Genomic DNA, 57728 nt, shown 5'->3' with positions numbered 1-57728 from the left:
AGATCATTTGTAACCTTCAGTAATGCTGTTTCTGTACTATGATGAATTCTAAAACCTGACTGAAACTCTTCAAATAGACCATTCCTCTGCAGATGATCAGTTAGCTGTTTTACAACTACCCTTTCAAGAATTTTTGAAAGAAAAGGAAGGTTGGAGATTGGCCTATAATTAGCTAAGATAGCTGGGTCAAGTGATGGCTTTTTAAGTAATGGTTTAATTACTGCCACCTTAAAAGCCTGTGGTACATAGCCAACTAATAAAGATAGATTGATCATATTTAAGATCGAAGCATTAAATAATGGTAGGGCTTCCTTGAGCAGCCTGGTAGGAATGGGGTCTAATAGACATGTTGATGGTTTGGAGGAAGTAACTAATGAAAATAACTCAGACAGAACAATCGGAGAGAAAGAATCTAACCAAATACCGGCATCACTGAAAGCAGCCAAAGATAACGATACGTCTTTGGGATGGTTATGAGTAATTTTTTCTCTAATAGTTAAAATTTTATTAGCAAAGAAAGTCATGAAGTCATTACTAGTTAAAGTTAAAGGAATACTCGGCTCAATAGAGCTCTGACTCTTTGTTAGCCTGGCTACAGTGCTGAAAAGAAACCTGGGGTTGTTCTTATTTTCTTCAATTAGTGATGAGTAGTAAGATGTCCTAGCTTTACGGAGGGCTTTTTATAGAGCAACAGACTCTTTTTCCAGGTGAAGATCTTCTAAATTAGTGAGATGCCATTTCCTCTCCAACGTACGGGTTATCTGCTTTAAGCTGCGAGTTTGTGAGTTATACCACGGAGTCAGGCACTTCTGATTTAAAGCTCTCTTTTTCAGAGGAGCTACAGCATCCAAAGTTGTCTTCAATGAGGATGTAAAACTATTGACGAGATACTCTATCTCACTTACAGAGTTTAGGTAGCTACTCTGCACTGTGTTGGTATATGGCATTAGAGAACATAAAGAAGGAATCATATCCTTAAACCTAGTTACAGCGCTTTCTGAAAGACTTCTAGTGTAATGAAACTTATTCCCCACTGCTGGGTAGTCCATCAGAGTAAATGTAAATGTTATTAAGAAATGATCAGACAGAAGGGAGTTTTCAGGGAATACTGTTAAGTCTTCAATTTCCATACCATAAGTCAGAACAAGATCTAAGATATGATTAAAGTGGTGGGTGGACTCATTTACATTTTGAGCAAAGCCAATTGAGTCTAATAATAGATTAAATGCAATGTTGAGGCTGTCATTCTCAGCATCTGTGTGGATGTTAAAATCGCCCACTATAATTATCTTATCTGAGCTAAGCACTAAGTCAGACAAAAGGTCTGAAAATTCACAGAGAAACTCACAGTAACGACCAGGTGGACGATAGATAATAACAAATAAAACTGTTTTTTGGGACTTCTAATTTGGATGGACAAGACTAAGAGTCAAGCTTTCAAATGAATTAAAGCTCTGTCTGGGTTTTTGATTAATTAATCAGCTGGAATGGAAGATTGCTGCTAATCCTCCGCCTCGGCCCATGCTATGAGCATTCTGACAGTTAGTGTGACTCAGGCGTGTTGACTCATTTAAACTAACATATTCATCCTGCTGTAACCAGGTTTCTGTAAGGCAGAATAAATCAATATGTTGATCAATTATTATATCATTTACTAACAGGGACTTAGAAGAGAGAGATCTAATGTTTAATAGACCACATTTAACTGTTTTAGTCTGTGGTGCAGTTGAAGGTGCTATATTATTTTTTCTTTTTGAATTTTTATGCTTAAATAGATTTTTACTGGTTATTGGTGGTCTGGGAGCAGGCACCGTCTCTACGGGGATGGGGTAATGAAGGGATGGCAGGGGGAGAAAAGCTGCAGAGAGGTGTGTAAGACTATAACTCTGCTTCCTGGTCCCAACCCTGGATAGTCACGGTTTGGAGGATTTAAGAAAATTGGCCAGATTTCTAGAAATGAGAGCTGCTCCATCCAAGTGGGATGGATGCCGTCTCTCCTAACAAGACGAGGTTTTCCCCAGAAGCTTTGCCAATTATCTATGACCCCACCTCATTTTTTGGACACCACTCACACAGCCAGCAATTCAAGGAGAACATGCGGCTAAACATGTCACTCCCGGTCCGATTGGGGAGGGGCCCAGAGAAAACTACAGAGTCCGACATTGTTTTTGCAAAGTTACACACCGATTCAATGTTAATTTTAGTGACCTCCGATTGGCGTAACCGGGTGTCATTACTGCCGACGTGAATTACAATCTTACCAAATTTACGCTTAGCCTTAGCCAGCAGTGTCAACACAGTCATGAGGCCGGTCAAGGTTTGCTCAGCCCTGCTCGTGACCTAGGGCAGGGATATACATCTGGAGCTGGTCCCAGGTGCCAAAAAGGCTGACCTCTGCTCCTAACTGGCAATTAGGATGGGTAAAATGCAGTAAACACATTTCATTGTGCAGGGAACATGTTCCTATGTGCGTATGACAATAAACTTCTTTGAATCCTTTGAATCCTTGAATCCTTTGACCAGCTCGACCACTTCGCCCACTTCGACCACTTTGCCCACCTCGCCCACTTCTACTACTTCGCCCACTTCGCCCACCTCCCCCATTTTGACCACCTCGACCACTTCGCCCACTTCGTCCACTTCGACCACCTCGACCTCCTCTCACACCAACTCCTCCTCTCACATTTCTATCTGTTGTTGTGCCTCACACACCAGTGCTCTCTCAACTGGCTTATCTATGTTCCCTCACATCATTGGACACAAGTGTGATTAGTTTTGAGTTTTTGTGTTCAACAGCTTTACCTGTGTTTGACTTTTGCTACCTGTGCTCACCATTATGCAACACAGGTGCATCACAAGGAAAATGCGTTGAGTGTAAACAGGCGAAAAGTTGGTTCCCCTCAGTGATCAGTGGGTTCAGGCAACTGAGCATTTGATCAGACAACAGGGTTTAGTGTTTTAGCAATTGAGAAAAACTGTAATGAGCGCAGCACCTCAAAACCAGATGGCACATCGTGAAGGGTAAAGTTCTTACCATTGAAGGAGGCCTTGTTTCCACAGATCTGCATAACCCTATGTGAGGAGATCATTTTGACCAACTGCATAACTGACAACAGCGTTTCTTGAATTAATTGAGAATCACAACTAATTTAAATAAATCAGTTTTTCAACTACGAGGTCTATTAGAAAAGTATCCGACCTTATTATTTTTTTTAAAAACCATATGGATTTGAATCACGTGTGATTGCGTCAGACAAGCTTGAACCCTCATGCGCATGCGTGAGTTTTTTCATGCCTGTCGGTTGCGTCATTTGCTTGTGAGCAGGCTTTGAGTGAGGTGTGGTCCACCCTCTCGGCGGATTTTTATTGCGAATAAATGTCTGAATGATTTGGAGCTTTGCTGCATCAATTTTTTTCCAGAAACTGTAAGAGACCTCCAGGTGGACACCGTTTGAAAAATTAATATGGATTTCAGGGACGATTTTATGGGGATTAAACAGATTATGGAGTGTTACTGCCGCTTTAAGGACGGCCCACAACTCCTGAGAGTGCGGCGCGCTCCCAGCCCCCATCGACAGGCTGACACCCTGCTGAAACAACCAGATCATTTCCAACGTGAAAGTTTTGTTGATCCGGGACCTTGTCGGACTTTCACAAAAAGGCAGAAGATGTGGACATCAGCACTTTTTCGGCGCATTCCACCGTTACAGGAGTTTTTTTCATGGAAAGAAAAGCGGAGGGACGCGCCACGGAGCTGTTCATTACGCGGGACAAAACCACCTCGGTGCTGGTCTCATAGGACGGCTTTCAGGTGGATTTCAGACGGATTCCGGTTGCTTTCCAGTCGTGTGAATATCAGATTGTGATTGTGCATGAGCTGGACATGCCAGAACATGTCCCGTGAGGCTTCATCACGGCATTTCTTTGCGCCGAGCGGCTGCACCGCGACGCGTGGTGGAGCCGCTTCTCTTTCCATGACAAAAACTCCTGTAACAGTGAAATGTGCTGTTCATTTTTAAACTGGATGCTGTCTTGATCCGGTATGTCATCTGACTAGCACAGGAATTGTGAAAAGACGTGGACATTAGCACTTTTTGGCACATTAAGACAGACGTGCGGAGGAGTTCCGCCTTATTGTGAAAGTCAGACGAGGTCCCGGATCAACAAAGCTTTCACGTTGGAAATGATCTGGTTGTTTCAGCGGGGTGTCAGCCTGTCGATGGGGGCTGGGAGCACGCCGCGCTCTCAGGAGTTGTGGGCCGTCCTTAAAGCGGCAGTAACACTCCGTAATCTGTTTAATCCCCATAAAATCGTCCCTGAAAGCCATATTAATATTTTGAACGGTGTCCACCATGGTTTCTGGAAAAAAATTGATGCAGTAAAGCTCCAAATCGTTCAGACATTTATTCACAATAAAAAATCGACGAGAGGGGTGGACCACACCTCACTCAAAGCCTGCCCACAGGCGAATGACGCAACCGACAGGCATGAAAAAACTCAGGCATGCGCACGAGGGTTCAAGCTTGTCTGACGCAATCACACGTGATTCAAATCCATATGGTTTCTTAAAAAATAATAAGGTCGGATACTTTTCTAATAGACCTCGTATTTTTAACATAGTTTTAGCTTTTTTATGCCTTTGATTTGATTAGAAATTAATAGAAAATTGAGTCAGGCACTTCTGATTTAAAGCTCTCTTTTTCAGAGGAGCTACAGCATCCAAAGTTGTCTTCAATGAGGATGTAAAACTATTGACGAGATACTCTATCTCACTTACAGAGTTTAGGTAGCTACTCTGCACTGTGTTGGTATATGGCATTAGAGAACATAAAGAAGGAATCATATCCTTAAACCTAGTTACAGCGCTTTCTGAAAGACTTCTAGTGTAATGAAACTTATTCCCCACTGCTGGGTAGTCCATCAGAGTAAATGTAAATGTTATTAAGAAATGATCAGACAGAAGGGAGTTTTCAGGGAATACTGTTAAGTCTTCAATTTCCATACCATAAGTCAGAACAAGATCTAAGATATGATTAAAGTGGTGGGTGGACTCATTTACATTTTGAGCAAAGCCAATTGAGTCTAATAATAGATTAAATGCAATGTTGAGGCTGTCATTCTCAGCATCTGTGTGGATGTTAAAATCGCCCACTATAATTATCTTATCTGAGCTAAGCACTAAGTCAGACAAAAGGTCTGAAAATTCACAGAGAAACTCACAGTAACGACCAGGTGGACGATAGATAATAACAAATAAAACAGTTTTTTGGGACTTCTAATTTGGATGGACAAGACTAAGAGTCAAGCTTTCAAATGAATTAAAGCTCTGTCTGGGTTTTTGATTAATTAATCAGCTGGAATGGAAGATTGCTGCTAATCCTCCGCCTCGGCCCGTGCTACGAGCATTCTGACAGTTAGTGTGACTCAGGCGTGTTGACTCATTTAAACTAACATATTCATCCTGCTGTAACCAGGTTTCTGTAAGGCAGAATAAATCAATATGTTGATCAATTATTATATCATTTACTAACAGGGACTTAGAAGAGAGAGATCTAATGTTTAATAGACCACATTTAACTGTTTTAGTCTGTGGTGCAGTTGAAGGTGCTATATTATTTTTTCTTTTTGAATTTTTATGCTTAAATAGATTTTTACTGGTTATTGGTGGTCTGGGACCAGGCACCGTCTCTACGGGGATGGGGTAATGAAGGGATGGCAGGGGGAGAGAAGCTGCAGAGAGGTGTGTAAGACTATAACTCTGCTTCCTGGTCCCAACCCTGGATAGTCACGGTTTGGAGGATTTAAGAAAATTGGCCAGATTTCTAGAAATGAGAGCTGCTCCATCCAAAGTGGGATGGATGCCGTCTCTCCTAACAAGACGAGGTTTTCCCCAGAAGCTTTGCCAATTATCTATGAAGCCCACCTCATTTTTTGGACACCACTCAGACAGCCAGCAATTCAAGGAGAACATGCGGCTAAACATGTCACTCCCGGTCCGATTGGGGAGGGGCCCAGAGAAAACTACAGAGTCCGACATTGTTTTTGCAAAGTTACACACCGATTCAATGTTAATTTTAGTGACCTCCGATTGGCGTAACCGGGTGTCATTACTGCCGACGTGAATTACAATCTTACCAAATTTACGCTTAGCCTTAGCCAGCAGTGTCAACACAGTCATGAGGCCGGTCAAGGTTTGCTCAGCCCTGCTCGTGACCTAGGGCAGGGATATACATCTGGAGCTGGTCCCAGGTGCCAAAAAGGCTGACCTCTGCTCCTAACTGGCAATTAGGATGGGTAAAATGCAGTAAACACATTTCATTGTGCAGGGAACATGTTCCTATGTGCGTATGACAATAAACTTCTTTGAATCCTTTGAATCCTTGAATCCTTTGACCAGCTCGACCACTTCGCCCACTTCGACCACTTTGCCCACCTCGCCCACTTCTACTACTTCGCCCACTTCGCCCACCTCCCCCATTTTGACCACCTCGACCACTTCGCCCACTTCGTCCACTTCGACCACCTCGACCTCCTCTCACACCAACTCCTCCTCTCACATTTCTATCTGTTGTTGTGCCTCACACACCAGTGCTCTCTCAACTGGCTTATCTATGTTCCCTCACATCATTGGACACAAGTGTGATTAGTTTTGAGTTTTTGTGTTCAACAGCTTTACCTGTGTTTGACTTTTGCTACCTGTGCTCACCATTATGCAACACAGGTGCATCACAAGGAAAATGTGTTGAGTGTAAACAGGCGAAAAGTTGGTTCCCCTCAGTGATCAGTGGGTTCAGGCAACTGAACATTTGTTCAGACAACAGGGTTTAGTGTTTTAGCAATTGAGAAAAACTGTAATGAGCGCAGCACCTCAAAACCAGATGGCACATCGTGAAGGGTAAAGTTCTTACCATTGAAGGAGGCCTTGTTTCACAGATTCTGCATAACCCTATGTGAGGAGATCATTTTGACCAACTGCATAACTGACAACAGCGTTTCTTGAATTAATTGAGAATCACAACTAATTTAAATAAATCAGTTTTTCAACTACGAGGTCTATTAGAAAAGTATCCGACCTTATTATTTTTTTTAAAAACCATATGGATTTGAATCACGTGTGATTGCGTCAGACAAGGTTGAACCCTCATGCGCATGCGTGAGTTTTTTCATGCCTGTCGGTTGCGTCATTTGCTTGTGAGCAGGCTTTGAGTGAGGTGTGGTCCACCCTCTCGGCGGATTTTTATTGCGAATAAATGTCTGAATGATTTGGAGCTTTGCTGCATCAATTTTTTTCCAGAAACTGTGAGAGACCTCCAGGTGGACACCGTTTGAAAAATTATTATGGATTTCAGGGACGATTTTATGGGGATTAAACAGATTATGGAGTGTTACTGCCGCTTTAAGGACGGCCCACAACTCCTGAGAGTGCGGCGCGCTCCCAGCCCCCATCGACAGGCTGACACCCTGCTGAAACAACCAGATCATTTCCAACATGAAAGTTTTGTTGATCCGGGACCTCGTCGGACTTTCACAAAAAGGCAGAAGATGTGGACATCAGCACTTTTTCGGCGCATTCCACCGTTACAGGAGTTTTTTTCATGGAAAGAAAAGCGGAGGAACGCGCCACGGAGCTGTTCATTACACGGGACAAAACCACCTCGGTGCTGGTCTCATAGGACTGCTTTCAGGTGGATTTCAGACGGATTCCGGTTGCTTTCCAGTCGTGTGAATATCAGATTGTGATTGTGCATGAGCTGGACATGCCAGAACATGTCCCGTGAGGCTTCATCACGGCGTTTCTTTGCGCCGAGCGGCTGCACCGCGACGCGTGGTGGAGCCGCTTCTCTTTCCATGACAAAAACTCCTGTAACAGTGAAATGTGCTGTTCATTTTTAAACTGGATGCTGTCTTGATCCGGTATGTCATCTGACTAGCACAGGAATTGTGAAAAGACGTGGACATTAGCACTTTTTGGCACATTAAGACAGACGTGCGGAGGAGTTCCGCCTTATTGTGAAAGTCAGACGAGGTCCCGGATCAACAAAGCTTTCACGTTGGAAATGATCTGGTTGTTTCAGCGGGGTGTCAGCCTGTCGATGGGGGCTGGGAGCACGCCGCGCTCTCAGGAGTTGTGGGCCGTCCTTAAAGCGGGCAGTAACACTCCGTAATCTGTTTAATCCCCATAAAATCGTCCCTGAAAGCCATATTAATATTTGAACGGTGTCCACCATGGTTTCTGGAAAAAAATTGATGCAGTAAGCTCCAAATCGTTCAGACATTTATTCACAATAAAAAATCGACGAGAGGGGTGGACCACACCTCACTCAAAGCCTGCTCACAGGCGAATGACGCAACCGACAGGCATGAAAAAACTCACGCATGCGCACGAGGGTTCAAGCTTGTCTGACGCAATCACACGTGATTCAAATCCATATGGTTTCTTAAAAAATAATAAGGTCGGATACTTTTCTAATAGACCTCGTATTTTTAACATAGTTTTAGCTTTTTTTATGCCTTTGATTTGATTAGAAATTAATACAAAATTGACAATTATTGAAGCCTTTCTTCAATACAGCTTCAACAGTTATCAATTTTGATTATTCTGAGAAATTTACTTATTTTCAAAGATCCAAATATTTTTACATGTAATTTACAGATAGCCACTGACTGACCTCAAGGGCTGTCAAGGTGCGCGCCGCCACCCTGCTCACAATGTGTCTCTTTGTCCCAGATTGATCTCTTTCAATGCAGCTTCTTGTTCTGACTTTAACACCAAGTTAACACCCAAGTCTTTCATCACCAACTGTAAATGGTCATCAAAACATTCCAATCGTATCTTTCTGAATTCTTCTGCATCAAACTCCATCGTGTCAATGTTTACGATGTGCTTGAGGAATAACAGGTGAAGTTGCTCATAAACTTTAAGTTTCTTAAATATTTATTACAGCTACTCTTAAAACTTTAGTTCTCTTTATAATTTTATTACTGGTAAATTTTAGAATTAATTTAGATGCGATATACTCATTATCTCACAGGAATATATCACAATTATCTGGAAACTACTTTTTGCGCTGAAATTCATCAAGCACGCCGGCCGCGGGCGCACAGTAACACAGAATCCCCAGAAACTGGACAGTTGTTGGGCCATAATGAGAGTGTCCACTTTTAGCTTGTCATAAGCTAAGCTAGTGGCGCTCGTGAGAGTGTGGTGCGCTGCCTCCCAGGTTAGCGCTTCCGTTTTTAGTGTCAACTCTCCATTGAATTCACATGAAATCTCCTCTATCAGCACATACTCCCATGAGCCACCTTCCATACTTCCATTGCTTCCATACTCATGAGTATGGAAGTAAATCTGTGCCATCAGAGTATGAATTTGAATTTGTAAGGTTTAATTTTTTTTAGCATCAAAATCAGAGTTTGAAGTTGAATTTCTAAGGTTGAATTTGTTTTGCATCAAAATATTCAGCCTCCAAAAGTTGTGGGACTCACCTCCTGACTGGGTTTGGACATTTGTTCGTCAGTGATTCTGGGGAGACAAACAGATGAAGACCAGAGCGTCAGTCATCACAAACGTCATCAGACGCCCATTTTTAAACTGCACACAGTCAGCTGCTGCTCGCCCACAAAGCTGACGCCTGTTCCGCTCGGTTGCCATGACAATCCCATCTTTCCTTCATGGAGCAAATGGGACATTTTGTAAGCAGCATAAAAAGACAAGCTGCTCATTGATCTGGATTTGCTGTGAATGTGTTAAATGAGTGTGCAGCCAAACTGCATGAAAGGATGATAATCAGATTCACGCATGACAGCCTGCTGATGCCTGTGAATGCAGCAGTCTGCTGTCCCTCCCTGACCCCGCTGAAGTACCATCAGGGGGCACTGTTTCACCAAAGGACACATAATGTGGAAATCACTGGCAGAAGTTATTGACCAGACACCAGTCCCATATTTTAAGTCTTTAACTTTCCAAATCTAAATAAATAAATGAGGAATGTGTTCCATATTTCATCATTGGTCAATTCTTTTTAAACAGCCCACAACATGTAAACTGTCAGCATCCCCTCGCTGTGCCACTCAGCCCTGGCTGTCTGTTGGCCTTTTTAATGTACGTTTTAACTGAAGCAGCGGTGCTGGTGAACCTAACATGCCACGACTAAGACTTTGAAGAGATCTGCAAAAATATTTTTAATTTCATGAGAAGGCTTTGTTTCCTGAAGATAAGATTGGATATATATCCTTGTGTTGGTGCAGTGTTCTTAAAAAGGCTTTTGACACTGTTAACCATGAAATTCTTATAACAAAATTAACAGACTTAATTTTTCGCCAGAGGCAATTCAGCGGCTTAAATCATATTTATCCTCAAGAAAACAATGTGTACAAATTGACAGTGTAAAATCATCGGTCTGGATGTCTCTGTTGGTGTGCCGCAAGGATCAATACTTGGTCCCCTGTTATTCTCCCTGTATATAAATGATCTTCCCAAATATGTAATAATGTGAATTTCCAGATGTATGCAGATGATGCTGTAATTATACTCATGCAAGGAGCGTTAAAGAGGCAGCTTCTATTCTGACCTCAGCCATGGAGCAAGTAAATGACTGGCTTTTGAAATCATGTTTGCTTCTCAGTTCCAAAAAAACGGTCTGTTTGATGTTCTCAAAGCAATCAAAAGAAATAAAAAGTTCCGGAGTATCTTGAGAGGAGAAGAATTACAAACTTGTCACAGAATTCAAGTACCTCGGCGTGATACTTGATTCCACTTTGTCCTTCAAAAATCATATTAAAAAACTTGACAATACTGTTAAATTTAACCTTAAAAATTTTAAAGAAATCAGGTCTTTTCTAACACTTGGTGCTGCCAGAATGTTTCTCCATTCAGTGATTTTATCTCATATTGAATATTGCATCACAAGTTGGTCTCTCACCACAGTTACCAATTTGAAATTAATTGAATCTCTGTACAAAAAATCTCTTAAAGTTTTTGACCGAAAACCTAATTCTTTTCATGTATGTAATATTTTAAACAAGTACAATCTTTTCAATTTTGAAAATTTTATAAATTTTAAGTATGTATGCTTCATTTATAAAGTGCTACATGGACTAGCCCCACCTCCAGTGTCTACCTTGTTTAAACTTAAGATTTCAAGTGGCCTGAGAACCAGGGCCTCCTCCAGAGGAGACTGTGAGGTCCTCCACAGGAGAACAACTTTTGGACAGAACACTCTCTCTGTGAGGGCCACTAACATCTGGAACAGTCTTCCTCTACACATACGGGAGAGCCCTACATTGATCAGGTTTAGAGCTCAACTCAAACTATGGCTGAAAACAAACCAGTGATGTGACCACTAGACTTTTAACATTCCCTTGTGTTGTTTATTTTGTATATTATATTTTCTTTCTTATGTATTTGCCTGCCTAGGGACTACGGATGAAAACTAGCTTTGTAGCTATAATCCGGCATATTTACATTTGTTTTTATACTGATGTTCATTAATGTGCATTGTCCCTATTCAAATAAATAAATAAGCACTAAGCAAGGAGAAAAGGACTTGAACTGATTGATCAGACAAAAGGACCGAGATGGAAAGGATGTGCAGCAGGTTAGGGTGGTAAAAGATGCAGATGTAATGTGGCGACAACTGAGGAGAGTGTGTTTAGAAGGTGAAGGGAATATTTTGAGCTAATGAATGAAGAAAATGAGAGAGATCAAGAATGTTGGATGATAGAGTAAATCAGAAAGTGCTACGGATAAGTAAGGATGAAGTGAGGGCAGCTATGAAGAGGAGGAAGAGTGGAAAGGCAGTTGGTCCAGATGACATTCCAGTGGAGGCATGGAAATGTCTAGGAGAGACGGCAGTAGAGTTTTTAACCAGATTGTTTAATAAAATATTGGAAAGTGAGAAGATGCCTGAGGAGTGGAGACGAAGTGTGCTGGTTCCTATTTTCAAGAACAAGGGTGATGTGCAGAGCTGTAGTAACTACAGAGGCATAAAGTTGATCAGCCACAGCATGAAATTATGGGAAAGAGTAGAAGCTAGACTTAGAAAACAAGTGAAGATCTGTGAGCAGTGATATGGTTTTGTGCAGAGAAAGAGCACTACAGATACAATGTTTGCTCTGAGAATACTGTTGGAGAAGTACAGAGAAGACCAGTAAGAGTTACATTGGACCTCATGTATCAATGTTGCGTACGGCGATATTTGAGCGTATATGGGGTGTACGCCAAAACGGCTGCACTACTTGGCATTTATCAATGTGGTCGTTGGCGTACGCTGCGCTTAAAATATACACCAGGTCGAGAGGTGGCGTAAATTATACACCAAAATGAACCAGCACAGGAATCCACATAAAAATGAAGATGATCAACATGATAAACAGTGCCATTATACAAATCAATGCATATGTTACATAAATAACACTTTCCTGATTATACTACATAATAATCAATACAAATCCCGCTGTTGCGGGATTGTTATGGAGCATGATCCGTGGCTACAGCGCTGACAGGAAGGAAAGCGCTGCTCGCCTTTTTCTCCAGACGTCGAGCCTGGAGCCAGAGCAGCGCTGAGCTTAACTTTATGTGGTGTGATCGTTTTAGACTAAGAAATTGACAATTACAACTGTACTGATGTCATTCCCTTAATTCGCCTGTGCTGCAATCAGGTTTTGTCGTCTCCATTCGTTTGTCACAATACAATAAATAAAGAGGTACATTTTAAAAATAAAGAAATCTGACAAATTAGGCGTGTCTTATTAATTGAGCGAGCAAATATCCACATGTCAAGAATTATTGACATGTGAAAAGAGAATACAGTGGTCCCTCGCTATAACGCGGCCTCGCAGTCCTGCGGAGTATTTAGTCCAAATTTGCATGCTATTAATTTTTTTTACAGTGTTCTGTGTTCTGCGTGTCTGTTTATAAGAATCCTCTCGCCCAGATGAAGAAAGAGCGCCAACAACTAGGCCTACTCATAACTGTGTTTCTGACACGGAAACAGCACCTGCTGCAGCGAGATGTGAGTGGAAAAGGCGCAGCGCCAGGACGCAGAGGCCCGATCTGTGGAATACTGGTCAGTCACTATTAATAATTTATGTGTCCAACCTCGTACGTTGATTGTTAAAATTAAATTCATTAGTTCTAAATGCCATCATAATTATTTATAGGAAAACGTTCTATTTTTATTTCTCAAACAAATGTTTGGGCATGAAAACAGTTTGGTTTTATTTTCCTACTAAGGTTTGAACTTTGAGAGTGTTTACACACGAGAGAAAAGTGAGAAAATGTTCATGCCTGATTGTGAAAGTGTATAATGTGGGTTTACAGGGGTTTTGCAGCTTTGAAACATCTATAATAATCAATCAATCAATCAATTTTTTTTATATAGCGCCAAATCACAACAAACAGTTGCCCCAAGGCGCTTTATATTGTAAGGCAAGGCCATACAATAATTATGTAAAACCCCAACGGTCAAAACGACCCCCTGTGAGCAAGCACTTGGCTACAGTGGGAAGGAAACACTCCCTTTTAACAGGAAGAAACCTCCAGCAGAACCAGGCTCAGGGAGGGGCAGTCTTCTGCTGGGACTGGTTGGGGCTGAGGGAGAGAACCAGGAAAAAGACATGCTGTGGAGGGGAGCAGAGATTGATCACTAATGATTAAATGCAGAGTGGTGCATACAGAGCAAAAGAGAAAGAACAGTGCATCATGGGAACCCCCCAGCAGTCTACGTCTATAGCAGCATAACTAAGGGATGGTTCAGGGTCACCTGATCCAGCCCTAACTATAAGCTTTAGCAAAAAGGAAAGTTTTAAGCCTAATCTTAAAAGTAGAGGAGGGTGTCTGTCTCCCTGATCTGAATTGGGAGCTGGTTCCACAGGAGAGGAGCCTGAAAGCTGAAGGCTCTGCCTCCCATTCTACTCTTACAAACCCTAGGAACTACAAGTAAGCCTGCAGTCTGAGAGCGAAGCGCTCTATTGGGGTGATATGGTACTACGAGGTCCCTAAGATAAGATGGGACCTGATTATTCAAAACCTTATAAGTAAGAAGAAGAATTTAAATTCTATTCTAGAATTAACAGGAAGCCAATGAAGAGAGGCCAATATGCGTGAGATATGCTCTCTCCTTCCAGTCCCCGTCAGTACTCTAGCTGCAGCATTTTGAATTAACTGAAGGCTTTTTAGGGAACTTTTAGGACAACCTGATAATAATGAATTACAATAGTCCAGCCTAGAGGAAATAAATGCATGAATTAGTTTTTCAGCATCACTCTGAGACAAGACCTTTCTAATTTTAGAGATATTGCGTAAATGCAAAAAAGCAGTCCTACATATTTGTTTAATATGCGCTTTGAATGACATATCCTGATCAAAAATGACTCCAAGATTTCTCACAGTATTACTAGAGGTCAGGGTAATGCCATCCAGAGTAAGGATCTGGTTAGACACCATGTTTCTAAGATTTGTGGGGCCAAGTACAATAACTTCAGTTTTATCTGAGTTTTAAAAGCAGGAAATTAGAGGTCATCCATGTCTTTATGTCTGTAAGACAATCCTGCAGTTTAGCTAATTGGTGTGTGTCCTCTGGCTTCATGGATAGATAAAGCTGGGTATCATCTGCGTAACAATGAAAATTTAAGCAATACCGTCTAATAATACTGCCTAAGGGAAGCATATATAAAGTGAATAAAATTGGTCCTAGCACAGAACCTTGTGGAACTCCATAATTAACTTTAGTCTGTGAAGAAGATTCCCCATTTACATGAACAAATTGTAATCTATTAGACAAATATGATTCAAACCACCGCAGCGCAGTGCCTTTAATACCTATGGCATGCTCTAATCTCTGTAATAAAATTTTATGGTCAACAGTATCAAAAGCAGCACTGAGGTCTAACAGAACAAGCACAGAGATGAGTCCACTGTCCGAGGCCATAAGAAGATCATTTGTAACCTTCACTAATGCTGTTTCTGTACTATGATGAATTCTAAAACCTGACTGAAACTCTTCAAATAGGACCATTCCTCTGCAGATGATCAGTTAGCTGTTTTACAACTACCCTTTCAAGAATTTTTGAGAGAAAAGGAAGGTTGGAGATTGGCCTATAATTAGCTAAGATAGCTGGGTCAAGTGATGGCTTTTTAAGTAATGGTTTAATTACTGCCACCTTAAAAGCCTGTGGTACATAGCCAACTAACAAAGATAGATTGATCATATTTAAGACGAAGCATTAAATAATGGTAGGGCTTCCTTGAGCAGCCTGGTAGGAATGGGGTCTAATAAACATGTTGATGGTTTGGATGAAGTAACTAATGAAATAACTCAGACAGAACAATCGGAGAGAAAGAGTCTAACCAAATACCGGCATCACTGAAAGCAGCCAAAGATAACGATATGTCTTTGGGATGGTTATGAGTAATTTTTTCTCTAATAGTTAAAATTTTGTTAGCAAAGAAAGTCATGAAGTCATTACTAGTTAAAGTTAATGGAATACTCAGCTCAATAGAGCTCTGACTCTTTGTCAGCCTGGCTACAGTGCTGAAAAGAAACCTGGGGTTGTTCTTATTTTCTTCAATTAGTGATGAGTAGAAAGATGTCCTAGCTTTACAGAGGCTTTTTTATAGAGCAACAGACTCTTTTTCCAGGCTAAGTGAAGATCTTCTAAATTAGTGAGACGCCATTTCCTCTCCAACTTACGGGTTATCTGCTTTAAGCTACGAGTTTGTGAGTATACCACGGAGTCAGACACTTCTGATTTAAAGCTCTCTTTTTCAGAGGAGCTACAGCATCCAAAGTTGTCTTCAATGAGGATGTAAAACTATTGACGAGATACTCTATCTCCCTTACAGAGTTTAGGTAGCTACTCTGCACTGTGTTGTTATATGGCATTAGAGAACATAAAGAAGGAATCATATCCTTAAACCTAGTTACAGCGCTTCTGAAAGACTTCTAGTGTAATGAAACTTATTCCCTACTGCTGGGTAGTCCATCAGAGTAAATGTAAATGTTATTAAGAAATGATCAGACAGAAGTGAGTTTTCAGGGAATACTGTTAAGTCTTCTATTTCCATACCATAAGTCAGAACAAGATCTAAGATATGATTAAAGTGGTGGGTGGACTCATTTACTTTTTGAGCAAAGCCAATAGAGTCTAATAATAGATTAAATGCAGTGTTGAGGCTGTCATTCTCAGCATCTGTGTGGATGTTAAAATCGCCCACTATAATTATCTTATCTGAGCTAAGCACTAAGTCAGACAAAAGGTCTGAAAATTCACAGAGAAACTCACAGTAACGACCAGGTGGACGATAGATAATAACAAATAAAACTGTTTTTTGGGACTTCCAATTTGGATGGACAAGACTAAGAGACAAGCTTTCAAATGAATTAAAGCTCTGTCTGGGTTTTTGATTAATTAATAAGCTGGAATGGAAGATTGCTGCTAATCCTCCGCCCCGGCCCGTACTACGAGCATTCTGACAGTTAGTGTGACTCGGGGGTGTTGACTCATTTAAACTAACAAATTCATCCTGCTGTAACCAGGTTTCTGTTAGGCAGAATAAATCAATATGTTGATCAATTATTATATCATTTACCAACAGGGACTTAGAAGAGAGAGACCTAATGTTTAATAGACCACATTTAACTGTTTTAGTCTGTGGTGCAGTTGAAGGTGCTATATTATTTTTTCTTTTTGAATTTTTATGCTTAAATAGATTTTTGCTGGTTATAAAAAATAACGCTGACTACGTCGCAGTTTCGCGTATTACGGGCTATTTTTTAGAACGTAACTCCCCGCGATAAACGGGGGACCACTGTAACACTTTATTGATTATATACTACAAAACAATTGATATGACGGCTGCTTTTTGACGCTCTATTGGCACGTGTCGTGATTGGTGGAGTTCTTTTTCATTGCGTCTTCCTGGCTTCCATGTCGTAAAACGAGGGTGTGTCTGAAGCGGAGTCTGAATATTTATGGGCGTGTTTATTACAATTACGGTCGTTTCCACCCGCCGCATTTATCAAGATCACGTCAGGCGTACGCCGGAAATGGGCAGGTGCACACTGCTTGATACATGTCATGGCGTCTTTGGTGTATTTCACGTTTACGCCGTAAATTTATGCCACAAGTGCGCAACATTGATACATGAGGCCCATTGTGTGTTTGTGGACTTAGAAAAGCTTATGATAGGGTGCCAAGAGAAGAGCTGTGGTATTGTATGAGGAAGTCTGGAGTGGCAGAGAAGTATGTTAGGGTAGTGCAGGACATGTACAAGAATAGTGTGACAGCGGTGAGATGTGCAGTAGGAATGACAGATTCATTCAAGGTGGAGGTGGGATTACACCAAGGATCAGCTCTGAGTCCTTTCTTGTTCACAGTGGTGATGGACAGGCTGAAGGATGAGATCAGACAGGAGTCTCCATGGACTATGAGGTTTGCAGATGACATTGTGATCTATAGTAATAGTAGAGAGCAAGTTGAGTCTAGTCTGGAGAAGTGGAGATATGCTCTGGAGAGAAGGGGAATGAAAGTCAGTAGGAGCAAGACTGAGTACGTATTGTGGGCAGTCTAAGGCACACCTGTGCACTAATCATGGTGTCTAATCAGCATCTTGATATGGCACACCTGTGAGGTGGGATGGATTATCTCAGCAAAGGAGAAGTGCTCACTATCACAGATTTAGACTGGTTTGTGAACAATATTTGAGGGATATGGTGATATTGTATATGTGGAAAAAGTTTTAGATCTTTGAGTTCATCTCATACAAAATGGGAGCAAAACCAAAAGTGTTGCGTTTATATTTTTGTTGAGTGTAGATGAGTTTAAATATGTTGTACTTGGGGTCAACTGTCCAAAATAATGGAAAGTGTGGTAGAGAGATGAAGAAAAGAGTGCAGGTGGGGAGGAGTAGGTGGAGAAAGGAGGCAGGAGTGATTTGTAAGTGAGATAGAGTATCTTGTCAATAGTTTTACATCCTCATTGAAGACAACTTTGGATGCTGTAGCTCCTCTAAAAAAGAGAGCTTTAAATCAGAAGTGCCTGACTCTGTGGTATAACTCACAAACTCGTAGCTTAAAGCAGATAACCCGTAAGTTGGAGAGGAAATGGCATCTCACTAATTTAGAAGATCTTCACTTAGCCTGGAAAAAGAGTCTGTTGCTCTATAAAAAAGCCCTCCGTAAAGCTAGGACATCTTTCTACTCATCACTAATTGAAGAAAATAAGAACAACCCCAGGTTTCTTTTCAGCACTGTAGCCAGGCTGACAAAGAGTCAGAGCTCTATTGAGCTGAGTATTCCATTAACTTTAACTAGTAATGACTTCATGACTTTCTTTGCTAACAAAATTTTAACTATTAGAGAAAAAATTACTCATAACCATCCCAAAGATGTATCGTTACCTTTGGCTGCTTTCAGTGATGCCGGTATTTGGTTAGACTCTTTCTCTCAGATTGTTCTGTCTGAGTTATTTTCATTAGTTACTTCATCCAAACCATCAACATGTTTATTAGACCCCATTCCTACCAGGCTGCTCAAGGAAGCCCTACCATTATTTAATGCTTCGATCTTAAATATGATCAATCTATCTTTGTTAGTTGGCTATGTACCACAGGCTTTTAAGGTGGCAGTAATTAAACCATTACTTAAAAAGCCATCACTTGACCCAGCTATCTTAGCTAATTATAGGCCAATCTCCAACCTTCCTTTTCTCTCAAAAATTCTTGAAAGGGTAGTTGTAAAACAGCTAACTGATCATCTGCAGAGGAATGGTCTATTTGAAGAGTTTCAGTCAGGTTTTAGAATTCATCATAGTACAGAAACATTAGTGAAGGTTACAAATGATCTTCTTATGGCCTCGGACAGTGGACTCATCTCTGTGCTTGTTCTGTTAGACCTCAGTGCTGCTTTTGATACTGTTGACCATAAAATTTTATTACAGAGATAGAGCATGCCATAGGTATTAAAGGCACTGCGCTGCGGTGGTTTGAATCATATTTGTCTAATAGATTACAATTTGTTCATGTAAATGGGGAATCTTCTTCACAGACTAAAGTTAATTATGGAGTTCCACAAGGTTCTGTGCTAGGACCAATTTATTCACTTTATACATGCTTCCCTTAGGCAGTATTATTAGACGGTATTTCTTAAATTTTCATTGTTACGCAGATGATACCCAGCTTTATCTATCCATGAAGCCAGAGGACACACACCAATTAGCTAAACTGCAGGATTGTCTTACAGACATAAAGACATGGATGACCTCTAATTTCCTGCTTTTAAACTCAGATAAAACTGAAGTTATTGTACTTGGCCCCACAAATCTTAGAAACATGGTGTCTAACCAGATCCTTACTCTGGATGGCATTACCCTGACCTCTAGTAATACTGTGAGAAATCTTGGAGTCATTTTTGATCAGGATATGTCATTCAAAGCGCATATTAAACAAATATGTAGGACTGCTTTTTTGCATTTACGCAATATCTCTAAAATCAGAAAGGTCTTGTCTCAGAGTGATGCTGAAAAACTAATTCATGCATTTATTTCCTCTAGGCTGGACTATTGTAATTCATTATTATCAGGTTGTCCTAAAAGTTCCCTAAAAAGCCTTCAGTTAATTCAAAATGCTGCAGCTAGAGTACTGACGGGGACTAGAAGGAGAGAGCATATCTCACCCATATTGGCCTCTCTTCATTGGCTTCCTGTTAATTCTAGAATAGAATTTAAAATTCTTCTTCTTACTTATAAGGTTTTGAATAATCAGGTCCCATCTTATCTTAGGGACCTCGTAGTACCATATCACCCCAATAGAGCGCTTCGCTCTCAGACTGCAGGCTTACTTGTAGTTCCTAGGGTTTGTAAGAGTAGAATGGGAGGCAGAGCCTTCAGCTTTCAGGCTCCTCTCCTGTGGAACCAGCTCCCAATTCAGATCAGGGAGACAGACACCCTCTCTACTTTTAAGATTAGGCTTAAAATTTTCCTTTTTGCTAAAGCTTATAGTTAGGGCTGGATCAGGTGACCCTGAACCATCCCTTAGTTATGCTGCTATAGACGTAGACTGCTGGGGGGTTCCCATGATGCACTGTTTCTTTCTCTTTTTGCTCTGTATGCACCACTCTGCATTTAATCATTAGTGATCGATCTCTGCTCCCCTCCACAGCATGTCTTTTTCCTGGTTCTCTCCCTCAGCCCCAACCAGTCCCAGCAGAAGACTGCCCCTCCCTGAGCCTGGTTCTGCTGGAGGTTTCTTCCTGTTAAAAGGGAGTTTTTCCTTCCCACTGTAGCCAAGTGCTTGCTCACAGGGGGTCGTTTTGACCGTTGGGGTTTTACATCATTATTGTATGGCCTTGCCTTACAATATAAAGCGCCTTGGGGCAACTGTTTGTTGTGATTTGGCGCTATATAAAAAAAAAAATTGATTGAATTGATTGAATTGATTTGGCGCTATATAAAAAAAAAATTGAAATTGAAAATTGAAATTGAATTGAAATTTGTGACCGAAGAATAGGAGCAAGACTGAAAGGGAAAGTCTACAAGGCAGTAGTGAGACCAGATATTTTGGACGGCTTAGAGATGGTGGCACTAACAAAAGACAAATTGTCTTGGGGAGTGATGAGGATGGACAAGATGATGAATGAACATATCAAAGGGACAGCTCAGGTGGGACAGTTTGGAGACAAAGTCAGAGAGGTGAGGTTGAGATGGTTTGGACATGTGCAGAGGAGGGACCCAGGGTATATAGGGAGAAGGATGCTGAGGATGGAGCCACCAGGCAGGAGGAGAAGAGGGAGGACAAAGAGGAGGTTTATGGATGTGCTGAGGGTGTTGTATGGCTGGGGGGTCTGGCTGCCTTTTTGTTTCTGTCTTTTGTTTTTCCTTCCAGGTGGCTTGCATTTGGGACTGAGTGGCTGTGTTGCTGAGGTTATCAGGACCTCACCCTGATCACCTGCGGCTCGTCAGGACTCACAGCTGTGGTGCATCTATATGGATTGGAACATGGTGGCATTTAAGACTGGAGTACACAGTGTGTATTTGCCAGAGACTCGACCTTGTGACCAGACGGGTGAGATCGTCGTCTCGGGAGCCATCTCATCAGTGGATGCAGAGAACGTCCAGGGTTTGATGCACGGTCTGTGAAAGAGGAGGGGGTGAGGTCTCACGCTCGTCAGCACACTTCCTGAGGTACGTTAGATTTTGTGACTAACATTTATACAGTCAGTAAATGTGGTGTCCCTCACACCTTTATTATATTGAGCTGTATGTTAGTCATGTATCGGCTTCCACTGCAGTGGAGTTTTGTGAACTGGATGTTCCATGCCTGCAGGTTGGGAAGCTGATTAGTAATTAAGCCAGGAAGTGTTTGCTGTTTATGTACACCTTTGAGTGGTCTCTCTGTGTGTAGAGTGTGGACTCACATAATGGTTCCTTCTTTCACAGACTCGGTTTGTTGCGGCCACCTGGGGGGTGTCGGCGGGGTCCTTGGGTCCGAACGGCTTCTGGCTCCGGACCGTTAGCGCTGCTGGGAGCGCACCGTATCACCACCATGCCAGACCGCACACTCTTTTGTTGTTTTGTATCACATCACTGTTATGTATTAAATTCAGTTAGCCTTTGTACCGTGCTCTGCTTATTTCATACTGGGTCCTTCAAACGCTGGTCGGTTCTCCGAGCTGCATCCGACACATAACAGAGGGAGGACATGCAGGTGATTGATGAGACAGAGGAAGATACAGAGGACAGGGTGAGATCTGCTGTGACGCCCCCTAACAGGAACAGCTGGAAAAAAGGGAGAGGAAGACACCTTTGTTTATGAAATCCACCTGGAACGTCTATGAAAACTCCTGTGTCCAACATGAAAGACATGTTGTTTGGCTGGTCTGCATTTTTTTTAAATCCAGGATCCCTGAGCAGCTGCTCAGATGAAAACCAGAAATCCTAAATCCCTTCACACTAATGAAGGAAATATTAAGTTTAAAAACTGATCTTTGGTGCTCATCAGTCTCATCAACACTCTTTGAACACAAACTCAACAAATCCACAACCATCTGTTCACGTTTGTCACGTATCCTGATAAAACCAAAAGGATCCAGAAACCCAATAAATCCATCTGTCCACAAAACAAACTTTGTTCTTTTAGATTACTGCAGCAGTTTGATGGACATCAGTCTTACCCAATCAGAGCAGGTCAAAGGTGCCTCTGAAGCTGGTGGTCCTGAATGTGGCTCTGAAGACCAACGTGGAGACTTTAGAGCCACTGCTCCGGGCTGGGAGTGGGTGGAGTCACGTATGATGTCACAAGAAGGCGTTTAGCTTCATATCAAAGCCTGTTTTATTCTGGGTGTGACCAATCAGCTCCCTGGGATTAAACAAGCTCATTCAGATGAAAAAGACACCATTTGTGAAAATGTCACCAAACCATCAGCTGACAATTTGGACAGAATTAAACCCCGTGTCCGTTTGGACAGCTGCACTGTGAGCACAGGAAGACGGTGGCGTTTTTGTTGCCGACGGGTGGGCGCCGTGTTTGTGGGCTTCATGTGACTGCGAGCTCGGTAATCCAGTTGGATTCAGGTCGTGTTTGGTGGTTTTGGGGCAGGATGTGGTCGCGAACAGAAACCCGCTGCACTGAGGAGCTTCTGTTCATGAACCAAACACGTGTGAAACGTTATGTTCAGTTTGTTTGTCTGATGAATTCAGCAGACAGCAAGTGACTCGAAACCAAGCTTCATCGTCCACGTGGCCCCAAAACACACGGTTCCTCAACACACCTGAGACATCGCAAACACAAAGGTACAAACTGTGCAACTCATCCAAGCATTTCACAGGAAGTATTTTTATCGTTTGCTGAAGGTCAGCGAGTGCACGTCATGTGATCCTGGTGGAGTGGGCGGGTACAAAGAGAAGCTGCACCCACTCAGCCCTTTATGAAACAAGTTCAACATTCCTGTTCTGTTTTCTATGTTTTGGGTTTGGGAATGTTCTCACGGAGTCTTTGGGAAACCTGACAGAATGTTTCACACACGAGATTCCAGACAGAACTTTTGCTGTTTTGACATTATTTTTTAAAATCTGACGCCATCAAAGAGACAAACAACAAGACGTCATTAACGACTAAATGCATTTTTTATTTGCAGGTTCAGCATTAACAAACCAGCACAGTGGTTAGCATCCAGGTGTACAGCAGGGGGCGCTCAAACACACAACAAGCTGCATGGACATGAAACAGGAAGGAAACAGCTGTACAAAAACAAACAAACAAACAAACTGACGACTTTCAACTTACAACCAAAATCAGAAAAACAGTCTATAAAAGCTAAATGTGTTCCTGTCATTTATTTTTTGCTCATAAAACGGTTGCTAATCATTTCTGTCTCTTCTGCTTCACATCATTTTACTGTAATAATGATTTTCTTTGATATTATTCATGTTCTATTATTTTTTTTTTTTTTACCATAAACTGATCCAAAACAACTTTCCATAGTTTTATTGTAAAATTTGGAGTTTTGTGGTGCTAACATGCAACTGGACATGTAAAGTGGACAGTATTATTAATTTATTTTTATTATTATATTTATCGACGTTCAACAAACATTGACTACTTCCACTGCGCCACCAACAGTTTGGTTTTAGTCAGTGCAGTAACAGGATCTTTTCAGCTGGTGTTAGTGTTCTATTCATTTTATAAATGCTTTATTTGGGGGGGGGCTGTTCAATAACCCACTGGTTATTGATCATATTATTGTAAACAAAGTAACATCTTGTTTTCTGATGACTTTCGTTGTCTCGTTTTTGGGGGTACGTCAGTTTCTTTTGAGGGTATGTCAGATCCTGCTGGGTATAAGTCAGGCCCTTTTGGGTGTACATCAGGTCCTTTTGGAGGTATGTAAGGTCCTTTTGGGCTAAGTCAGGTACTTTGGGGAGTATGTCAGGTCCTTTAGGGTGTATGTCAGGTTCTTTTGGGGGTACGTCAGGTTCTTTTGGACGTTAAGTCAGGTGCTTTTGGGTGAACATCAGGTGCTTTTGGGGGTACATCAGGTCCTTTTGGAGGTACGTCAGGGTCTTTTGGGTGTATGTCAGGTGCCTTTGGGGGTACATCTGGTCCTTTTGGGTGTACGTCAGGTGCTTTTGGGTGTATGTCAGGTGCTTTTGGGGGTATGTAAAGTCCTTTTGGGGGTACGTAAGGTCCTTTTGGGGGTACGTCAGGTTCTTTTGGGCATAAGTCAGGTACTTTGGGGAGTACGTCAGGTGCTTTTCGGTGTACGTTGGGTGCTTTTGGGGGTACATCAGGTCCTTTTGGGAGTACGTCAGGGTCTTTTGGGTGTACATCAGGTGCTTTTGCAGGGTACATCAGGTCCTTTTGGGTGTATGTCACATGCTTTTGGGCGTATGTCAGGTCCTTTTGGGGGTACATCAGGTCCTTCTGGGGGTACGTCAAGTTATTTTAGGTGGTACATCAGGTCCTGTTGGGGGTTACTGCTAACAGCTAGTGCATAGCAGTAGCGGTAGCTTTTATTTAAATATTTGACACTGCACAAAAGGGTTTCAGTGCCCCAAACATGAGGCTGTGACTGGAGCAGCAGCATATAAAAGTCTCTAATGACAGCCACTGAAACTTGGAATGGGTGTTCTTGTTCCTGCTCGGTGTTTGACACCAAGCTGTCTGATGCTTTACCTTTTTTAACGTTGCTGAAATAAAAGAAAATATTCTCTAATTTTTCCTGACTGGAGTTTTATGTTGAAGGAGGTGAATACTTAACATAATCCATTATCTTCGATTTTCATTTTCATCTGAGGTACATATTTTCATTCTCATTCTGCTTTTTCCCCCTCAATTTATTGAACAAAGAGGACAACTTTGCACATGATCAGATTTCCAACAGATTAGTTGTTTGCCATTTGGTAAAAAAAAACAAAAACCCATAAGTACAAATAAATTACACATAAAAGAGATCAAATAAAAGAAACAAATTATTTCTACTATTTCTCAGTGGAAAAATTTAAATAAATATTGCACTGCTCTTGTTAATATTAATGTTCTTGTTTGTTGTTTTAAAAAGTCACCACTGAATGTTGTCACGGTAACAGCATGACACCAAAACAAACACGGCTGCTGTTTAGCAACAAGGAATCAAATGTAACTAAAGCAACGATTTTTGCAGAAACAAAATCAGAAAAGTTAGAAAATGCAGAAGCAGTCTAACATTAGCTGCTAAACTCTAACTTCCTGTTTCTGCCGTTGGATGACCGCCCCTTTAGTTTGATTGGTTGTTCAACACATTAACGACAGAAAGATTTAAAAATTAATTAAATTCTAATGCTTGACTAAATTGGGCAGCACGGTGGATTAGTGGTTAGCACTGTTGCCTCACAGCGAGAGGGTCATGGGTTCAATTCCCGCCTGTGGCCTTTCTGTGTGGAGTTTGCATATTCTCCCCGTGTTTGCGTGGGTTTCCTGCGGGTGCTCCAGTTTCCTCCCACATCCAAAGACATGCAGGTTAGATGGATTGGACTCTTTAAAGTAGACCTGCACTGAAGTAAATGTGGTCAGATCTCAGAAAGAAATAGCTGATATGTATTTATAAGACCCTTATGAATGCAGTAAAGTAAATCTGCAAGCCCAAATTTGTAATTCAGCGGAGAAATCTTAATTTAAAAATGACAAATTTGCAGTTAAAATTTGGCCCTCAGCGAAAACTGTTTGTACATCCAGGTCATTGCAGTGAAGTCCAGCAGAAGACAGAGCACTCCCGCCTTCAGCATTGAAACTGATTTTATCTGTTAGTAATGTTACTGTTATACACGTCCTGGTTTCAGCATCCAAAAGTAATCTGCAATGAATGTGAGATACAGCTCTGCATGCTCAGATCAGCGGTGAGTGACATCGACAGCGGGCGACGTTCTTCCCCGACGCCTCGCTCTCTGCCTCCGCTGCGCTTACTGAGTCTGCGTACTCGGTAAACCCCGAAGCGGGCCACTCACATCGCCCCCGTGTCTGCTGTGCAGCGGCACCACATCCCTGTCTACTGAATGGAGGTGCAGCCAACTTGGCAACAAGTCCAGAGACTACGCTCACCATTTTGATGCAGAGCGGCCAGTGACACCTGTAGCTGCAAGGACAGACTTTCCGCAGCGCCGCACATCTCGGTAATTGGAGCCGCAGAGCTCCGTGGCCGTTGAGAGAGGTTTATATATTTTTAATGACTTGGATTCTTTGCGGGTTCCGCCTCTGTACCCCGCGACGGTAACACCGGAGGCGAAAGACAGTAGATTTTCAATGCAACACCACTCAATCAAACGGGCGTATGAAAAAGTCCCCCAAAATAATTTTCAAGCACAAATAAAAGAAATGTGTACTCACCAAACGTGCCGCAAGACAATATGAAGTTTTAAAAAAAGTAGATCCTTCCATATAAGACAAGAAAAAGGTGCAGATGCAAACTGACGTAAATCCACAAATTACAGTTGGCGCGCACAATGCATGCTGGGAGAGTGTCTTCTCTCTCACGTCTCGGCAGCGTCCCGGATGTGATGACAGTTTTGCGGAGGGCTAAATTTTAGCTGTAAATTTGTCATTTTTAAATGAAGATTTCTCTGTTGAATGACAGATCTGGGCTTGCAGATTTACTTTACTACATTCAGAAGGATCTTATGTGTAAATATAAGTCATTTTTTGGTCCAAAGATCTGACTGCATTTATTTCAATGCAGGTCTACTTTAAATTGTTCGTAGGTGTGCGAGTGGGTGTGAATGTGTTTGTTTGTCTATTTGTGGTCCCGTGACAGACTGGTGTCCTGTCGTGGGTGAACCCCGCCTCACGCTCTATGAATCCCCGATAGGCTCCAGCCCCCCACGACCCTTAATTGGACATTAAGCAGTTGGAGTGTGTGTGCGTGTGTGTGTGCGTCTGTGTGTGTGCTTGACTAAATCACCATGCAGCCCGATTTCAGGCTCTGTGGCTCAAAGCCTTTATGACATCAGAGAGCCAAATGATCAGTTATGAAATTTATTGTCCAACATTATTAAAATTGATTAGTTCCAGAAAAGCATAATTTAGTCAATTATTTATTGTGATCTGATGCTACTAACCGTTTTTTTTAATCTGGAGATGAGAAGCACAAACGTCTACAGGTTATCACCATGACGATCACGGACCTCCACCCGACGTGATGAGTTCGACCCCCTGACACATTACAGACACATGGATTCATTCTTCTGTTGTGGTTCACAGAAAACATGTGAAAGTCTCACGTGAGTCCAGCATCTGACAGACAGAAACAGATCGGACTCACCGTCAGACAGGAAGAAGCACAAACACGGCCGGCGGCGGCGTCATGTGTTGAACCCACAGATCGCGTGACGCCGTCACCGAGTCCTTCATCTGACTGGATGGATTCTGTGTCATTAATGACGTGGGGTTTTTTTGGACAGACATGCTGCGAGCTGCAAGATGATGGCAGGAGATGGTGCTATTCTTTATTTACGAGTATTTTGCATTCGATTGTGTCCTGTCTACGTCAGAATCACCAGAGGAGACGTGATCACATCCTACAAATGAAAAAAAACACTTTCCTCAAACACTCAATCCATCTGTGTGAGTGGGTTTCTTATTTTTAAGTCCTTTTAATGTTTTTGTTTTCATTTACAGACTGTGTGTGTGTGTGCGTGTGTGTGTGCGTGTGTGTGTGTGAGAACATGCTGTACACTGAGTCTTTATTTTCCCAGCATCCTCCCCTCTGCAAGTCCCAGCAGGTAGGTGACGTGGGCACGTGCATGACTCTTCAGTATTCGCTCAGGTTGTGCCACTTGGAGATCTGCCGGCGAGGGTTTTCACAGACCTCCAGCCAGTGGGAGGCGCCGGAGGGGGAGGGGCTGTGCAGGCCGAGCAGCAGGCGGCCCAGGACTTCGTTCTTGGTGGTCCGATCAAAGTCGACAACCAGGAACTCCACAGAGATCTCGGGCAGCAGCTCGGGTGGGATGTCGTAGATGAAGGACTCGCTGAAGACCGGGTTGAGCGTGCACTTCTTCACGTGCGTCTTCTTCTTGGCGATGCGCTTGCGTCCGTAAAAGATGTTGACCTTCACGTACGGGTCTGCAGAGAGAAGATGAGCACGTTTGTCCTGACACACAACACAAACGTTTCAAAGTGATTCCAGGCTGTTTGGGGCAATGATGTCACAAAGCTTAAAAAGCTTTATGTAGCCCCTCCTCCTCTCTGTGCACATTTTGAATCAAAATCACACATTCACAAATGATTAGCAGCTGATGCTTTGATGCACATGAGATTTTTACACGTCGTCAACCGCTGACTGAGTCCAGAACTGCCATCATGGCTCAGCCTGTGGGCCTCGTGGCGTCACGCTCCATCTGTGCTCACGCCGCTTTCTGCTCTTTGAATCTTTCTCTACAACATAAATGATGCTTCATAGATTCTAACTGCTTTAGAAAACAGAAACACTCGAGGAAAGTACAAACTGATACTAAAGCACAGTTCTCCAGCAAATGTACGACAGACATTAAACATCACAACACGCCGGGTTTTCTAAACCGGCGAACGAGGCCCTGCGCTGTCACATTGAGCATGCAAAGTGTTGCACACTACTTTGTATCCCTTTATTTTGAAAAGCTAGCCTCATGCACAAACGTGCCAAATTCAGTGACAGGTTGTGTGACGGTGTGCCGCTCCACACGGTGGAGCTCTGAAATAAAGTTACTTGGAGAACATGACCTGCAGACATCCAATAAGATACACTCTTGTCAAGGACGGTCAAAGAGACCTTAGAAATCTGTTCTGTATTCTCACCTTTCCAGAAAAAATAACCCCTCAGGTAGCCTCACAATGCACCACTTTCAATTTTCAAACGCGCCACATCGTCGTCCCCTGGCCCCCTGCACAGAGGGTATTTAGATCTCAGACCTCCCGTTCTCTCTTGGTGACTACAGAGTTCACTTGGAAACAGGATGTAACTGTTGATACGTTCCAGCTTACTGCTGTGGACAGGACTTGCACCTGGACAACACCTCGGTACAGTTCAGGACATGTTGAAATCTCAAGTGTCTGTTTCCAGCAATCAAATCTTATCGCACAAAGACAAGCTGCCAGAGTCCTGCAGCAGCCTGTCCTGTATGGACACGATCTCCAGGCTGTGGCCTGAGGTGCATCTCTGTGATGATGCCGTGGTCACAGACGCTGACGTCATTTACCTGAAATTTCACTGATACAGCACAAAGACGTGCACAAACACCTGCAATGTTTATTGTCCACTTAGTGAGCATCGCCAACAGGTTGTTCTCCACAATCAGGAGATAACTGTACCGTCTCAGTGCTAACGGTGGGTAAATGCATTGTGTCATAGTTACTAATACCTGAAACATCACTGTTTTCAGAGAAAGAAGAGAAGAAACGAGGTGAGGACAAGAAAAGAAGAGCACAGAGAAGAGGTGATAAAAGAGTGGAGTCAAGACCTAAACTTGAACCCTGAACATTAAAACCATTAAACCAAATCAAATCAAATCAATTTTATTTATATAGCGCCAAATCACAACAAACAGTTGCCCCAAGGCGCTTTATATTGTAAGGCAAAAGCCATACAATAATTACAGAAAAACCCCAACGGTCAAAACGACCCCCTGTGAGCAAGCACTTGGCGACAGTGGGAAGGAAAAACTCCCTTTTAACAGAAAGAAACCTCAAGCAGAACCAGGCCAAGACGTTCCATGTCAGAGCAGCTCATTAAATTTATGCAAACGTTGACTTTTTCGGTGAAGTGTTCAGAGCCTCGTAGTGTGATGGAGACCAGCAGGAGGCGCTGTGCATGTGGTAGTCAACAGGCCTCACTCCCCTGACAGCTAAAGGATACTCTGGCCACTCAGACCAGCGCCCCGGTTTTTAGCCGACTGGTCAGTGTCTACCTCCCACACCGGAGCAAGTGGGAGGAGTCAATAACAACACAGATGAGAGACAGTACAGCCGCTACAGCAGCGTCAACTCCGCAACAAGACGTGAAAATCAAAGTGGCGCCTGTTGTGGCAACAGTCCACCTACTTTAGTTTTAGAGAAACCTGTGGATGTTCCTCCACACGTCAGAATGATTTGCATTTTATCAGGTTGTTCTGTGTGTAAAAACTCTTACAGTGAAAGCGGGTTTTGAACCTGTGGACTCACTTGCTGACAGGCCGGTGATGTCCATCTTTGGGAGGTGTCGGGCCTTCAGGACGACCACACTGAGACGGTGGGACACGGGCTGGTAGGACACAGACGCCAGCAGTTCTCCACGACTCTCACACTAAAATCACAAAGACTGGGTTACCTCCAGCTGAAGATGATCTCCATTAGTCACTGAACTAGTCCTGATGGAACCAGTTCTCACCTGCATGTTCCTCTTGATGATCTGCTGGCTGAGATGAACTCGGCCCGTACTCGGGTCAACGTCCTTCAGTGGCACCACAGCCTCCCCGATGACATCATCCCGGGCAAAGCGGTCGAAGCTGAGGACCAGAAAATGCAGCGTGAGCTCAGGCAGGGTGCTGTAGGCCACACCGTAGAAGGTGAAGGTTTCGTCAAACAGTGGGTCCAGGGTCTTCCGCAGCACACGGGTCTTGACGCGGTGCTTCTTCTCTGGCAGGATGGTCATCTTCACATAGGGGTCAGAGCATCCTGCCTGCTCGTCCATGGCTGGGAGACCCCGGGCCCCTACAATGGTCACCACCAGGGCTTTTTTGGGAAAGTTATAGTCCACAGTCAGGTTTATGGTGCCCAGGACGGGCTCAGGCTCAGGCTCAGGCTCAGGCTCAGATGAAGCTGGGGTGAACGGTGACACGGTCTTGCTGCTGCTCTGACTGCTGCTGGCTGAGCTGCTCTCCAGGCAACAGTAGTCAGCCTGAACTGGAAGAGCCCTCTCCAACCTGACCTGATCCTGGACCGGACCAGGATCACCAGGGGGGACCAGATGGCTCATCTGTAGCTGCCCTGGGACATCCAGGATGTTGTTCTCTTCATCGACCAACACCATGCCCCTTCCTGCAGCAGGACAGGACCGGTCGCCGTCACGGTCGGCTCGCCGCATGCTGCGCACAATCCGCTTGCTGCTGCTGAGAGATTCTGGGTAAATGCTGATACCCTTCAACATGTGGATGAACTTGTAGGGTGGGTCCTCAGGATCACAGTAGCGGTCACTGTGGAGCTTGTAGCGCCCAGTGACACGTAGGTAGTGGCGCTGGCAGAAAGACCAGAGCAGAGCCAGAAACACCAGAATCAACACCAGAATTCCTGCGCCCAGGAAGCCCGCCAGGACTGGAGGCATGGCTGAGACACACAGAGAGACAAACGGTTACACTCACCCTCCACCAGCGAGCGATCAGCAATTAACTGCTTAACTATTTTTGGTTATGCCTGAAGCCCAAAAAGCAGGACAGAAACAGAGAAGGCCCATTCCGCGTTACAGTTCAGACACACATTCTGATGATAAATATGACTACAACTTTTAATTGCTCAGAGTTTCCATCATGTTGAAACAATGTATGTGGTCCTGGGTCAGTACGCTTTCATGGAAAGTTAAGAAAAATCTCTGTCCCTTTGGCAACTTTTTTAGCTACAGCCTCATTTTCAGTGTTACGTGAGTTACATTCAGAGAAAAATGAAATGTCACTTTTTAAAAATCCGTAAAATCTGCAAAGTGCGTCACTGAGTGCATTTCTCTTAGTTATGATTTGAATATCCAATACATCAATTTGTCATATCAGGTACTGTTGGGGATTTAAGTAATACTGAAATCTTGTAATGGGGAATTACTGCATTACGAAAAAAAAGTTACATGCGTTATGCGTTCAAAGTGGGTATGAAGAAATGAATTTCTGGGATATTTTATGAACACTGAGTGATTTGCCTTTCTTGAAAACAAATATTTTTCACAAAATAAAGTGGTTTAGGAGTCCTTTTTCTGGTGCACTCAGACAGGAAGCCATTTATACCAAGGGAACTACAAGAAACCATTTTTACTGAGACCAGTTTCTGATTTGAAACCTTGTTTTTGAGCAAGGAAGAATATTTCTTGACACAACTTCTAGGGAGGAACAGAGTGGGAGGAGCCCAAGAAGACCAACAGAGAGGACCGATTCTCAGCATCAGTCAGTTTTATTCAGACAAGGAAGTTTGGCTTCTTTTAAACTTCTGGTGTTGTGAATTATGGCACCAGAGAGAGCAGAGAAGTAGGCCTAGTGAAGGTACTAGCGTCAGGTATCATTTCAGTTTTCAGTTCATTTTATTTATACAGTGCCAAATCACACCAAAGCTGCCTGAAGGTGCTTCATATGAGTAAGGTCTAACCTTACCAACCCCAAGAGCAAGAACACAGGCGACAGTGGAAAGAAACCCCCCCTGATGATACTGAGGAAGAAACCTCAAGCAGGCCAGACTCAAAGGGGCGACCCTCTGCTTGGGCCATTCAAACAGAAAGTTTTTACCAAGCTGAAGAAACAGGACACAAGAAAAACAGAATAGCATCAAAAACAAAGTGCATTATTGAGGTGAGCACACAGTCACTGACGCCACAAGCAGGGCATCGTGAGATCAGTCCAGCACCCTGGTGTGCAGGACCAGCGTCCATCCATCACCTCATCAGCTTCACTCTCATAAAAGTTGTCTTAATGGAAGACTGCATTCCAAAAGTAGACTGCAGTTGCTCAGAGAGGTCACTCTCAGTCAGGAGGTCCACAGGCTGCTACATCAGCTTCTGCCAGCGCATCTCGTTGTCAGTGATGGAGTTTTCCAGGAGAGGTGATTAGCGGTCCATGGCTCTGGCACTGACTTAAGTATAATGAAACTGCCAGAAACGGAAAGTGATGGTGGACCCCATGTCATTCAAAATGAACCTGGAATGTTTTCAGAAAGTAGGAACGGTTCTAGCAGATTCGAGTTGGAACAGGGGGCGAGGAAGACATTTTCTGTGAATTCAATACTGATGTATAAATCAAACGTCATCATGCAGAAAAGCAAAAATCACTAAAGAAATCACAACGATTATCAGTCTTTTCTGTGAAAAATGACCTTCAAATTTTCATGATACACATAAAGTTATGTGCGTTACACGTTTCAGGCAAATTTCCATCAGTAAAATATGAAAATCTCAGTGATTTCTTTGATTCATATTGTTTGTTGACCCATTCTACCTGAAGAGAAACACGGGCCAAATATGATCAGTTTTTTCTTCTACATACAGAAAAGGGTCATTTTTGTTACCTGCTTTACACAGACAACAACCTAAATGTTTATGTGAATTTATTCAGAACTCGTCAATGAGTCAGACACTGACTGATTTCATTGATTAGCGTGTGCCTCTTACTCGGTAAAAGACTGTGTGACTCCGTATATTTTGTGTTGGAAATGATAATAAAGTGAGAAAACATTATTTTGTCCCTTTTTTTTCTAATCTTGAAAGTGGCTTAATTTGATGATGTGGACAGATGGCGTAAGTGACAAATCAAACTAGTTATAATTTCCTACTGGTTTAGATTTCCAAGTTTCCAAAAAAAAAAAAAGTATCCCAGGGACAGAATTCAAATTTTTTTTTTGACCCAGGACCACTTTGGCTGGAATAACCCAGAAATACAAGACTGTTAAGTGATTGGAGAGTTTTTCGAAAATGAGAAATCGGGGCTCCGTGCCCCCTTGTTTTAGCTGTGTGCCCCCTTGTTTTGGCTGTGTGCCCCCTTGTTTTGGCTGCGTGCCCCCTTGTTTTGGCTGCGTGCCCCCTTGTTTTGGCTGTGTGCCCCCTTGTTTTGGCTGCGTGCCCCCTTGTTTTGGCTGTGTGCCCCCTTGTTTTGGCTGCGTGCCCCCTTGTTTTAGCTGTGTGCCCCCTTGTTTTGGCTGCGTGCCCCCTTGTTTTAGCTGTGTGCTGCCTTGTTTTGGCTGTGTTCCCCCTTGTTTTAGCTGCGTGCCCCCTTGTTTTAGCTGCATGCCCCTTGTTTTAGCTGCATGCCCCTTTTTTTTAGCTGCATGCCCCTTGTTTTAGCTGTGCGCCCTCCTTGTTTTGGTTGCGCGCCCCCTTGATTTAGCTGTGCGCCCCCCTTGTTTTGGCTGCGTGCCCCCTTGTTTTAGCTGCATGCCCTTTGTTTTAGCTGTGCGCCGCCTTGTTTTAGCTACATGCCCCCTTGTTTTAGCAGCCCGCCTCCTTGTTTTAGCTGCATGCCCCTTGTTTTAGCTGTGTGCCCCCCTTGTTTTGGTTGCGTGCCCCCTTGTTATAGCTGCGTGCCTCCTTGTTTTAGCTGCGTGCCTCCTTGTTTTGGCTGCGTGCCTCCTTGTTTTGGCTGTGCACCCCCTTGCGAAAATGCAGATTGCTTAAGTGTTATTCCTAGGATACAGCTTCCCCTTGGCAATTGATTCTTCCATAAATACACAACATTAATTCCAGAAAATAAAAGCCCGTTCGTAATAAATAGAGCGCATTTTCCCCCCAAAATACTAAAAACATAGAAAAATGACAGTACAAATGTGTAAACATGTCCGATTTCATGCAGCTTCCATGCTCTGTTGTTGTTCCGGTGTCCCGTCGATTTGAGGCTAATGTCGAGATGAGGTGCGTCACGCTACTGCGCATGTGCACATCGCTCTACCCCGGACTTGAAGACGTCACCCGTCGAGATGACGTGCCTCGCGCAACTGCACGTGGAGATGATGTAACTCGCTCGATGTGCAACTGCACATGCGTATTTTGTTTTTTTGTTTTTCCGTCAAAGTTTTTTTATTAATTGTATTCAGTGTATTTATAGCCTAGTAAGTAAAACATTTTCTGTATTTTACGTTAGGTGCATAAATGTATGTATATGTATATTTTGCCTGTCAAAATAAGCTAACTCCAGCTTATAAATACTTACCGTTTCATAGTGAATAGATTTTATACATTACTACAGGGTGATGAGTGTGAAGTTGGAAATTGAAGGGGTGATGATGAATATCATCAGTGCATATGCCCCACAGGTTGGTTGGGAGATGAAGGAGAAGGAAGATTTCTGGAGTGTGTTAGATGAGGTGGTGGAGAGTGTGCCCAAGCATGAAAGAGTGGTGATAGGAGCGGACTTCAATGGCCATGTTGGTGAAGGGAACAGAGGTGATGAGGAAGTAATGGGTAGATATGGTATCAAGGATAGGAATGGGGAAGGACAGATGGTAGTTGATTTTGCAAAAAGGATGGAAATGGCTGTGGTGAATACCTACTTTAAGAAAAGGGAGGAGCACAGGGTAACATATAAGAGTGGAGGAAGGTGCACACAGGTGGACTACATTCTTTATAGGAGATGCAAGCTAAAAGAAATCAGAGACTGTAAGGTGGTAGCAGGAGAGAGTGTCACTAGACAGCATAGGATGGTTGTTTGTAGGATGACTTTAGAGGTAAAGAAGAAGAAGAGAGTGAGAGCTCAACAAAGGATCAGATGGTGGAAGCTGAAGGAGGAAGACTGTTGTGTGAAATTTAGCCAGCAGGTGAGAGAAGCACTGGTTGGAGGGGAAGCAATTTTGGACAACTGGAAAAGTACTGCAGATGTGGTGAGGGAGACAGCTAGGACAGTACTGGGTATGACATCTGGACAGTGGAAGGAAGACAAGGAGACTTAGTGGTGGAATGAAGAGGTCCAGGAAAGAATAAGGAGAAAGAGGTTGGCGAAAAAGTTTTGGGATAGTCGGAACGTCGAAAGAAAGTAGACAGGAGTACAAGGAGATGCGGCGTAAGGTGAAAAGAGAAGTGGCAAAAGCAAAGGAAAAGGCATATTGCGAGCTGTACTGTTGTGAAAGTGTAGGAACACGGACCCACAACAGGGGGCGCAAATGAACGGACAATGGAGGAAGTCAAATAACAACACTTTACTGTTGTGAATAAGCACAACAAACACAGCAGATTACAATAATAGACAAAGAAGTCAATTCACAAAATGTGTCACGTGGGCAGGCTCGAAGATAAGAGACGTCTGTCCAAAGCAGAACCGGAACCATACGATTTCCTCTGCCACCGAGCCCCGGGAATACTGGAGCCGCCAAGTCCCGAACTCCCAGGTGGCCACTGCCTCCGCTTGTCGGATCTGGTACTGCTGGCGAGGAACAAAAACAGTTAAATGTGGGTGCGTTTGCACCCAGCAACACGTATGGTGGGAAAACCACCTCCACCTCTCGTCGGAAGAAATGTCTGCTATCCAACGCACAAGGTAACAAAGTATTAATGTCAGAAAGACAAAACAGTCGGCTGAGTACTTTACCTCCTTGGTAGAACGATATCTCGGCAAAGAGGTGGAGATGTCGTCTTGCTGATATACCACTGCAGATCAGATGATTGGTGACAGCTGTCGTAGGTGATAAGTGACAGCTGTCACCCCGGCTGCTCCTGTGAGGCGGCAGCGCCCTCTGGTGCCTGGAGCCCGCACTCCAGGCAGGGCGCCCTCTGGTGGTGGTGGGCCAGCAGTACCTCCTCTTCAGCGGCCCACACAACAGGACCCCCCCCTCCAGGCTTGTCCGGGTGGCGGCGGTAGAAATTGGCCAGGAGGGCCAGGTCCAGTATGAAGCTCCTCTTCACCCAGGAGTGTTCTTCGGGTCCGTACCCCTGCCAGTCCACCAAATACTGGAAGCCCCGGCCCATCCTACGGACATCCAAGAGCCGGCGCACAGTCCAAGCCGGCTTGCCATCGATGATCCAGGCAGGAGGCGGTGCCGGACCCGGAGCACAGAGGGGTGAGGTGTGATGCGGCTTTATCCGGGACACATGGAAAACAGGATGGATCCGCAGTGAGGCCGGAAGCTGAAGCCTCACTGCGGCTGGACTGATGACCTTGAGGATCTTGAAGGGACCGATGTAACGATCCTGCAGTTTAGGGGAGTCCACTTTTAGGGGAATGTCCTTTGTTGACAACCACACCTCCTGCCCTGGCCGATACGCAGGGGCAGGGGTCCGCCGACGGTCTGCATGGGCTTTTGCCCTCGTCCGGGCCTTTAGCAAAGCAGAACGACGCCCAACGGCACTTCCGCAGGTGGGCCTGGACCGAGGGCACACCGACCTCTCCCTCAACCAGCGGAAACAACGGGGGCTGGTACCCCAGACACACCTCAAAAGAGGAGAGGCCGGTGGCTGAAGACACCTGGCTGTTATGGGCATACTCGATCCAGGCCAAATGGGTACTCCAGGCCGCCGGGTGCGCGGCCGTCACGCAGCGCAGGGCCTGTTCCACCTCCTGATTGACCCGTTCTGCTTGCCCGTTGGTCTGAGGATGATACCCGGACGAGAGACTCACCGTGGCCCCCAGTTCCCGGCAGAAGCTCCTCCAGACTTCCGAGGAGAACTGGGGACCGCGATCGGAGACAATGTCTGTTGGGAATCCCATGCAGCCGGACGACGTGGTGGACCAGGAGGTCCGCTGTCTCCTGGGCAGTCGGGAGCTTCGGGAGGGCCAGGAAGTGGGCCGCCTTGGAGAATCGGTCCACTATCGTGAGGATGGTGGTGTTGCCCTGGGACGGCGGGAGGCCCGTGACAAAATCCAGGCCAATGTGGGACCAGGGGCGATGAGGCACAGGCAGCGGCTGGAGTAGTCCCGATGCCCTGCGGTGGTCAGCCTTGCCCCTGGCACAGGTGGTGCAGGCCTGGATATAATCCCGGACGTCAGCCTCCAGGGACGCCCACCAGAAGCGCTGCCGAACAACTGCCACGGTTCTACGCACCCCCGGATGACAGGAGAACTTGGAGCCGTGACAGAAGTCCAGGACTGCAGCCCTGGCCTCTGGTGGGACGTAAAGTTTGTTCTTCGGCCCAGTTCCGGGATCCGGGCTCCGTGCCAGGGCCTCCCGGACGGTTTTCTCTACGTCCCAGGTGAGGGTGGCCACGATAGCGGACTCCGGGATGATGGGTTCCGGTGGATCCGACAACTCCGTTTTGACTTCGTCTTCATGCACCCGGGACAAGGCATCTGATCTCTGGTTTTTGGTCCCGGGGCGGTAGGTGATCCGGAAGTCAAAACGGCCGAAGAACAGTGACCAGCGGGCTTGCCTGGGGTTCAGCCGCTTGGCGGTCCTGATATACTCCAGGTTCCGGTGGTCAGTGAAAACCGTGAATGGCACGGACGTTCCCTCCAACAGATGTCTCCACTCTTCAAGAGCCTCTTTCACCGCAAGGAGTTCTCGATTGCCGACGTCATAGTTCCGTTCGGCCGGGGTCAACCTGGGGGAAAAATAGGCACACGGGTGAAGGACCTTATCGGCCTCTCCGCTCTGGGAAAGCACAGCTCCTATCCCTGAGTCCGAGGCGTCCACTTCAACCACAAACTGGCGACTAGGATCGGGCTGCACCAGAACAGGTGCAGACGAGAAGCGCCGTTTCAACTCCTTGAACGCGGCATCGCACCGATCCGACCAGGTGAAGGGGACTTTTGGAGAGGTCAGGGCTGTCAGATGGGCTAACTACCTGACTGTAGCCCTTAATGAACCTCCTGTAGAAATTTGCAAAGCCGAGGAACTGTTGCAGCTTCCTACGGCTGGTGGGTTGGGGCCAGTCTCTCACCGCCGCAACCTTGGCCGGATCAGGAGCGACGGAGTTGGGGGAGATGATAAACCCCAGGAAGGACAAAGAGATGCGGTGAAACTCACACTTCTCGCTCTTCACAAACAGCCGGTTCTCCAACAACCGCTGCAGGACCTGACGTACATGCCGGACATGAGTCTCAGGATCTGGAGAAAATATGAGTATATCGTCTAGATATACTAAGAAGAATCGGTGCAGGAAATCCCGCAAGACATCATTAACTAATGATTGGAATGTCGCGGGGGCGTTTGTAAGGCCGAACGGCATGACCAGGTACTCAAAGTGACCCAAGGGGGTGTTAAATGCCGTCTTCCACTCGTCTCCCTTCCGGATCCGAACCAGGTGATACGCATTTCTAAGATCTAGCTTAGTGAATATCTGGGCTCCATGCAGGGGCGTGAACACTGAATCCAACAAGGGCAACGGGTATCGATTACGAACCGTGATTTCGTTCAGCCCCCTATAATCAATGCATGGACGAAGTCCGCCGTCTTTTTTACCCACAAAAAAGAAACCTGCACCCATCGGGGAGGTGGAATTCCGGATCAACCCGGCGGCTAAAGAGTCCCGGATGTAGGTCTCCACTGATTCGCGCTCAGGTCATGAGAGGTTGTACAGCCTGCTGGACGGGAACTCAACGCCTGGAACCAAATCAATGGCACAATCGTACGGACGGTGCGGGGGAAGGGTGAGTGCCAGATCCTTACTGAACACATCCACAAGGTCATGGTACTCCACCGGCACCGTCCCAAGATTGGGCGGGACTCTGACCTCCTCCCTAGCCTGGGAACCGAGAGGAACCGAGGAACCTAAACATACCCGATGGCAGGTCTCGCTCCACTGAACCACTACCCCGGACGGCCAATCGATCCGGGGATTGTGTTTTAACATCCAGGGGAACCCGAGAATCACACGGGAGGTGGCAGGGGTCACAAAAAACTCGATCTCCTCCCGGTGGTTCCCTGACACCACCAGAGTTACTGGTGGTGTCTTATGTGTGATTAGAGGGAGTAGGGAGCCATCTAGTGCCCGCACCTGCACAGGTGAAGTAAGCGCCACCAGAGGGAGCCCTGCCTCCCTGGCCCATCTGCTGTCTAGCAGATTCCCTTCAGAGCCCGTGTCCACCAGTGCTGGGGCCTGCAGGGTTAAATCCTCATAAAGGATTGTAACTGGGAGTCGTGTGGCAATATGGGTATGTCCCACGTGAATGTCTTGGCCCACCCCTAGCCAGTTTCTAGGGGCGGGCGTTGGTGTTTAACCGCTCGGGGCAGTCCCTCACTTGATGCTCTATTGAGCCACAAACAAAGCACGCTCCGCGGACCAGCCTCCTCTCTCTATCTGGTGGCCTAAATGTGGCCCTGCTCGTGTCCATAGCTTCATCAGCAGGGGGAGCTGTAACCACACGGAGCGTAGAGGCCGTGGAGCGTGGGGAGGGCGGAACTCGGTCGGAACCGGAAGGGAGAGGGACGGCGCGTGCCCGGCCACGCCCTTCGTCTCGTTCCCGACGGCGTTCTTCTAACCGATTGTCTAATCGTATAACGAGATCAATAAGCCCGTCTAAATCCCGCGGTTCGTCCTTGGCCACCAGGTGCTCCTTCAGGACCAACGACAGTCCGTTTACGAAGGCGGCACGGAGGGCAGTGCTATTCCAGCCGGACCTCGCAGCCGCGATGCGGAAGTCGACTGCATAAGCAGCTGCGCTCCGGCGCCCCTGTCTCATTGACAGCAGCACGGCTGAAGCGGTCTCTCCTCTATTTGGGTGATTGAACACTGTTCTGAACTCCCTCACAAACCCATCATATGTCAGAAGGAGCCGTGAATTTTGCTCCCAGAGCGCTGTAGCCCAAGCGCGTGCCTCACCGCTAAGCAGATTAATCACATAAGCTATCTTACTAGCATCAGTCGCGTACATGACGGGACGTTGTGCGAAGACGAGCGAACACTGCATAAGAAAGTCCGCGCACGTCTCCACACAACCCCCGTACGGCTCTGGAGGGCTTATGTATGCTTCAGGGGAAGGTGGGAGGGGTCGTTGAACGACCTGTGGAACGTCACTGTTGCGCACAGGATCGACAGGAGGGGGAGCCACAGCAGCGCCCTGAGGGCGCGCTTCCACCTGCGCGGCGAGAGCCTCCACCTTGCGGTTAAGGAGGACGTTCTGCTCGGTCATTAGATCCAACCGAGCCGTAAAAGCGGTGAGGATTCGCTGCAGCTCACCGATCATTCCTCCTGCAGACGCCTGTGCGCCCTGCTCTTCCATTGGCCGTTCAACAGCCGGTTGACGCCCCTCGGGGTCCATGACGTTGGCCGAGATATCCTGTTGTGAAAGTGTAGGAACACGGACCCACAACAGGGGGCGCAAATGAACGGACAATGGAGGAAGTCAAATAACAACACTTTACTGTTGTGAATAAGCACAACAAACACAGCAGATTACAATAATAGACAAAGAAGTCAATTCACAAAATGTGTCACGTGGGCAGGCTCGAAGATAAGAGACGTCTGTCCAAAGCAGAACCGGAACCACACGATTTCCTCTGCCACCGAGCCCCGGGAATACTGGAGCCGCCAAGTCCCGAACTCCCAGTTGGCCACTGCCTCCGCTTGTCGGATCTGGTACTGCTGGCAAGGAACAAAAACAGTTAAATGTGACGTATGGTGGGAAAACCACCTCCACCTCTCGTCGGAAGAAATGTCTGCTATCCAACGCACAAGGTAAAAAAGTATTAATGTCAGAAAGACAACACAGTCGGCTGAGTACTTTACCTCCTTGGTAGAGCGATATCTCGGCAAAGAGGTGGAGATGTCGTCTTGCTGATATACCACTGCAGATTAGATGATTGGTGACAGCTGTCGTAGGTGATAAGTGACAGCTGTCACCCCGGCTGCTCCTGTGAGGCGGCAGCGCCCTCTGGTGCCTGGAGCCCGCACTCCAGGCAGGGCGCCCTCTGGTGGTGGTGGGCCAGCAGTACCTCTTCTTCAGCGGCCCACACAACATGTACAAGAAGTTGAATAGTAAGGACGGAGAAAAGGACTTCTACCGATTGGCCAGACAAAGGGACAGAGCTGGAAAGGATGTGCAGCAGGTTAGGGTGGTAAAAGATGCACATGGTAATGTGCTGACAAGTGAGGAATGTGTGCTGAGAAGGTGGAGGGAATATTTTGAAGAGTTGATGAATAAAGAAAATGAGCGAGAGAAAAGGCTGGATGATGTGGTGAGAGTAAATCAGGAAGTACAAGAGATTAGCAAGGAAGAAGTGAGGGCTGCTATGAAGAGGATGAAGAGTGGAAAGGCAGTCGGTCCAGATGACATTCCAGTGGAGGCATGGAAATGTCTAGGACAGATGGCAGTAGAGTTTCTAACCAGATTGTTTAATAAAATCTTGGAAAGTGAGAGCATGCCTGAGGAGTGGAGATGAAGTGTGCTGGTTTCTATTTTCAAGAACAAGGGTGATGTGCAGAGCTGCAGTAACTACAGAGGCATAAAGCTGATCAGCCACAGCATGAAGTTATGGGAAAGAGTAGTAGAAGCTAGGCTTAGAAAACAGGTGAAGATCTGTGAGCAGCAATATGGTTTCATGTGGAGAAAGAGCACTACAGATGCAATGTTTGCTCTGAGAATACTGTTGGAAAAGTACAGAGAAGGACAGAAAGAGTTACATTGTGTGTTTGTGGACTTAGAAAAAGCTTATGATAGGGTGCCAAGAGAAGAGTTGTGGTATTGTATGAAGAAGTCTGGAGTGGCAGAGAAGTATGTTAGGGTAGTGCAGGACATGTACAAGAATAGTGTGACAGCGGTGAGATGCGCAGTCGGAATGACAGACTCATTCAAGGTGGAGGTGGGATTACACCAAGGATCAGCTCTGAGTCCTTTCTTGTTTGCAGTGGTGATGGACAGGTTGATGGATGAGATCAGACAGGAGTCCCCATGGACTATGATGTTTGCAGATGACATTGTGATCTGTAGTGAGAGTAGAGAGCAAGTTGACTCTAGTCTAGAGAAGTGGAGATATGCTTTGGAGAGAAGGGGAATGAAAGTCAGTAGAAGCAAGACTGAGTACATGTGTGTGAATGAGAGGGAGCCCAGTGGAATAGTGCAGTTACAAGGAGTAGAAGTGGTGAAAGTAGATGAGTTTAAATATTTGGGGTCAACTGTTCAAAGTAATGGAGAGTGTGGTAGAGAGGTGAAGAAGAGAGTGCAGGCAGGGTGGAGTGGGTGGAGAAAGGTGGCAGGAGTGATTTGTGACCGAAGAATATCAGCAAGGGTGAAGGAGAAAGTTTACAAAACAGTAGTGAGACCAGCTATGTTGTATGGTTTAGAGACAGTGGCACAACAAAAAGACAGGAGGCAGAGCTGGAGGTGGCAGAGCTGAAGATGTTGAGATTCTCTTTGGGAGTGACGAGAATGGACAAGATTAGGAATGAACATATCAGAGGGACAGCTCAGGTGGGACGGTTTGGAGACAAAGTCAGAGAGGCGAGATTGAGATGGTTTGGACATGTGCAGAGGAGGGACCCAGGGTATACAGGGAGAAGGATGCTGAGGATGGAGCCACCAGGCAGGATGAGAAGAGGGAGACCAAAGAGGAGGTTCATGGATGTGCTGAGAGAGGACATGCAGGTGGTTGGTGTGACAGAGGAAGATACAGAGGACAGGGTGAGATGGAAACGATTGATCTGCTGTGGCGACCCCTAACGGGAACAGCCAAAAGACAAAGAAGACTACGTTCGGATGAACAATTTATACATTTACTTGCCCATCAAAATAACCGAACTTCGTCAAGTAATTTTTTCAGTGCACACATATGCAGTTACGTGAGGAACCTCATCTCGACGACGCACCTCATGTTGACAGAACACCAGTCCTTCAAGAAGCCTCAGAATGCCCCATTCTGACCTCAAATTTTCAAAGGCTCCTCAGGAGGGCCCTATTCCTTACCATCCCCCCCAACTCGGTTGTGCTGCTCCCTCGCCTCTGCTGTCACCCCCTTACTAAATTGTCCTAGAAACCCCCTGATGATCTATCTGTTTTACATCTATAATCAGATGTAGAACTGAGAAGCTGCTGTTCTGGTTTTAAAACAGGTTTTTACAATCTGTGTTTCCCGTCATGTCCACAAACATTTTAACGTATTTGTTGGGCAGCAGAAACATTTTACTGCAGTGTTTCTGGGTTTGCCCCACATACGTCCTACCTATATATCGCCATTTTTAGTTACTTACTCTATGACAGTTTTAACAATAAAACTAAAACATCAGCCAATTAAAATCTTTCTAGTCCCAAGTCAAAAGTTGAACCCAAACAATCTAAACATGTTCAAAAATGTCACACTTCCCCTTTAAGGTAAAAAACAGGGGAAAAAAGAATGCTGTCTTGCTTTCCAAAATGCAACATATAACTAGTGAGCTCCATTAACTCACATGAGTTGGGGTCCACAAAATCGGACCGCGAGTTATCTGAAACCGCAAGTTCATTAAGTTGAACAAAAAAACTGAAATCAGCTTATTTTACCATATTACAAATATACTCAACAAAAATATAAACGCAACACTTTTGGTTTTGCTCCCATTTTGCATGAGATGAACTCAAAGATCTAAAACTTTTTCCACATACACAATATCACCATTTCCGTCAAATGTTGTTCACAAACCAGTCTAAATCTGTGATAGTGAGCACTTCTCCTTTGCTGAGATAATCCATCCCACCTCACAGGTGTGCCATACCAAGATGCTGATTAGACACCATGATTAGTGCACAGGTGTGCCTTAGACTGTCCACAATAAAAGGCCACTCTGAAAGGTGCAGTTTTGTTTTATTGGGGGGGATACCAGTCAGTATCTGGTGTGACCACCATTTGCCTCATGCAGTGCAACACATCTCCTTCGCATCATCCGTGAAGAGAACACCTCTCCAACATGCCAAACGCCAGCGAATGTGAGCATTTGCCCACTCAAGTCGGTTACGATGACAAACTGGAGTCAGGTCGAGACCCCGATGAGGACGACGAGCATGCAGATGAGCTTCCCTGAGATGGTTTCTGACAGTTTGTGCAGAAATTCTTTGGTTATGCAAACCGATTGTTTCAGCAGCTGTCCGAGTGGCTGGTCTCAGACGATCTTGGAGGTGAACATGCTGGATGTGGAGGTCCTGGGCTGGTGTGGTTACACGTGGTCTGCGGTTGTGAGGCTGGTTGGATGTACTGACAAATTCTCTGAAACGACTTTGGAAGACGGCTTATGGTAGAGAAATGAACATTCAATACACGAGCAACAGCTCTGGTTGACATTCCTGCTGTCAGCATGCCAATTGCACGCTCCCTCAAATCTTGCGACATCTGTGGCATTGTGCTGTGTGATAAAACTGCACCTTTCAGAGTGGCCTTTTATTGTGGGCAGTCTAAGGCACACCTGTGCACTAATCATGGTGTCTAATCAGCATCTTGATATGGCACACCTGTGAGGTGGGATGGATTATCTCAGCAAAGGAGAAATGCTCACTATCACAGATTTAGACTGGTTTGTGAACAATATTTGAGAGAAATGGTGATATTGTGTATGTGGAAAAAGATTTAGATCTTTGAGTTCATCTCATACAAAATGGGAGCAAAACCAAAAGTGTTGCATTTATATTTTTGTTGAGTGTAGTTTTGACCATTTGAAGCGTGATTCCTTCTTGGAGGATGATGATTTCTTCATCTGGAGTGCGTTCAGAATCTTTATTTCCTCCTCCATCTGCTGCAGGTCACCAATGACGGCTTCGTACGTGCAGCGGGAGCGTGTATAAATTCTGGCCCAATCCGGCAGTAAGGATCTAAAGAGTCGCATTTAAAAACTTTGAATCATCAGGAATATTCCTGGCAGAATCGTCCGCCCTCATCGCTGACCTACAGGAGGAAGAAGTCATCGTCCAGAATCGTCCGCACTGATGATCCATCCCAAAAACGATCAAATCAAAATGGACTTTTAGACAGTAGTCTAAATTTTCGGGGCCCTTAACTTCACCGTGACTAAAACTGAATCGCGACTCACATGAGCGTGAGTTAACGGCGCTCACTGTACATCTTAGTCAGGGATGGCTCCGGCAATGACGGCACCTTTAAAAATGTCCCCACACCATCATATTTTCAACTTCTGGCCACTAGGGGGTGTAGTTTATTATTTACTGTAATTCAGAGGCTGCTGTGATAATAATGTTGCAACGTAACCATCAGTAATAATGTCTGTGACATGTTCCACAGCAAAATAGAGGTCATACTCTGAGATCGCACCACTGCCATGATAAAGACTATTAACAAAAACCCTGGCTTTTGGTAGCTACGTGAGCAGCTATGCTGCCACAGGCGGCACAAGCCTTCATGCACTTTTACTAACAGCAACATTTAAATATAATATTACAACCCCTGAATCAGAAAACGTTGGAACGACATGGAACATGTAAATTAAGAAAACATCCACAGTGATTCTACTTTTACTTTGACTTCTATTTAACTGCAGATGGGAAGAAAAAAACAACAACAACGTTCCTCAAAGAAAGACTGGAGGGATTTGCACACAGTGCAAAATATCATTAAACATCAAGGAGTCTGCAGGAAATTTCAGTTCGTAAAGGACGCAAACCTAAGATGAACACCTGTGATCTCTGATCCCTCAGTCTGCACTTCATCAGGAAAAGTCATACATCAATAGCTAATATAACCACATGGTGACAGGATTACTTTGATAAACCCTTGTCAAACACAACAATATGGAGTTACAGTCACAGATGCCACTTAAAACTAGTGCTGAAACATTTAATCCAGTAACTTGAATAATTTGATACAAAAAAAATGTTCCAGGCAAATTCATTTCCTCGAGGCTTCCTTTTATTCCTACCACCAAAGTGTTCCGTAAACACACTGTAGTACTACAACCCCAATTCCAATGAAAAACCACAAAAGTACGTTTTATCCGATTTCTCAATTAATGAACACTTGATTCCAAAAATGTTCAGCAGCTGCAGCCTGAGTTAAAACTTTACTGTGCAAAAAAGAAACCGTATGTAAACCTTGTCCAGAGGCGGCTGTTGGACAGTATGTCCTCTTTCTATTTGATAACTTCTTAACTCCTCTGGGATGCCACTGTTCTTTTCTTACCAGGCTACACAGACAAAACAGTTTTGATATGACACATACCATTTCAGACATAAAATGCGAGCAGTCAGCACATATACATGTAGAATGTAACATTTTTCTACCAATCACATAACTTTACTGATCCAAGCGCAGGGCATCGGCCCACCCATCTGGGTGCAAGGTCGAGTGCAGGCGGAAGACGGAGGGAGAGCGCCGGGCGAGGGCAGCTTGCAAGCTGTCGTAGCAACTCTCTCTTCAGTGAAGCCATCTCTTATTATGACATCTAAAATTGAAGTCCATTTCCTGTTGGTCTCTGAGCCTTCTGACTTTGCACTAAACTACCGGGAGGCGGGAAAACCTCCAACACTGCACTGATGTTTCAGGGCTCAGAGGGATCTGGGTCGGACCATCACACCGTGGAAACGTGTGCTGTGGTCAACTTTCCAGATCTTTTTTTGGAAGAAATGAACACCATGTGATCTGGACCAAAGATGAAAAGGACCATCCAGACTGTTATCAGCAACAAGTCCAAAATCCAGGGTCTGTCCTGGTCTGGGGTCGTGTCAGTGTCCTCATTAAAAGTCATTTACACTCTGTGATGCAGCTTTAATTCAGAAAAATTGACTGAGATTTTACAGCAACATGTGCTGCCATCAAGAACACATCGTTTCCAGAGACGTCTGTGTATTAATCATCAACATCAATTTCATCATCAGTTTTATTTATATAGCGCCAAATCACAACAAACAGTTGCCCCAAGGCGTTTTATATTGTAAGGCAAGGCCATATAATAATTACGTAAAAACCCCAATGGTCAAAACGACCCCCTGTAAGCAAGCACTTGGCGACAGTGGGAAGGAAAAACTCCCTTTTAACAGGAAGAAACCTCCAGCAGAACCAGGCTCAGGGAGGGGCAGTCTTCTGCTGGGACTGGTTGGGGCTGAGGGAGAGAACCAAGAAAAAGACATGCTGTGGAGGGGAGCAGAGATCAATCACTAATGATTAAATGCAGAGTGGTGCATACAGAGCAAAAAGAGAAAGAAACAGTGCATCATGGGAACCACCCAGCAGTCTAAGTCTATAGCAGCATAACTAAGGGATGGTTCAGGGTCACCTGATCCAGCCCTAACTATAAGCTTTAGCAAAAAGGAACGTTTTAAGCCTAATCTTAAAAGTAGAGAGGGTGTCTGTCTCCCTGATCTGAATTGGGAGCTGGTTCCACAGGAGAGGAGCCCGAAAGCTGAAGGCTCTGCCTCCCATTCTACTCTTACAAACCCTAGGAACTACAAGTAAGCCTGCAGTCTGAGAGCGAAGCGCTCTATTGGGGTGATATGGTACTATGAGGTCCCTAAGATAAGATGGGACCTGATTATTCAAAACCTTATAAGTAAGAAGAAGAATTTTAAATTCTATTCTAGAATTAACAGGAAGCCAATGAAGAGAGGCCAATATGGGTGAGATATGCTCTCTCCTTCTAATCCCCGTTAGTACTCTAGCTGCAGCATTTTGAATTAACTGAAGGCTTTTCAGGGAAGTTTTAGGACAACCTGATAATAATGAATTACAATAGTCCAGCCTAGAGGAAATAAATGCATGAATTAGTTTTTCAGCATCACTCTGAGACAAGACCTTTCTAATTTTAGAGATATTGTGTAAATGCAAAAAAGCAGTCCTACATATTTGTTTAATATGCGCTTTGAATGACATATCCTGATCAAAAATGACTCCAAGATTTCTCACAGTATTACTAGAGGTCAGGGTAATGCCATCCAGAGTAAGGATCTGGTTAGACACCATGTTTCTAAGATTTGTGGGGCCAAGTACAATAACTTCAGTTGTATCAGAGTTTAAAAGCAGGAAATTAGAGGTCATCCATGTCTTTATGTCTGTAAGACAATCCTGCAGTTTAGCTAATTGGTGTGTGTCCTCTGGCTTCATGGATAGATAAAGCTGGGTATCATCTGCGTAACAATGAAAATTTAAGCAATGCCGTCTAATAATACTGCCTAAGGGAAGCATGTATAAAGTGAATAAAATTGGTCCTAGCACAGAACCTTGTGGAACTCCATAATTAACCTTAGTCTGTGAAGAAGATTCCCCATTTACATGAACAAATTGTAATCTATTAGACAAATATGATTCAAACCACCGCAGTGCAGTGCTTTTAATACCTATGGCATTAAAGGCATTATTAATGAACAAAACAATACAAAACCACATTCTGCACACATTACAAAGACACGGCTGCAGGAGAAGAGGAGACAGGTACTGGACTCATGTCTCCAGACACAAAAAATGGAATGATAACCTCATACTTTTACACACTTCATCCCATATTTGGTGATGTATCAGGTGTCATGTTTCTCACTGTGGTTGTTAGCTTCAGTTGCTAGCTAGTGGGAAAACACACGCCACTCCAGTAGGTGGAAGACACATTTTTTGATTAATCTGGTGCATAAAATTCATAAGATTTTTTTCATGGTTATGAGTTATTGTCCACACAAGCTGATGGGAAACAAATTCAACTGTGCTGCAGTCATCAGCACGTGCGTGTGACCCTGTGACCGGAGCAGGCAGTGACACCATCTGTATGCATCATGTCAGCAGCCTTCCGTTAATCTGATTTTCACTCAGGAATGTCAGACAGACATATTGTTTTGTTTCTGTCAAAAACACTGAGCTGTCAGGACAAATCACCAGCTGCCAATCAGGAACACAAAGGGCATTGTGGGTAAGAAATTGCTGCTTTCAAACTGACATAATCACGGCTGAACTGGATTCTTTCTAACATCGGGCACCGAGTCCACACGATCCGAAAAACTACCAACGTTTCATCTTCAAATCATTTATTTTGTCCAAAACCAAAACAATTTAAATTTTTAGCAAAATGAAATGGAGTGAAAAATGTTTAGAAGCTGTGAGCCATCTGTGCACTGTCTGTGCACTGTCTGTGCGCTGTCTGTGCGCTGTCTGTGCGCCGTCTGTGAGCCATCTGTGCGCTGTCTGTGAGCCGTCTGTGAGCCATCTGTGCGCCGTCTGTGCGCCGTCTGTGAGCCGTCTGTGAGCCATCTGTGTGCCATCTGTGTGCTGTCTGTGCACTGTCTGTGAGCCGCCTGTGAGCCGTCTGTGCGCTGTCTGTGAGCCGTCTGTGCGCTGTCTGTGAGCCATCTGTGCGCTGTCTGTGTGCCACCTGTGCGCCGTCTGTGAGCCGTCTGTGCACTGTCTGTGTGCCGTCTGTTTTATACCCAGTTATGACACACAGTTAGTGTCCTCAGTTCCCAAACGCTTGAGTGTTGTTAGAAGGAAAGGTGATGTAACACAGTGGGAAACATACCACTGTCCCAGCTTTTTGAAACGTGTTGCAGGCATCCATTTCGAAATGAGCAAATATTTGCACAAAACAATAAAGTTTATCAGTCTGAACGTTAAATATCTTGTCTTTGTGGTGTATTCAATTAAATATAGGCTGAAGAGGATTTGAAAATCATTGGATTCTGTTTTTATTTAAATTTTACACAACATCCCAACTTCATTGGAACTGGGATTGTAACACAACTTTCAATAATTACTACTTTTCAAAAAAAAAAATATTTAGGGATCTCTGGAGATGCCCAACTTCTCCAGAACAAAACTCAAACCTGACATTCTGTGATGATGTAATTCCAACATCAGTCCAGAGGTCTGTGGACTCAGCCAATGGGTACTACAGGTCACAAGCACTGCGGCCTCAGTGGCTGTTGAGGCAAAAACCTGGGCGTGGGAGGAGTTTACAGAGGCCATGGAGAAGGACTTTCAATCAGCCTCACAGATGTTTTAGCAAACTGTCAGCAAAGGGAGGCTGTTCTTAGTCCAGGCTGTCCTGGACTAAGGATATCGTCCGGTGGTGGAAACAACACTTTGAGGACCTCCCCAACCCAGCCAATGTGACCTCCTTAGAGGAGGCGGGGATGGAAGACTCAGGCGGATCTGATGCCATCAACCGAGTCCCATCTTATCTTAGGGACCTCGTAGTACCATATCACCCCAATAGAGCGCTTTGCTCTCAGACTGCAGGCTTACTTGTAGTTCCTAGGGTTTGTAAGAGTAGAATGGGAGGCAGAGCCTTCAGCTTTCAGGCTCCTCTCCTGTGGAACCAGCTCCCAATTCAGGTCAGGGAGACAGACACCCTCTCTACTTTTAAGATTAGGCTTAAAACTTTCCTTTTTGCTAAAGCTTATAGTTAGGGCTGGATCAGGTGACCCTGAACCATCCCTTAGTTATGCTGCTATAGACGTAAACTGCTGGGGGGTTCCCATGATGCACTGTTTCTTTCTCTTTTTGCTCTGTATGCACCACTCTGCATTTAATCATTAGTGATTGATCTCTGCTCCCCTCCACAGCATGTCTTTTTCCTGGTTCTCTCCCTCAGCCCCAACCAGTCCCAGCAGAAGACTGCCCCTCCCTGAGCCTGGTTCTGCTGGAGGTTTCTTCCTGTTAAAAGGGAGTTTTTCCTTCCCACTGTAGCCAAGTGCTTGCTCACAGGGGGTCGTTTTGACCGTTGGGGTTTTACATAATTATTGTATGGCCTTGCCTTACAATATAAAGCACCTTGGGGCAACTGTTTGTTGTGATTTGGCGCTATATAAATAAAATTGATTGATTGATTGATTGAACCGAGTGAAAGTCACAGAAGCAGTCAAAATACTCCTCAATGGCAAGTTGTTGGAGCGGACGAGATCCATCCTGAGGTGCTGAAGTGTCTGGATGATGTTGGGCTGTCATGGCTGACAGGCTCGTGCATTGTTGTAATGAAGTCAGGGACATGGGCAAACTGGGGTGGTGGTCCCCATCTTTAAAAAAGGGGACTGTAGAGTGTGTTCCAGTCACAGAGGAGTTCTGGGAAAGTCTACACCAGGGTCCGAGAGAGGACACTGAGACCGTCAGTCCAACCTTGGACTCAGGAGACTGAAAGCTGTACAACAAAATAAAATCCTGAGTGTCTAAATGTTTCATAATATTTGAAATATCAAATATGAAATGTAACATTAATGTTATATTTCTGTGAAAAACTGCAGCTGGACATCAGTCAACAGACACAGCAACTGACAAAAAACAAGATTATCTGTTTATTTCAATGAAGTTTCAGTGAAAGTTTCAATGAAAATTCAGTGAATATTTTGGTGTTGAAGATAAATAATGATGGAAATAATCCAGAGCATTTAGCAAAAACAGTTGTTTATACTATGATTTTACACTGATTACATTTTACTTTCAGACATGGTGATGTCAGATTTTTTCCTGTTAAATTTGGATTAAAAACACACAGAAAAATGCTCAGAGGTTAAAAACGAGATCATTTCTCTTTAAACGACTTAACGAGCTGCTTCTTTTCACTCTGTAACGTTTTTGTTGTGTCCGTAACGAGTCAGCTGTCCGTAAAACAAAGACATAAAAAGCTTACAGACATGACGTCATCCCTAACCCACCCGGCGCGCACGCGCCCAGGCAGCAGACGGTGCGGGAGCGCGTGAACGCCGTGTTACTTATTTCGATTATTTCATGTTTTAGCTTCATTTTAATTGATGTTTTTTTTATTATTATTATTATTATTAACAGTGATTCAGTCGCGTTCGTGACGTCATCCAGCCCACTACGGTACCGTCTCATGAACACACAAAACGCTTTGCTCGAAAACATCAGCTGTAAAATACATGAAAAAATTTTTTGAATTAAAATCGTAATAAAATTTGTGCCGTTAAATCTGACGGACTCATTTACCCCCCCCCCCCCCCCCCCCCCGCAAAAAAATAAATAAATAAATAAAAGCCCAGGGTGTGATGATGGATGAACACATGAAGTCTGCGTGTCGTTGGGGATGAATGATGGGTTTTTTTTTTTGTTTGTTTGTTTGTTTTTTTAAAGACGTTAATTTTGTGAATCGTTGCGGATTCTCACCGTAGGCGGGTCTCAGCCCGGTCAGCTCCGCCATTTTCTGAGGAGGCGACGAGGCGGGAACGACAGCCAACCAGCAGCGACTCAGCGTACGCGAGCGACGGCGAAACCAGCTGGCGCCAGCGGGAAAAGTCGGGCCGAAGGAGACAGCGGGCGCGCCTCTCACTGCGCGGGAAGCTCGGCCTTCATGTGACCGCGGAGGAGAGCCGCGCGAGCCGCTCGGTGATGCTCCGCTGGAGGATGCAGCGAGTCTGCGCGGAGGAGCTCCGCGGAGGAGAGACGGCGCAAAGACCGTCTGAGGGGAGCGAGGGCTCACTGTGCGAACTGTGGAGTGCTGCGTATCCTCCCTCAGAAGCGAGATGACAGAATGAGCCCTTGCTTTCCTCAGACGATCTTTGTGCCGTCTCTCCTATGCGGATGGCACAAAGATCGTCGGAGGAGAGAGAGGGCTTAGTTTGGACAGAGGGGAGACATGACATGTTTGAAGTTTATTCATTCATTACTACTAATAAGGTTTGTTTTTTGTTCTTAAAATGTATTATAAAGTAACCGTGACAGTCAGAATTGAATCTGTGGAGTCATAGTTCTCATTGTGAATTTCAATTTACACTTTTTGAAAGTTTATTGTTCAAAATACAAATTATTTCAGTCAAGAAACACTGGTGCAAAAAACACTTTTTTTAAGGGGCTCTCTAAAGGATGGCCAATAAAACCTTAAAATCATTCCACAGGCTCTAAATAACTCCACAATGTTATGTTTCACATAGCAAAGATAAAATAACCTCAAATGTTTCTCCAATCACAGCCACAGAAGCCTATAACTTTTGTCTCAGGGGCTTCCCTCACTCACTCACTGAAACAGGTCCAAACGGTTTGTTATGTAAATGTTCATGTGTTCATGCCGACTTGTTGGCTGTAAAAGTGCCGATTTGGTTGAATGCTAATGTTTGTATTTAGTTTGTCCAAATACTTATGAACCTGAGTGTGCCCACTGCTGGTAGACCTCCTATTCCACAGAGAAATAGTCCAGGCCTGAAGAGAGTCCTGATCCTGGATTAGTGATGCAGGTCAGGTGTGATGAGGGAAATGGTGCATTCAGGGAATGTGGGAAGACAGAACACAGTAAGAGAATGGACTGAAACAGCTGTGGGCTTGGATCTAGGTCCAGACTGGCCAACCTTAAAGTGTTAACAGGAGGAGATAAACGTTTGGGCTCTTGGACTTGGTCTTGGGTGCTGCTGTTGTGACCCAGGATATGGTTCTTCTTGGACTGAGACATTATGTCATCAGATCTGGTCTTTGATCTGGGTTTGACAAAATATTTGCTTTCTGATCCTGATACTGACAAAGCGGGTACGGCACTCGGCATGAGACGATCTGGATCAGAGGATTCCTGTGGCTCTGGTGGGTGGAACCAACAGGAACATGGCGTTTGTTGAAATGCGGCCTGAAAACAAGGTCACGTTTAACTGCATGTTTGTGAAGGCAGCGTTCCAGTGCCAGAGGTGTCAAGTAACGAAGTACAAATACTTCGTTACTGTACTTAAGTACACTTTTTAGGTATCTATACTTTACTCCTTTACTTATTTTTCTGCCTACTTCTGACTTCTACTCATTACATTTTCACACAAGTATCTGTACTTTCTATTCCTTACATTTTTAAAACAAACAGCCTCGTTACTTTTGGCTTCAGTTTAATGTTTATATATATATATTTCACGTCATGTGCGCCTGTAATCAACTTTTCTGCAGCACGGCTTTGCTTTGAACCGTGAACCAATCGAAGCAGTGGTTCGCAGATTGAAGCAATGCTTCGACCTATTGCTTCGTTTATTCTTTCTTTCTTTCGCTTAATTTTCCCCCGCTAAAACCCTAAAGAGCATACTTCTGTGTGTATTATTTATCTTTTCTATGTTAAACCGACCTGTTATGGTCTTCTGAAACAGTCGATAGATGTATTTTATAACTTAAAAACGGGAGCGACGCTAACGTGTTAGCATGTCTATGGCATTTTCAATGTTAAAAGTTAGCATTAAGCAGCTCTCGTCACGTTCGGGTGCATTTGTTTTCAAATTGTAATATTTCTTAAATTTATTTTTGTTTATATATTAATAATCTAATGATTATTATATACAATTTTAGAGAAAGAGGCAAAAAGAACCTGAATAGAAACACAATAGAAAATATAAAAGCAACTAACTGTTGTGTGTTGGGGGGCTTGGCTGGACACTGTTTTGTTGGGTTTGTGTTTGTTTTCCTTCCTAGGTGGTCTGGGACTGACCTCTGGGAAAATTGTGCTGCAGAAGAGTCTCTCACCTCTGTGATGATTGGTTGCACCTGTTGCATCCTCGTGCGGCTCTTTATCAGGATGATCTGCAACACCTGTGACATTCACGTGCAGACTAAGGACTCTCAGCTGGCGTCAATGAAGAAATGAGGAGTTGCATTTAAGCCAGCAGTGATGAGGGCTGTTTGCCGGAGAATACAACCTTGTTACGACCTTGTATCGACCGTTGGGGACGCTGAAGGCCGCTCCAGAGTTTGACGTTACGTCTGTGAAGGAGGACTAGGTTGAGAGGCAAAAGCTGTCAGCACACGTCAGAGGTGATTATCTTTAAAGGCTTATTTGTGAATATAATGTGGTGTTTTTTGCACAGCTAAATTTGAACATTGAAGAAATTGTCTTGTTTGCTCCTCGCGGCTGTGGTGTGCGGAATAATAAACCTACACAAGCCGTGAGCAGCTGTTCATCTGAATTAACTCTGAAACCTGAACTGAACGTGTTGCTGATAAGTGTTGTGTGTTGGGGGGGGCGTGGCTGGATGTTTTGTGTTCTTTTCTTTTCTTTGCTCTCCAGGTGGCATGAGGGCTGATTTGTCTGTGAAGAAGGTGCTGGCTGAAGAGTCTTCACCCTCATCAACATCATGGAAAGCACCTGTGCTTGGTGCTCACGTGCAACCTGGACGACTTGCAGCTGAAGCAGATAATTGGATGGCGTTCTGCATTTAAGTCATGTGTGATTCAAGCAGAACTGCCGGGAACTCGACCTTGTGACGTTCGTTTGTGAGACGCTGAGGACCGCGCCTGGGTTTGACACATCGAGCCCGTGAAGCAGGGAGGGGTGAGGACACATGCTGTCAGCACACACGAAAGGTAATTAAGTGTTTAAGTACTTGTTGATAGTAACTTGGTGTTTTGTTACACAGTGTACTGGAATTGTAAAGAGAATTGCGTAGTTTGCTTCTCACTGCTGTGGCGTGAAGGATAAGTGATCCTCCACTTGTTGTGAGAGGCTGCTCATTTGCATAAAGTAAAAAAAAAGGACACTGACCTGAGTGTGTTGCTGGCAGCGTGTGTTTATTGGAAGATATAGTTGTATCTGTTGATTTACCTCACCGTCTCTTTGCTTCACAGAGAATCAGTTTGTCGTGTCCACCTGGGGGGTGTTTGGCGGTGGTAGGAAGTCCAGGAGCGCCGGCTTTAATCCTTGCGGGCGCTGGAGAGCGAGCCGCGGATCACTCCACCAGAGGGACGTTGTTTTTTTATGTTTTTACACTTTTAAACACAGGTGTATAATAAATAGTTTTTGTTTGGAACCGTTTTCTGGTTATTTTTAGCGCTGGGTCCTGTCTGACGCAGGTTCGCTCCTCAATCCGCGTCGACACATAACAGATAAGTGTGCCTTTAATAGCTTTCTGGTAATAGTATCGAATAATCTCACCTCTGTTCCCCCTCCACAGAGTACAGTTCTGGGAAAAGCCACCTGGGGGGTGTCGGCGGAAAACCTGAGTCCAGAACGTTCGGGCTCCGGTCCGTTGAGGCGCTGAGAGAGCGTGCAGCCTCTTCACCCCACCAGTATTATTTAATTTGGAGCTGGAGGTTTCTTCCTGTTAAAAGGGAGTTTTTCCTTCCCACTGTCGCCAAGTGCTTGCTCACAGGGGGTCGTTTTGACCGTTGGGGTTTTACATAATTATTGTATGGCCTTGCCTTACAATATAAAGCGCCTTGGGGCAACTGTTTGTTGTGATTTGGCGCTATATAAAAAAAATTGATTGATTGATTGATTGATCATTTGTATTTCTTGTACAGTACCGAAGGGTGATTAGCAAATAAAATTGTTTCTTTTGGAGCTGTTTCTGGTTATTCAGCGCTGGGTTCAGTCAGACGCTGGACCGCTCCTCGAGCTGCGTCCCACACATAACACTAACAATGAACATACATAAATAAATACATACAGACATAAATAAGTGTTTCCTGTGAACACCTAGTGACTCTTCCACCTCCACTTCATCCCTGTCTTATTTAATGACAATTTGTTTCAGTCAAACCATATTTTCAATGTGTTAATTTCTTCAGTGATTTCCTCCAGAACTATCTGACAAACTAGAAAACTGCTGCATCCTAGTAAGAACAGAATACTACTGGAATGAATCTGAATAAGTTTTTTTTTTCTCACTAAATGGATGCTGCACTCACTGCAGTTTATTGTCTGGAATAGTCCCAGATTGCATTTCAGAGCTTCTAGAATTGAAACATTTTCGTGCAGGTGGTGTTGGGGGGTAATTTTGGGTTTTGGGTCTTGAGCCACATGTAGAACAAATCAGTTTTTAAATTAAGCTTTCAATTCATATAGTGGCATCTACTTTTTTTTTTTTAAAGGTTACTTTATACTTTTATACTTTAAGTAGGTTTTGGAGCACATACTTTTTCACTTTTACTTGAGTAAAGAAGTCAAGTTGATACTTCAACTTTTACCAGAGTGTTTTTAAACTGCAGTATCTATACTTCTACTTAAGTAACAAATGTGTGTACTTTTGACACCACTGCATGTCCAGTGCATACCCAAATATGGACATTTCCTGTTTATTATCCAACGCTTTGTGGCGATGGAGTGGAGAGGGCGTGGTCTCCCCTCCCGCACGACCAATCCAGAGACAAGCATCTGGAAGCGACGGCTCACTCGTCTGAGGTTTCTGAAAACCAGTGAAGTCAGACTCTGCATGACGCTGCGTTTCCTCTGAACAGTCACACACGTTTATGAACTCAGCAGGTCAACACACATTCATTCATTCATTCATTCATTTTCTACACACGTTTATGACAATTAAGGCCCACAGCAGTGCCAATAGATTCCCTGTCGAGT

The 57728-nt window shown here is 44.5% G+C and overlaps 1 protein-coding gene across 1 annotated transcript; it reads right to left on the bottom strand.

Annotated features, from left to right (window-relative positions):
* Nucleotides 1-27645: 27645 nt before the first annotated feature.
* On the bottom strand, nucleotides 27646-52986 carry LOC117506001 (synaptotagmin-11-like). The gene is made up of 4 exons (XM_034165545.1): nucleotides 52589-52986; nucleotides 30366-31300; nucleotides 30161-30281; nucleotides 27646-28087 (listed from the first exon to the last, which is right to left on the bottom strand). Exons 1-4 carry the CDS (start codon nucleotides 52620-52622, stop codon nucleotides 27777-27779), a joined length of 1401 nt encoding a protein of 466 aa, XP_034021436.1. The 5' UTR covers nucleotides 52623-52986; the 3' UTR covers nucleotides 27646-27776.
* Nucleotides 52987-57728: the final 4742 nt, after the last annotated feature.

The sequence above is a fragment of the Thalassophryne amazonica genome, unplaced genomic scaffold (genome assembly GCF_902500255.1).
Source record: "Thalassophryne amazonica unplaced genomic scaffold, fThaAma1.1, whole genome shotgun sequence".
Lineage (NCBI taxonomy): Eukaryota > Metazoa > Chordata > Actinopteri > Batrachoidiformes > Batrachoididae > Thalassophryne > Thalassophryne amazonica.
Note: the sequence above shows the minus strand (reverse complement) of the source record. Positions and strands in the feature narration are given on the sequence as shown.

Excerpts from the sequence above, each read along its gene's own strand:
- LOC117506001 (XM_034165545.1), bottom strand. The coding sequence starts at position 52,622 with ATGGCGGAGCTGACCGGGCTGAGACCCGCCTACG. Across the intron at positions 31,301-52,588 it reads CGGGCTGAGACCCGCCTACG|CCATGCCTCCAGTCCTGGCG; the intron begins GTGAGAATCCGC and ends TGTGTGTCTCAG. Across the intron at positions 30,282-30,365 it reads TCATCAAGAGGAACATGCAG|TGTGAGAGTCGTGGAGAACT; the intron begins GTGAGAACTGGT and ends TTGTGATTTTAG.